Genomic DNA, 72,089 nt, shown 5'->3' on the forward strand with positions numbered 1-72,089 from the left:
TGGTGTAAATGAATACCACTACAATCAAATCAAAATAATATAACTATATCTACATTTATGGTCCTTTAACTTACCCTAAATTTACAATAAATACCCTATCTTTATTTCGTTGCGGTGTAAATGATTACCACTACGATCAAATCAAAATAATATAAATATATTTACATGTGACACCCGATTCCTGATACACAGTTAATTCAAGCATTTCTTGTGTTTTTCTCTGGGACTCGACGAGTTGGAGGCCCAACTCATCGAGTAGGGTCGAGATCCGCGGACAGTTTAAGTGACCTACTCGACGAGTCCGAAGACGGACTCGGCGAGTAGTTGTTGTTTTGGTAAAATCCTAAATTGAGGGTTTTCACCTTATTTAAACGCCTTATCTCAACCTCCATCGTCCCTTATACACCCAGAAAACATCATATCGAAACCCTAGCCATTTTTGTGAGTTCTGAGGCCATTTTGGTGCTTTTTGGTGGGTTGTGAAGCTTGAGAATAGGAAAGGAACTTGTGAGACCAAGGGGAAACAAGAAGATCCAGAGTTTGGAACTCATTTTCAGCTTATTGGAGGTATGAAGCTGAACCTTTGTCCATAGATCTTGAATTTTGGCCTTTTCCTTCGTTTTTCTAAGCCTCGGAGAGGTTGTATTCGGGATTTAGTGTTGGAACTCAGTGTATGCTTTAGATCCAGGTCTATTGGGGGGTTTTATGGCACAAAGGTGTCCATTTTGTTGCCATGAACACCCCATGCACCTTGGAGGCCATCTTTTATGGCTTTTTGGGCCAAAGACCCCTTGCATATGTACCAAGTTTGGAACTTTATGTTTAAAATGGACATTAGGAGGCCAGATCTATGGTTTTGGTGTGTTAAGACCCATTTAAATCGACTTTATAGTGTTGGTCAAGGATGGACTCGACGAGTTGTTCTTGGGACTCGGCGAGTCTCGGTGTAAGGACCACCAAATCCTTTTTGTGGATGGACCAGTTGTTAGGGAGGAAAGTCTCGTAGATGTTTAGACGCGAAAAGGGAACTGGGAATCATGGGACTCGACGAGTGTATGAACAGACTCGGCGAGTCCAAGGCAATCTCCCAATCTTTGAAGATGGACTCGACATGTTGTTCATACAATTGGGCGACTCGTAGACCAGACACATTCTTATGAGGGAGATGAACTCGCCGAGTTCAAGGAAGAACTCGGCGAGTCGAATGAAGATGGACACGATGGTTTGAATGAAGGAGAACCCGTCGAGTTCTTGCTAGACTCGACGAGTGGAGTCGGGGTTGGATCGGGTTAATGGAGTATGGACTCAACGAGTTGGTAGAATAACTCGGCAAGTCAGGTCAACTTGGTGTTGACTTTGACCAATGTTGACTTTTCTTGGTTTTGGTATTGACCCGGGTTAAGGTTGTATGTTCTGTTGATGACTTGAGGGTTGCCGTGTAGGAATTGAGTAGTCGAGGAGAGCCGACCTTCACGCCGAGGACAGTTCAGACACTACACGACATTGAGGTGAGTTACCTTCCAGTAGAAATGGGTCTAAGGGACCAAGGTCGGCCCATTAGTAGTTGTTAGTTGGGATGATTATCTTTGTTATAATTATCTGGTCTGTTATTGTTGGATATGTGAGTATGCTAGATTGCTAGATATGTGAGTATGCTAGTTTGCTAGTTGCTATGTTATGTGAGATAGTGTCAGTAGAAGGGGGACTAGTCCCCGATTCGGTTGCTAGGACCAATGGGTAGGTCGGATACCCCAGATATATCTGACAGCATGATTTTTTCCAATGTTTCAGAATTATACCTAAACTTGTAAGTATAACCATATTTACTGAACTTAAGTAACTCATGAAGAATAGTCTTATCGATCTTTTGTGGTGGGCTTAATCAGTGCACAAGAATGTGTACTCGATCCCTTAGTCCGTTACTTGACTCACACATCCATGTGAACAAGTAGTTAGTCTTAATTTTTACAATGCTTGAAAGTTCTCATTCATCATGCTATACAACTTGCATGATTCCAAACTCATCATACTACGTCGTTTTGTATCATATATCCATTATTGTCCTCTTTAGGGTATATAAGCTTAAGTACCCAAACTCATCATACTACGTCGTTTTGTATCATATATCCATTATTGTCCACTATTCTTATAATTCAACTTCAAATTTGATTATTTCCAAGATTTTTATAAATTTAACATTTATCTTCCTCTTTCATAATTTTTATTTTCAACTATAATATATATGTCTAGTAGGTATACGGCAAAAATATGTGAAGTAAAAGGAACATAATAATGAAATTTTGCAAATCTTGAAAATAAATAAAGTTAGGGGTTGAAGTTTAAGAACATTATAATGTATATATAAAACAAAACGATGCATTATTGTGGGTTTGGGTACCTTAGCTTATATACCCTTAAAGGTATATTCACTTTCCCTTATATATATATATATATATATATATATATATATATATATATATATATATATGGTCCTTTAACTTATCTTGCATTTACAATAAATACCCTATCTTTATTTCAGTGCGGTGTAAATGAATACCACTACGATCAAATCAAAATAATATAACTATATTTACATTTATGGTCCTTTAACTTACATTGCATTTACAATAAATAATTTATCTTTATTTTTATGCAGTGTAAAATGAATACCACTACAATCAAATCAAAATAATATAACTATAGTTATATTTATGGTCCTTTAAGTTACCCTACATTTACGATAAATACTCTATCTTGATTTGAGTGTGGTGTAAATGAATACCACTAGGATCAAATCAAAATAATATAACTATATTTACATTTAAGGTCCATTAATTTATCATGTATTTCAAAGAAATATCATATCTTTATTGTAGTGCGGTGTAAATGAATACCACTACAATCAAATCAAAAGAATATAACTATATTTACATTTATGGTCCTTTAACTTACCCTACATTTACAATAAATACCTTATCTTTATTTTAGTGTGTTGTAAATGAATACCACTACGATCAAATCAAAATAATATAACTATATTTATATTTATGGTTCTTTAAGTTATCATGCATTTACAATAAATACCATATCTTTATTTTAGTGTGGTGTAAATGAATACCACTACAATCAAATCAAAATAATATAACTATATGTACATTTATGGTCCTTTAACTTACCCTAAACTTACAATAAATACCCTATCTTTATTTCGTTGCGGTGTAAATGATTACCACTACGATCAAATCAAAATAATATAAATATATTTACATGTGACACCCGATTCCTGGTACACAGTTAATTCAAGCATTTCTTGTGTTTTTCTCTGGGACTCGACGAGTTGGAGGCCCAACTCGTCGAGTAGAGTCGATATCCGCTGACAGTTTAAGTGACCTACTCGACGAGTCTGAAGACGGACTCGGCGAGTAGTTATTGTTTTGGTAAAATCCTAAATTGAGGGTTTTCACCTTATTTAAACGCCTTATCCTAGCCTCCATCGTCCCTTATACACCTAGAAAACATCATATCGAAACCCTAGCCATTGTTGTGAGTTCTGAGGCCATTTTGGTGCTTTTTGGTGGGTTGTGAAGCTTGAGAAGAGGAAAGGAGCTTGTGAGACCAAGGGGAAACAAGAAGATCCAGAGTTTGGAACTCATTTTCAGCTTATTGGAGGTATGAAGCTGAACCTTTGTCCATAGATATTGAATTTGGGCCTTTTCCTTCGTTTTTCTAAGCCCCAGAGAGGTTGTATTCTGGATTTAGTGTTGGAACTCAGTGTATGCTTTAGATCCAGGTCTATTGGGGGGTTTTATGGCACAAAGGTGTCCATTTTGTTGCCAAGAACACCCCATGCACCTTGGAGGCCATCTTTTATGGCTTTTTGGGCCAAAGACCCCTTGCATGTGTACCAAGTTTGGAACTTTATGTGTAAAATGGACATTAGGAGGCCAGATCTATGGTTTTGGTGTGTTAAGACCCATTTAAATCGACTGTATAGTGGTTGTCAAGGATGGACTCGACGAGTTGTTCTTGGGACTCGCCGAGTCTCGGTGTAAGGACCACCAAATCCTTTTTGTGGATGGACCAGTTGTTAGGGAGGAAAGTCTCGTAGATGTTTAGACGTGAAAAGGGAACTGGGAATCATGGGACTCGACGAGTGTATGAACAGACTCGGCGAGTCCAAGGCAATCTCCCAAACTTTGAAGTTGGACTCGACATGTTGTTCATACAATTGGGCGAGTCGTAGACCGGACACATTCTTATGAGGGAGATGAACTCGCCGAGTTCAAGGAAGAACTCGGCGAGTCGAATGAAGATGGACACGATGGTTTGAATGAAGGAGAACCCGTCGAGTTCTTGCTAGACTCGACGAGTGGAGTCGGGGTTGGATCGGGTTAATGGAGTATGGATTCAACGAGTTGGTAGAATAACTCGGCAAGTCAGGTCAACTTGGTGTTGACTTTGACCAATGTTGACTTTGCCTGGTTTTGGTATTGACCCGGGTTAGGGTTGTATGTTCTGTTGATGACTTGAGGGTTGTCGTGTAGGAATTGAGTAGTCGAGGAGAGCCGACCTTCACGCCGAGGACAATTCAGACACTACACGACATTGAGGTGAGTTACCTTCCAGTAGAAATGGGTCTAAGGCATCAAGGTCGGCCCATTAGTAGTTGTTACTTGGGATGATTATCTTTGTTATAATTGTCTGGTCTGTTATTGTTGGATATGTGAGTATGCTAATTTGCTAGATATGTGAGTATGCTAGTTTGCTAGTTGCTATGTTATGTGAGATAGTGTCAGTAGAAGGGGGACTAGTCCCCGATTCGGTTGCTAGGACCAATGGGTAGGTCGGATACCCCAGATATATCTGACAGCATGATTTTTTCCAATGTTTCAGAATTATACTTTAACTTGTAAGTATAACCATATTTACCGAACTTAAGTAAATCATGAAGAATAGTCTTATCGATCTTTTTTGGTGGGCTTAATCAGTGCACAAGAATGTGTACTCGATCCCTTAGTCCGTTACTTGACTCACACATCCATGTGAACAAGTAGTTAGTCTTAATTTTTACAATGCTTGAAAGTTCTCATTCATCATGCTATACAACTTGTATGATTCCAAACTCATCATACTACGTCGTTTTGTATCATATATCCATTATTGTCCTCTTTAGGGCATATAAGCTTAAGTACCCAAACTCATCATACTACGTCGTTTTGTATCATATATCCATTATTGTCCACTATTCTTATAATTCAACTTCAAATTTGATTATTTCCAAGATTTTTATAAATTTAACATTTATCTTCCTCTTTCATAATTTTTATTTTCAACTATAATATATATGTCTAGTAGGTATACGGCAAAAATATGTGATGTAAAAGGAACATAATAGTGAAATTTTGCAAATCTTGAAAATAAATAAAGTTAGGGGTTGAAGTTTAAGAACATTATAATGAATATATCAAACAAAACGATGCATTATTGTGGGTTTGGGTACCTTAGCTTATATACCCTTAAAGATATATTCACTTTTCCTTATATATATATATATATATATATATATATATATATATATATATATATATATATATATATATATATATATATATATATATATATATATATGGTCCTTTAACTTATCTTGCATTTACAATAAATACCCTATCTTTATTTCAGTGCGGTGTAAATGAATACCACTACGATCAAATCAAAATAATATAACTATATTTACATTTATGGTCCTTTAACTTACCTTGCATTTACAGTAAATACTTTATCTTTATTTTAATGTAGTGTAAAATTAATACCACTACAATCAAATCAAAATAATATAACTATATTTATATTTATGGTCCTTTAAGTTACCCTACATTTACAATAAATACTCTATCTTGATTTGAGTATGATGTAAATGAATACCACTAGGATCAAATCAAAATAATATAACTATATTTACATTTGTGGTCCATTAATTTCTCATATATTTAAAAGAAATATCATATCTTTATTGTAGTGCGGTGTAAATGAATACCACTACTATCAAATCAAAAGAATATAACTATATTTACATTTATGGTCCCATAACTTACCCTACATTTACAATAAATACATTATCTTTATTTTAGTGTGATGTAAATGAATACCACTACGATCAAATCAAAATAATATAACTATATTTATATTTATGGTTCTTTAAGTTATCATGCATTTACAATAAATACCATATCTTTATTTTAGTGTGGTGTAAATGAATACCACTACAATCAAATCAAAATAATATAACTATATGTACATTTATGGTCCTTTAACTTACCCTAAACTTACAATAAATACCCTATCTTTATTTCGTTGTGGTGTAAATGATTACCACTACGATCAAATCAAAATAATATAAATATATTTACATGTAACACCCGATTCCTGGTACACAGTTAATTCAAGCATTTCTTGTGTTTTTCTCTGGGACTCGACGAGTTGGAGGCCCAACTCGTCGAGTAGAGTCGAGATCCGCGGACAGTTTAAGTGACCTACTCGACGAGTCCGAAGACGGACTCGGCGAGTATTTGTTGTTTTGGTAAAATCCTAAATTGAGGGTTTTCACCTTATTGAAACGCTTTATCTCAGCCTCCATCGTCCCTTATACACCCAGAAAACATCATATCGAAACCCTACCCATTTTTGTGAGTTCTGAGGCCATTTTGGTGCTTTTTGGTGGGTTGTGAAGCTTGAGAAGAGGAAAGGAGCTTGTGAGACCAAGGGGAAACAAGAAGATCCAGAGTTTGGAACTTATTTTCAGCTTATTGGAGGTATGAAGTTGAACCTTTGTCCATAGATCTTGAATTTGGGCCTTTTCCTTCGTTTTTCTAAGCCCCAGAGAGGTTGTATTCGGGATTTAGTGTTGGAACTCAGTGTATGCTTTAGATCCAGGTCTATTGGGGGGTTTTATGGCACAAAGGTGTCCATTTTGTTACCATGAACACCCCATCCACCTTGGAGGCCATCTTTTATGGCTTTTTGGGCCAAAGACCCCTTGCATGTGTACCAAGTTTGGAACTTTATGTGTAAAATGGACATTAGGAGGCCAGATCTATGGTTTTGGTGTGTTAAGACCCATTTAAATCGACTGTATAGTGTTGGTAAAGGATGGACTCGACGAGTTGTTCTTGGGACTCTACGAGTCTCAGTGTAAGGACCGGGTCAATACCAAAACCAGGCAAAGTCAACATTGGTCAAAGTCAACACCAAGTTCAGACACTACACGACATTGAGGTGAGTTACCTTCCAGTAGAAGTGGGTCTAAGGCACCAAGGTCGGCCCATTAGTAGTTGTTAGTTGGGATGATTATCTTTGTGATAATTGTCTGGTCTGTTATTGTTGGATATGTGAGTATGCTAGATTGCTAGATATGTGAGTATGATAGTTTGCTAGTTGCTATGTTATGTGAGATAGTGTCAGTAGAAGGGGGACTAGTTCCCGATTCTGTCGCTAGGACTAATGGGTAGGTCGGATACCCCAGATATATCTGACAGCATGATTATGATATGATATTATATGTTAGTAGTAGGGGTGAAATAGTCCCCGTGTTCAGTTGAGATAGACCAGAGGGTAGGTCGACACCTCAGAATGGCTTGACATGGGTAGGTCAGCACCCCAGAATGGCATGACATGGGTAGGTCAGCACCCCAGCATGCCTTGACATGGGTAGGTCTGCACCCCAGAATGGCTCGACATGGGTAGGACGGGCGCCCCAGAATTGCCCGACAGTATGTATACTATGTGATTGTATGGTATGTGGTATGATGGCGGAACTGTTGGAATAGTGTCTAAGGCTGCAACTATATTAGACAAGTATTTGACCCGGTTGTGCATGGTCCTTTTGGGTTGCCTTCAACATAGCAACTTGATAGGATGATTTATTAAGAGAGAGTAAATATTATTAATATATTATGAGAATAATATAATGAATAATATATTTGTTACTTGATTAATATAAGTCATAGAATTAATTAGATTTAATTTGGTAACTTAAAGAGATTAATTAAATAAAGGGGTATAAACTGTCAATTGTTTGATAGTTAAACTTTAGACTGTAAATCCTTATTGATATAGGATTGGACGATTTCTAGGCTAGGGTAAGCCAAAATCGTCCAAAGGGGTTATCAAGGAAAGGATATGGATTAACTTAAAGTCTAAGTTATCTAATTAGGGTTTAGGTTGTAACCCTTAAGGAGTCTACAAGTATAAATAGACCCCATGGCATAGGGAATTCGACACATCTCATAAAGTAAGAGAACCCTGGACGAATTCCTCCCCTCTCCTCTCTCCTAAATCATTCTTCTTGCTATTGGTGTTTGTAAGCCATTAGAGGAGTGACATTTGTGACTCTAGAAGCTCCAAGACCTCAAGATCAACAAGGAACTCAAAGGTATGATTCTAGATCTGTTTCAATGTTGTTATTTTAACCTAATTAGTCATTAGAAGACTTGGATTCAAAGCATGTTTATTAGAAAGCCTAGATCCAAGCATTAGGGTTTTGCATGCGCACATAGGAAAGTTCTTATGGCTAAAACCCATCAGGAACTCACTAAGCTTCGTGGTTACAGTTTTAGTTTTTGGTTTCAGGTACCTCTTCGTCTAAAGGGAAGGAGTCGGTGGTGTAGCAGCGCATCACACACACACATGATTTCCGCTTAGAGTTTTTTGGGATTGTACTCTGATATTTTGTTACTTCAAGATGATTTGGTTTTGATACATGATATTATGGTTTTATGTATTGACATGATCTTGGCAATGTTTTGGATAAACTAATTTATAAATCACTTAATTAAAAACAAAATTTTTGGCCTTAAATTTTGGGATGTTACAAGTTGGTATCAGAGCCCTGGTTTGAAGGATTCGGACACACCCTCGGGGGTGTCTGGACTCAAACCGAGGGACTAAGAGACTTTCCACAAAGAAAACAGTTTCTAAAATTTTAAGTTAAAGAATTTTGAGAAAGGACAAGGTGTGTGATGCGTGCGACCGGCCGAGCTCAAGTAAGTTTTCCCCAAGATACCCATACTTGTTATGTTATGTGTATGATATATGATTCTGAGAACTGCATGCTAGTCTGCTAGATTAGGGCTAAGGATCTAGGAGGATGCCTTGTATGCCTGATATATGATTCTGAGAACTGCATGCTAGATTAGGGCTGAGGATCTAGGAGGATGCCTTGAATGCCTGTTGTATGAGTTGTATGCTAGGGTTGTTTAGCCAGCGGTAGGATAGCCTGATTAGGTTATGCCTGATGTGGTTACTCAATGCACGAATGTTGCTTGCTTTGTGCTAAAGGGGTCCCGGCTAACTTTAACTAACTAGCGAGCGGATATGTAACACTATTCGCGAGGTAGTTAGGGAAGGAAAGTAGGGACTCCTAGTGCAGCTGATGGCGGAGAGTAGGTCGGAGGGTGCCCTAGGAAAGCCTAGGATGAGATCAGTTGGAAAGGGATATTGGTAGGGGGACTTAGTGAAGTTGAGGAAATCCTTGAGGAAAGTACGGATAGATGTGGAAGGTTGTATGGGCCTGTACTACTGAAAGCAGAGGATCCATACTCGAGTCAAGGAGGGTCGAGATGGAACCAGGAAACTGGGGAAGTGTGTGAGACCTCTCGGGAGTATGTATGATCCTAACGTTTACGTGTTTATTTTTAGTATGGTGGTCACACGACATGGAGCAGGAGGCTCAGGATCTGGGTCAGGATCAGGATCAGGCTCGGGGGCAAGATCTGAGCAGGTTGATGACGTGTTACACGAGTTCATTGCGTACGAGATCATGAGAGGTATCCTTGAGTCGACCCCGGTTATTTTCGGGTCGATCAGGGAGGGGATTATCGAGCTAATGGCGGATCGCCTCCGATCATTCAGGAGTGATTTGGCGTCTGGCCAGGCGGGTATGCACACACTATCCTTCAAGGACTTCAGAGGGAGTGGTGCGCCGGATTTTCACGGGGTGAAGGACCCCATTGCTTCCAGGAGATGGATCACAGACAATGAGTTTGCGCAGTTGACGAGCTTCTAGCCGGAAGAGTCGAAGGTCCGCTTTGCTGCAGGATGTTTGAGGGATAGAGCTAGAGACTGGTGGGAGTCGGTTGGTGACTCGTTGGGAGCTCCAACCGTCGAGGCTATGACGTGGTCAGATTTCGTGACCAGATTCAGGGCTGAGTTTGCGCCGGCTATGGAGCTTCAGCAGCTGGCCAGGGAGTTTTTGGATATAAGGCAGACGACTGAGACAGTGGCGGAGATCACCGCCAAGTTCAGGGAGAGGACCCTGTTGGTACCCCAGTATGCGTGGGATGAGGGGATGCGGAAGACCCGCTACCATGATATGTTGAGGGCTGATATTCGAGAGCATGTCAGCTATTCAACCTGCCCGACCCTGGAGTCCATGATTTCCAGGGCACGGGAGAGGGAGCTCAATTTGGAGCACGTCAGGAAGAGGAAAGCAGAGACTGAGCAGGTGACAAGGGTTTCGGGGAAGAAACCCAAGGGATCCGACATTAGGTCGAAGGGCCAGCCGGGCCAGAGCCGCTGCAGGAAATGCGGCAAGCCGCATGAGGGAGCTTGTAGAGCGGGATCATCAGGCTACTACAAGTACGGCAAGACAGGGCACTTTGGCAGGGATTGTACTGCCCCCTCCCCCAAAGTGCAAATGTCAGACCTGATTTGTTTCCATTGCAATCAGAGGGGCCATAAGAAGGTCAACTGCCCTAGATTGACAGCAGCGACAGCAGCAGCGACAGCAGCAGCGCCAGCGGCAGCGCCGACCCCAGCATTAGCACGGGTTACGAATGGCCGGAAGGCCAAGGTAGAGGCTCCAGTGGTGCGGATCCGAGCATTTTAGTTGAAAGCCAAGGAGGCACGCGCTGCACCCAATGTGGTGACGGGATCGTTCCATGTGAACGGTATCCCAGTTCAGGTATTGTCTGATTCGGGTGCTACCCGATCGTTTGTCTCTGTTGCGCTTAGCAAGAAGTTTATGGAGTCTTTGGGTATGTTGGATTTCCCTCTAGAGGTCGAGATTGCTGACGACCGGTCAATGCGAGCATCAGAGGTCTACCTAGATTGTGTTTTGAGGCTGTTCGAGGTGCGTTACCTGGTAGATCTGGTTCCCATACCATTGCAGGGGAACAAGGTTATTATTGGTATGGATTGTCTAAGCCCCAATAGGGCAGTGATTGACTACGCACAGCAGTTGGTGCGGATCAGGACCCCAAGTGGGGGAGAGCTGGTGATTCAGGGCAAGAGGCCACAACAAGGACCAGCTTTATGTTCAGCAGCGAGAGCTAGGCGCTACCTTCAGCAAGGTTGCGCAGGATTTGTAGCCTATGTTATGGATACCCGGGAGGCGGGTAAGGCGACGGTGGGCGATGTGCCCATGGTACAAGAGTTTGCAGATGTATTCCCAGAGGAGTTGCCCAGGATACCTCCGGAGAGGCAGGTAGATTTTAGGATCGACCTAGTCCCTGGTGCGGCTCCGATAGCCAAGGCACCATATCGGTTGGCTCCTCCTGAGATACAGGAGTTGTCTACACAGCTGCAACAACTGTTAGACAAGGGATTCATTAGACCGAGCAGTTCACCCTGGGGAGCCCCGATTCTGTTTGTGAAGAAGAAGGACAGGTCGCATCGGATGTGTATAGACTATCGGGAGTTGAATAAGGTAATAGTGAAGAATCGTTACCCACTCCCGAGGATTGATGACCTATTTGACCAGCTACAGGGAGCGTCTTGGTTCTCCATGATTGATATGCATTCAGGATATCATCAGATGAGGGTCAGAGAGGAGGATGTGCAAAAGACTGTGTTTCGAACCCGTTATGGCCACTATGAGTTCGTGGTGATGCCTTTCGGGCTCACCAATGCTCCTGCCGCGTTCATGGATCTCATGAACTGCGTGTACAGACCGATGTTGGATCGGTCTGTGATAGTTTTCATCGATGACATCTTGGTTTATTCCAAGACGCGAGAGCAGCATGAGGAGCACTTGCGGGAGGTTCTGGATACTTTGAGGAGGGAGAGCTTGTATGCAAAGTTCTCCATGTGTGAGTTCTGGTTGCGCGAGGTGCAGTTTCTTGGGCACCTTGTCAACCAGGACGGGATTTCGGTTGATCCGGCCAAGGTGGAGGCTGTGATGAGGTGGGAGGTTCTGAGGTCTCCATCTGAGATTCAGAGCTTCCTGGGACTGGCAGGCTACTATCGGAGATTCATTCAAGACTTCTCCAAGATAGTCGTGCCCCTGACCCGGTTGACGAGGAAAGTCATGGTCTTTCGCTGGGGGCCTGAGCAGCAGGCTGCGTTTAAGACATTGAGACAAAGATTGTGTGAGGCGCCAATCTTAGCCCTGCCGGAGGGCATGGAGGATTTTGTTGCATACTGCGATGTGTCCATCTTGGGTTTGGGTGCGGTATTGATGTAGAGGGGGCATGTTATAGCTTACGCTTTGAGGTAGCTGAAGCCTCACGAGGCGAATTATCCGATGCACGATTTGGAGCTGGGGGTTGTTGTTTTCGCCCTCAAGATTTGGCGTCATTACCTCTATGGGGTTCGTTGTACCATTTACACAGACCAAAAGAGCCTGAGGTATCTCATGGACCAACCAAATCTGAATATGAGGCAGCTTCGGTGGCTTGATGTGGTGAAGGATTATGCTTGCGAGATCCTCTACCACCCGGGGAAGGCTAATGTCGTGGCCGATGCGCTTAGCCGCAAGGCAGCGCCGATCAGGGACATCTGTCTGAGGATGACAGTTGTGAATTCATTGTTGGAGCAGATTCGGGAGGCCCGGCAGGAGGCCATGAAGGAGGAACATCGAAAAAGTGAGCGAATTGTGGGTCAGGTTTCCTCCTTCGACTATGATAGTCGGGGATTGTTGACTCTTCACCGTACGGTGTGGGTCCCTTATCATGGGGGTGTGCGCCAGGTATTGATGGCAGAGGCACACAAATCCAGGTTCTTTATCCATCCCGGGGCGATGAAGATGTACAGGGATCTCCGTCTCGATTATTGGTGGCCTTGTATGAAGAGGGACATAGCTTGGTTTGTTGAAAGGTGCCTGACCTGCAGGAAGATCAAGGTTGGGCACCAGAGACCTCATGGCAAGGTCCAGCCGTTGGATATCCCGCTGTGGAAGTGGGAGGATATTACTATGGACTTCATTACGAAGCTTCCCAGGACCACGCGAGGAGTGGATTCGATTTGGGTCATCGTGGATCGATTGACCAAGAGCGCTCATTTTATTCTGATTCAGGAGAGTATTTCGGCCAAAAATTTGGCCGATATCTATATCAGGGAGGTAGTGGCGCGACACGGGGTGCCAGTTTCAGTGATTTCAGACAGCGACGTGCGGTTCACTTCCAGGTTTTGGAAGAAGTTTCATGACGAGCTGGGTACTCGACTATATTTTAGCACCGCCTTTCACCCGCAAACGGATGGCCAGAGCGAGCGGGCCATCCAGACTCTGTAGGATATGTTGCGGGCGTGCGTTTTAAACTTCAGAGGTAGTTGGGATACTTACCTTCCGTTGGCTGAGTTCTCCTATAACAATATCTATCATGTGAGTATCGACCGTCCTCCTTTCGAGATGTTGTATGGGAGGAAGTGCAGGACCCCAATATTCTTAGGAAAGGTTTGGCAGAGGGTCATGGGGAGTACCGAAGTGGTGCTCAAGACTACGGAGAGGATCCAGCTTGTTCGGAGCAGGCTTCGGACTACTCAGAGTCTACAGAAAAGTTATGCCGACAAGCATCGGTCAGACCTGGAGTTTCAGGTCGGGGATATGGTGCTCCTGAAGGTGTCGCCATGGAAGGGCGTCATTCGATTCAGGAAGTGGGGCAAGCTGGGCCCTAGGTATATTGGACCCTTCAGGGTTGCCCGGGTGGGCAAGGTGGCATATAGGTTGGATCTGCCAGCCGAATCAGTCAGATTCATAGCACTTTTCATGTCTCCCAGTTGCGGAATTGCCTGGTAGACGATTCGGCGGTGGTGCCTTTGGAGGATATTCAGGTTGATGACAGCCTGAACTACACCGAGCGGCCAGTGGCAATCCTTGACGGGAAGTCAAAGGATCTGAGGAACAAGAGAGTGGAGCTGGTAAAGGTGTAGTGGCAGCACCGAAAGGGCTTGGAATGGACCTGGGAGCCAGAAGACGAGATGAGGGAGCATTACCTCGAGCTTTTTTGGGAACGAGCAGCAGACTTCGAGGACGAAGTCTAAGATAAGTGGGAGAAATTTGTAACACTCGTTTCCTAGTACGCAGTTAATTCAAGCATTTATTGTGTTTTTCTCTAGGACTCGACGAGTTGGAGACCCAACTCGTCGAGTAGAGTCGACATATGCTGACAGTTTAAGTGACCTACTCGACGAGTCCAAAGACGGACTCGGCGAGTAGGTGTTGTTTAGGTAAAACCCTAAATTGAGGGTTTTCAACTTATTTAAACGCCTTATCTCAGCCTCCATCGTCCCTTATACACCCAGAAAACATCATATCGAAACCCTAGCCATTTTTGTGAGTTCTGAGGCCATTTTGGTGCTTTTTGGTGGGTTGTGAAGCTTGAGAAGAGGAAAGGAGCTTGTGAGACCAAGGGGAAACAAGAAGATCCAGAGTTTGGAACTCATTTTCAGCTTATTGGAGGTATGAAGCTGAACCTTTGTCTATAGATCTTGAATTTGGGCCTTTTCCTTCGTCTTTCTAAGCCCCAGAGAGGTTGTATTCGGGATTTAGTGTTGGAACTCAGTGTATGCTTTAGATCCAGGTCTATTGGGGGGTTTTATGGCACAAAGGTGCCCATTTTGTTGCCATGAACACCCCATGCACCTTGGAGGCCATATTTTATGGCTTTTTGGGCCAAAGACCCCTTGCATGTGTACCAAGTTTGGAACTTTATGTGTAAAATGGACATTAGGAGGCCAGATTGTTAAGACCCATTTAAATTGATTGTATAGTGTTGGTCAAAGATGGACTCGACGAGTTGTTCTTGGGACTCGGCGAGTCTCGGTGTAAGGACCACCAAATCCTTTCTGTGGATGGACCAATTGTTAGGGAGGAAAGTCACGTAGATGTTTAGACGCGAAAAGGGACCTGGGAATCATGGGACTCGATGAGTATATGAACAGACTCGGCGAGTCCAAGGCAATCTCCCAATCTTTGAAGATGGACTCGACGGGTTGTTCATACAATTGGGCGAGTCGTAGACCGGACACATTCTTATGAGGGAGATGAACTCGCCGAGTTCAAGGAAGAACTCGGCGAGTCGAATGAAGATGGTCCTGATGGTTTGAATGAAAGAGAAACCGTCGAGTTCTTGCTAGACTCGACGAGTGGAGTTGGGGTTGGATCGGGTTAATGGAGTATGGACTCAACGAGTTGGTAGACTAACTCGGCGAGTCAGGTCAACTAGGTGTTGACTTTGACCAATGTTGACTTTTCCTGGTTTTGGTATTGACCCGGGTTAGGGTTGTATGTTCTGTTGATGACTTGAGGGTTGTCGTGTAGGAATTGAGGAGTCGAGGAGAGCCGACCTTCACGCCAAGGACAGTTTAGACACTACACGACATCGAGGTGAGTTACCTTCCAATAGAAGTGGGTCTAAGGCACCAAGGTCGGCCCATTAGTAGTTGTTAGTTGGGATGATTATCTTTGTGATAATTGTCTAGTCTGTTATTGTTGGATATGTGAGTATGCTAGATTCCTAGATATGTGAGTATGCTAGTTTGTTAGTTGCTATGTTACGTGAGATAGTGTCAGTAGAAGGGGGACTAGTCCCCGATTCGGTCGCTAGGACCAATGGGTAGGTCGGACACCCTAGATATATCTGACAGCATGATTATGATATGATATTATGTGTTAGTAGTAGGGGTGAAATAGTCCCCGTGTTCGGTTGAGATAGACCGGAGGGTAGGTCAGCACCCCAGAATGGCTTGACATGGGTAGGTCAGCACCCCATAATGGCATGACATGGATAGGTCAGCACCCCAGAATGGCTTGACATGGGTAGGTCAGCACCCCAGAATGGCTCGACATGGGTAGGACGGGTGCCCCAGAATTGCCCGACAGTATGTATGCTATGTGATTGTATGGTATGTGGTATGATGGGGGAACTCACTAAACTTCGTGCTTACAGTTTTAGTTTTTGGTTTCATGTACCTCTTCGTCTAAGGGGAAGGAATCGGCGTTGTAGCAGCGCATCACACACATACACACATGATTTCCGCTTAGAGTTTTTTGGGATTGTACTCTGATATTTTGTTACTTCAAGATGATTTGGTTTTGAGACATGATATTATGGTTCTATGTATTGACATGATCTTGGCAATGTTTTGGATAAACTAATTTATAAATCACTTAATTAAAAACAAAATTTTTGGCCTCAAATTTTGGGATGTTACATTACATTTATGGTCCTTTAACTTATCCTGCATTTACAATAAATACCATATCTTTATTTTAGTGTGGTATAATTGAATATCACTACAATCAAATCAAAATAATATAACTATATTTACATTTATGGTCCTTTAACTTACCTTGCATTTACAATAAGTACCATATCTTTATTTCAGTATGGTGTAAATGAATATCACTACGTTCAAATCAAAATAATATAACTAGATTTATATTTATGGTCCTTTAACTTATCTTGCATTTACAATAAATATTTTATCTTTATTTTAGTGCGGTGTAAATGAATACCGGTTACGATCAAATCAAAATAATAACTTACATTGCATTTACAATAAATATCATATCTTTATTTTAGTGATGTATAAATGAATACCACTACTATCAAATCAAAATAATACTCCCTCCGTCCAAAAATTATAGTTCATCTTTCCTTTTTGGTTTGTCCCAAAATAATAGTCAACTTCTAAATATAAATAGCATTTTTACCAAAATACCCTCTTATTATTACTTAATCAACTAAACATTTAATAGAACACTAAATGCAAAGTAAGGACAAAACAGTCATTTTATTGTATAAAATTAGTGGTAATTAATGTTTCGTTAATCTGTATGTTTTTTGTCTGTGGATAATAATTTTTGAACGGGGGAGTATAATTATATTTACATTTATGGTCCTTTAACTTACCATATACCTTATATAGTATTCATTTTCATGCCTAAAGTTTTATTATAAATGAATGTGTCCTAGACTTCATTTTCATTGTACAATAGTTTGAAAAACGATAGGCTAAGTAAAAGAAAAATAAGGTGGCCATAATATTTGTCATCGTTTGATGATTTAAATTACGAGGTATGTTCGTTTATTATTATTCATATATTTATGTTTTTATATATCGCATATTTATATTTGTACGCGTTCATTAGGCTAATGATATTTACACAAACAATGCATCTCAAGATAACGAGAATGAAAATACTTTTTCATCAGTCACACATTAGAATTTGAAACTAGCATGGTATAAAGGCTGACAGCTTGCAAGTTAGTATGACATCCAGTAGGAAGTCTATCTTTTCGGGATGTAGGGGCAATGAAACGAGATGGGATGTTATATAGAATATAGGTAGCTTACGTGCATGTTAGTGAAATACCTGGTTGTCGAGTCATTTAGCAAATGTATGATTCCTAGTTCGATCAAAAAAGCCTTAGAAAAAAGGACAGGGAGCTCTAGCCTATTTTTTATTAATATTGTTATTAATCAATAAGTTTATTTGTATCTAATCAAAAAAGTATTTTTTAGGTATTTAATTTTCGTCGGCAACTAATAGACTGGGTGCAAAATACGGGGCGTGGACTTGGTTACGTTATTGTAATAAAAAGATCTAATGTTAACTTAAATATTTTTCAATGTGATCGTAACCTTACATACAAAAGGCAAAAAAAAAAATTTTAAAATCCACAAAAAATACCGGTACCGGAAATTAACTGTCCATTTGCACTAACAATAAATTTATCAAACACTCCCAGATCTGCCATCACCCAACCATTGCTTTATTATTATTTATGTTGTATCAATGGACTTATCTCCAACACTCACAGATCTGCCATCACCCAACCATGAGGTATCCTTACAAATATGATTTCCTCTTCATAAAGGACTACCCATATATGGTCACCTCTTTCAACAGAGAATGCTAATTAAAAGCCTGATCCTAGCCCCATATCACACTACAATAAGCCCCATTAAGCTTATTCCCTAATTGTCTATTCTCAATGAGATAATGTTGTATTTCAAGAAACCACATCCATAGCTCATAGTGACTTCTTTAGTCTTAGTAAAGAGATGCATTCTTGTTGTTATTGATGAGTACACAATATTAACATGAGCATTCTTCCTATGTTTTGAGGTTAGAAACCAATATGTTAGTTTATACATAGGATAAGTAGTGATAAGGAAGAAGAGTTGAAAATCAATGTCATATTCCCGATTACATTTGGTAATAATTTTGTTTTATAATATTGCCAAAGTTATCCATCAATCAAACAAATTATCTAGAATAGACTTTACATCAAATGAAAACTCGTTCTCTAGAAGTCAAATTATAGTTCCTATCCTTGCGTTTTTGCCTTACGCATGATGTTCTACTTCAAACGATTTCTATGAATGTGTAATAATGATCACTTTTGTATGCTTGAGAAGACTGCATATGATCTTTCTGATTCTTTATGATCATGTCAACCTAATAATAAAAAGAAAAGCAGATGAAAATAGACACTAGACACAAAACGATGATAGATATAAAATTATATAACTATTCTTAAATTTTATCCAAGTAATATCTTAACATAAAATCGTCAATCTAATAAACAATGCATATTTCAATTCCAAATCCATGAATAAACAAACAAAAAAAAGAAAAAACCACTTCTAAAAAAATAACCAAAGATTTAAATTAACAGAATTCACTCTTTCAAAATAAAAATAAAAAAAGAGTTATCTTATCAAAGGGTTATACAACCTCACTCCAAATCTAAAAAAAAAAAAAAAAAAAAAAGAACCCAAACACCATTTTTTTTCCTTCACATACGTTATTATTATTACACCCAAATAATAATAACCAATTCTCACTCAACTCACTCACTCACCCACCGAGTCACCGAGTCACTGCCCATTGGGTCGGTACACATTATACCCGTTAACACCCATCGAATAATCCGGTGGACCCATCTGATACCCATACCCTTCCCCATCCATATTTCTCAACCCGTATAAAAGATCCGACCCACCAACCCGCCACTGATTCTGACCCTGACCCTGACCTTGACCCTGACCCGACCCGTTCACATACTGCAAACCCGGTTGGGCCGGAACCATATCCCTCGTGAACTCAAACGGGCCAACACCATTGTAGCCGTGTTGGAACTCTTCATGGTAACTCCGGGTCCGCTCGAACCGACATGAGCTCGTTGACGGGCCCGGGTCGAGCGTCGACCCGCCCATTTCCCCGGGAAAACTGTACTGATGACTCAGATGCCGGGGCCCGTTAAACGACGGGCTAGGGCCCACAGGGATAGTGTACTCATCATCAAGCAAGTCATTGATTATATCGAGGTGCGGGAATTCATCGGCTAACATTCCTTGTGTTGTGTGAATGTGAACGGGAATGGGAACCGATTTGTTGTTGTAAAGGTCCATGTTCGGGTCCCACTGGGGCCCGTTTGAAAGTTGGCTCATCATCCCGAAGGAGAAGCTCGGTCTAACGGTTTCTTGAGGTAAAAACATGGGTTGTGAAAATGACGAGTTTACCCCTACTCCTGGTTTTGGAAAAGCGGATGAGGTGGCGGAAACCGGGCTTCCCATCATCGCGTTTCGGTAAGATGAGGGGATGTAGCTTTGACCCATGGGTGACGGGTCGGAGGATCCGGGTCCGGGCCCGAGGTATCCGGCTGCACTTGCGGAGCGTGATAGTAACGGTGTGGTTTGGACCATGGGAATAACGGGTGTAGTAGCCACGGTGGTTGTGGTGGGTCTGGAGACTTCGACTAAAGGTGCACTCAATGGTCTTGACATGGGTGGGACCGGCTTTGATATGGTGGGACCGTTTATGGATTTGTGAGCCGGGGTGGGTCCTTGGTGCACTATCGAAGGCTTTTCGGTTGGTTTTTGGGTGGGGGTATTATGGACCATTGGTTTTTCGGTGTTTTGGAGATTTCTTTTGAGGTCGGATTTTTGAAGGGCACGTGGTGAGGGTTTTGAAGGGCTTTTTGGTGAAGATGGGGTAATTGTCGTCTTTTCCTTTGGATGTCTCTCGGGGTCAAAATCGTCCTTTATGTTTAGCCTTTTCTGTAGCGGAACAACTTCTTCCTATGGTTAAAAAAAAAACACAAGATTTGTCATGTCAACAGACTTGTACTGTGTTTAGTGTTCCATTCAGATGTCAATGGAACACAAATTGCAACTTTTGTCCCATCGAGATGGGACAAAAAGGTAGTTTTTTTTACAAAAAGACGTAAATACCCTCCAGGGGATGCTATATAAAAAGTACCATACCACTTTCTTGACGACATCCGGTTCAAGCCACTTCATCTTATCCTGCAACGAGAGTGCGCCCACATCGCAGTCTGGTTCACCACTCGGCTGAGTTGACTCAGAGCCAACATCCAAGGGCGGTTTCGTCATATTGTTGACTCGTGTTATCACTTCACTGGTAGCCTTTCCTCGCTTCATTTTCCCTCTAAAATAAGTATAAAAAACACCATGTTACACAAAAACCATTAAAAATAGGGTTAAGCTTGTAAAAGACCTTATATTTTGTGTTTTACCGGATTAACCCTCAAAAAAAATTGCCTGAAAAAGGCCTTGTATTTTTATTTTTTTCCGAATAAAACCCTCAACTTTGTACATTTTTCGAAAAAAACCCTCAACCTTGTAAATGCTTCCAAATAAACCCTCAACTTTTTTAGTAATCTCAAAAAAGATCTTATATTTAGTGTTTTTTCCGGATTAAACCTCAAATTTATTTTTTGTCTTAAAAAGACCTTGTATTTTTTCATTTTTCCGATCTGACCCTTTTAAAAATTGTAAAATGCAAGGGTTTTTTCGAGAAAAACTAAAAAAGTTGAGGGTTTATTTGGAAGCAATTACAAGGTTGAGGGTTTTTTCGGAGAAAAATACAAAGTTGAGGGATTTTTCAGAGAAAATGAAAAATATAAGGTCTTTTTTAGGCAAAAAAATAAATTTGATGTTTAATCCCGAAAAAACACAAACTATAAGGTCTTTTTTTAGATTAACCTTTTTTCTCGAAAAAAACCCTCACACTTCACAATTTTTTTGGAAAAAAATGACTAAAAGGGCCAGATCGGAAAAATGAAAAAACACAAGGTCTTTTTCAGTCAAAAAAAAACGAGGTTTAATCCGGAAAAAACACTTAAGGTCTTTTATGAGATTAACCCTTAAAAACATTTAAATGAACAGAAAATTATGAAAGTCCGAAAAATGATGACCTGGCGATGACCACTGAAGGGAGTGAATCCGTGGAACATGTTGATGAACTATCATCCATGACGGAATTACTCTTTCTGTCCCCGTTTTGTGCAATAATTATCCCGCTGCTACAAGCTTTTGTGGGCGGATGCGGTTCCGAGGTGTCCGTATCCCAGTTGACGGGGCTGGAATCGCGATCATCGGAATCGGGACGAAGAAGGGCTTCAGTCACACAATCAGCGGAATCGGAAACATCAACATCAACATCAACATCGGAAACGTCTTCCAATGTATCGGCTTTTTTTAGTAACTCCGCATCTTCAACCATGATTTGTTGTTGTTGAGGTTTCGCTTTTTCATCGCGCCCTTTTTCCTTCGATTTCCGGTTGTTTCTTTTCTGTTTCGCCTAAATTAAAAAAAAAATTAAGGAAGTTATAGTGTGTGTGTGTGTGTGTGGTTCGGAATTCACAATTCCATTCCATGGTGTGTTTGGTTGTGAAATGAATGGAATTCAAATCCGTCCGAATCCTTTAAATGGGCTTCACTATTTCTTACGGAGTAGGGACGATGGAAGGAATTCTGAATTCAATTTTGTTCTTCCTTTTTTTATTAAATGACCAAAATACCCTTGTTATAATATAAGAAATAACAAACCTGTTTTTTCTTTGATTTCTTTTCCTTTTCAGATGCACCACGTTTTGCTTTCTGTTCACTTTCAGCCATCCATGCTTCCTCTTCTTCACGTATGAGCTCCTCTTGCCTTTTCAAAGCAACAGCCTCTTGGTATGCAACTTCTATTTTACTGCTGTAACAAATACCAAAATTTTAAAAAAAAATTAAAAAAAGTAAATAAGAAAGGCTATTTTTTGTAGAGTATTATTTTTATATTACCTGAAAATGTGAGCTAACACAAATATTTCAATAGTCCTTCTTCCCAATTCAGTGAGACGCCTTTCATCACGCTCAATAGAATCCTTGCTGAAATCCTCCCCTGATCCACCGTCCTGCCACCACCAAAAAAGTAAACTACAAATTTGGTCCTTGTACTTACCCAAAATCACAACTCAAGTCCAAATTTTCAAAGTTTTCAAATATAGTCCATGAACCTTATAAAATGACTTGAAATTATGGACTGAAGTTGTGAGTTTGAGTAAAGACCAGGGACTATATAAACAACAAAATACAAAACTTAAGGACTATTCAGGGACTATATGAACTAGGAATATTAGCAAGTTTTCTACAAAATGAAAAAAGAAAAATGATAAAGTATATAAGATTTTAGTGGGAATATGCTCTGACCTTAGTACGATTTTGAGGGCCTTTTTCGTCTTTTGGAGGCAATGGTTCTAAGGCTGCTCTTTCAAGCAAAAGCAATACATCATCAACAAGGATAAAAGTGTCATTTTCCATCCGGACAACGGGTATGGGTGGTTCTTCTGCATCAGATTGTTGTCCTTTGGCCTTCTTGTTCTTGGTTTGACTTTGACTTTGAATTTGATTTTGACTTTGACTTTGACCTTCAAGAGCCTTTAATCCACTGTATAATGAGTCCATTACCAATGTTGATGTGACTTCTTTTTCTATAAAGAAGTGTTTTACAACAACTTTTAATATTGAATCTGACTTTTCCCTTGACATTCGGCGCCTTGAATTTTGATCAATTCCAGACCAGAATCCACAGAAACTGAAAAAAAAATAAAAAAATAATATCAAGAACTCTTTTTATAGATGAGGCAAATGTAGTCAAGTACCTTACACATAGGCTATGTTTCCTTATTTTCTCATTAAGTATTGTCTGGTTAAATGATGTTGAAAAAAAACTTAAGAAAATGATGGCACACTTGAGGGCAAATTTGTAATAAGTTAGGACTTGGTGAAAAAAATAAAAGAATTTTCTTTATTAATTCGTTCTTTGTGTCTTTTTTTCAATGGATGTGTGGATGAATGATGTTTGAAAGATATGTGAGAAAACAATTGCACACTTAGGGAAATGAAAGAAAAATAAAATTTGTAAAAAGTTATTGACTTAATGTGGAAAGTGGAAAAGCCTTGTTTCCTTGACTTTCTCCATCAATTTGTTCTTTTTGCATTAAGTCAAGAAGAAACATCTATATACAGTGTTTCTTATTTTTCTCATTGAATGTTGTCTATGAAGCTTTAAAATACTTTTGAAGAAAAAAACAAGGGCAAAAACGTAAGAAAAAAGTTAGGACTTAATGGGAAAAGCCTGATTTCCTTGACTTTCTCTATTAAATTGTTCTTTTTGCATTAAGTCAAAAAGTCGATTAAATAAAACAGAAAAATTGCATACCTTGCCCATCTATTTTTATCTTCTATCAGCTTTCCAAGTCTTCCTCTTCTCTCTTCAACAAATCGGCGACATATTTGCTCTACATTTGACAAATATACCCTCACAAGTTCTCTCCTATATTGACAATCAAGGCATCTGAATGGACGATCTGCTCTCTCCCTTCAAAACCAGTGGCACATGTTAGCATTTGCTATCATAAGCCAAAAGAAAAAAAAACCATAGTCCATAAATTATATATGATACCCCATAATTCTCAACACAAAAAATCTTTAAAAAAAAAGTAAAAACCTTATAACTTGGACTTGAGCTTTTATTATGAGAGTATCAGCATCAACAAATCCATCTAAAACTTTTGATAATTCCATAAATTTTTTCCATCCCCAATCATGCTCTTTCTTCCAGAAGCGATGTAACGTGTCTGAAAATGTATATTTAGACAATTATAACCTTGTTTTTTTAATACATATTCCCAAAAAAAAATAAAAACCAACCAGAATATTTTGATTTCTTGGGATCTTTATTCACCACAGCTATTGTGAATTGTGCAAAATGACTCCATCCTGTTAAAAAAAAAACTGTCATTGATTTGTTTATTGTAGAATCCTACTTTGATTTCTTTTCTCATTAATCTAAGCAAATTTAAATTGAAAGAAATGTAGTTCAACCATACCTGGAAGAAGCTTGTCATGATTTGCAACACAAAGAAATAAAGACAGATGATTGCAAACATCACACCCCTGAGGGTAGATCAAGATATACCTAAAGCCAATATCAAGAATCTTATAAAAAGATATGAAAAAGAATAAAAAAAAAACAAAAAGTATAAAGAAAGAACACATACCATTTATAGCCACCAACTTCAAATGCATTGCTTCGAAGCTCTCTCTTGTTAATCTGTGAGAACTTGTCTATTTTCCATGTATACTTTCCATATAGCTCAGAAGGTTTTGGTCCTGTTTGTCAATACAAAACTTATTAAAATAAACAAGTATTAACATCATTACAACAAAATTTCTAAACAATGGAAAATTTGTGAAACTTGGTTACTGATTATTTTATGTTACATGTTGATCTTGCAATAGTTATCATGTTTCAAGTAATACTAAACAGGAATAGAAGTAATTTAATAGGATACCTATAATCAACATGAACATGAACATAAGTGGATTTATCATAAGTTCACCATCCATATATCTTTCAGAATGTATTCTCATAACTTAAGTATGAGTTCTAACAATTGGGATGCCTCAAAGAAAGAGTTACCAAAAAGATATTACTTTCTGCTGATTAAACTTTCTATATATGCAGAATCTAGACTGGAAATTGGAGTTAAAAAAGAGAAAAAAGAGAAAAAAAAGAAGCATACCACAATCATCATCATCATCTGTATCCCAGTAGGGAGGTGAAGTTGAAGTGATTCCATTCTCAACTTGCTCAGAAGAGCGCCATTCAGCCAATGCTTCACCAGAACGCTGCTGCCCATTTGATAATCCCTCTAATGATCTGCTAACCCCAGACTCCTCACTTGAACTCCCCGCCATTTTACCACTCACAACTCCCTAAACCCTTCACCAATTTTCCCTAAAATCACAAACGCAACAACATAATCAAACTCAGAAATCAGAACACTAGTCCCTATAGTGGGTTACAGCACTGATGTAAAGATTGGAAACATCAAAACAATCGCTAATATCATAGATTTTGATTCGATGAAAGGAATTCTATCAGGAAGTTTCATAAAATCTTGAATAAACCCTAAAATCATTCTTCGAAAAATAGCATAACAATCAAACTGATGAGAAGAAGTAAATTAAAGACACGAGCAGATAACACTAACGGATGGAGATATGTATCTATAAATATTATATTTATACCGCAATTTGCAAAACCCCTTTTCTGTAAATCCCATGTAAGTCCGATTGACTTGTAATCCGAATTCATATATAAATAGAAAAGAAAAGAAAGGATCATTAACATGCAAACCCATCAAATAAAAACCAAACCCTAATAACAGCAAATCCAGATGATAATCTAAATTAACAAGAGAGACAGATTGAAAAGTTTGACGGATCGAATGATGGTACGAGAAATAGAAGAACCTGAGAGCAAAGAATAGAAGTTGTTGAATGACGATGTCGGAAGCTGATTTTAGGTCTAAGAAAGAGGCGAAGAGAGATAGATACAGAAAACAGAGAAGAGAAGAGAGAGAAAGTTAGAGATTTGAGGTACAAGGAGCAGCAGAGTAAAAGCGAAAATAAAAATATTTACTAATTATATATATATATATATATATATATATATATATATATATATATATATATATATATATATATATATATATATATACACACACACGAAAATAAAAATATTTACTAAAGTCATCATGCATTTCAAATCCCCATACCTTTTCACTTTCATTATATATGTAGTTATATTTGTACATTTTTCTTACAAAAAGTCATCATTTGGTTGAAGATATTATGATTCAAAAGTTTTCATATAGTTGAAACATTCACGATCCAAATATGATGATTTGAAGAAATGGATTATGTCGCATCGATGGTAATTATAATATGATTTTTTTTCTTTCAACCAAAACAAATAAAGCTTTTCTATTCTTTCTTTATATTCAATTTCTTATTTGACATTAATATGTGATTTGTATTTATTACTCAATCTTGAATATGACTCTCCAAAAATCAATGTTTTGCCTGGAATATCTTTCTAACTCTTCTTTTTTCAAGAAAAACATTTTGATTGCAGGTTAGTGAAAAATTGTCATCAAGTTTCTATGGTTGAATGGTGTTCAATAAAGAAAGAAGATTCAGAAAATGGAAATAGGTTTTTTTTCATTTGAGCAAAGTAGACGAATGTTAGTTTTTTCTTTTGATTTAATCGTATAATTATGTAACATTTTTATTTATATATTCAACCACCTAATGTTCTTATTTATTTGATTGTAGTTTTTCTATTTTGTTTATGTTTATTTTCTATTATTTTGTTCTTGGGTTATCGTACACAATATATTTACAAGAAAATATTTAAAAGATAACATAATTTTTAACATTTGATATGTAATTATGATGACTTATCATGATATGTTCTTCATATGAAACTAATTTATCCATATTACTACGACAATAATTACATATGACATTTACGAAAATATATATTATATGTGATTTGTTTAACATATATATGCACCTATTTATGTTATAAATTTATAATTAAATATCTTTATGTTTAATAATTGAAGGGATTAAAATAATGCATCAAAACCAATTATTTAGACGAACATAATAATAATAATAATAATAATAATAATAATAATAATAATAATAATAATAATAATAATAATAATAATAATAATAAATACATATTTCCAAGTATTGTACTCATTTGAAACTCACACTACAACTCAAAAGTTTTCCAATTTATGTTTATCTTTTAGTTACAACTAAAGAGCTTTTAACTTATGATTATTAATTAGTAATCACTAATAACTGTTTATTTTCTTTCTTTTATAAGTTGTAAAGTTTTGCTAATTAAAAACATTAATGTATTTGAAGAGATTGTGATTTAAATATGAAAAGTTAATATAAATGTTATAATAAATGTTTTAGTGTTTTTATGTTATTAAAAGTTGTAGTGTTTATTTTTCAAATTTCTTATTATTTGTTATATATATATATATATATATATATATATATATATATATATATATATATATATATATATATATGTTATAATAGATGTTTTTGTATTTTTATGTTAGTAAAAGTTTTAGTTCATATTTTTGTTCATACATTTTGTTACCCATTATATATAGATTATCATACATTTGATATATAATTTACACAATTTTAAACGGTTTATAAAATTATCAAATAATTGTATATATCACAATGACTTAAAAATTAAAACTATAATCATCATATCATACGATATTATAAAGGAAACATTTTTTTTCTTTCATCACATTCATTTGAAACTCCCAACTTTTCATATTTCCATATAATATACTTAGTTTAGTAACCTAAATATGCTTTTAATTGTAAACATTATCATAAATGGAAAATTTGTGACTTATCAATATGATATATTTAATTTGATAACTTCAATATATAGTTAAATACTTATAAAGCTAGCATTTTTTCTTGAATCTCATGCATTTGAAACCCCCATAAAAATTTGCCAACACCACATGCATTTGAAACCCCCACACCCTTTCACCTTCAAAGTAATTAATCACATATAATCACATTCCAAGAAAATCACACACTCTATAAGTTAAACACCTCATGCATTTCAAACCCCACACCCTTTCACCTTCATTATATATGTAGTTATATTTGTACGTTTTTTTTTACAAAAAGTTATCATTTGGTTGAAGATATTATGATTCAAAAGTTTTCATATAGTTGAAACATTCACAATCCAAATATGATGATTTGAAGAAATGGATTTTGTCGCATCGATGGTAATTGTAATATGATTTTTTCTTTCAACCAAAACAAATGAAGCTTTTATATTCTTTCTTTATATTCAATTTCTCATTTGACCTTTATATATGATTTGTATGTATTACTCAATCTTGAATATGATTCTCCAAACATCAATGTTTTGCTATGAATATCTTACTAACTCTTCTTTTTCAAGAAAAACATTTTGGTTGCAGGTTAGTGAAGAATTGTCATCAAGTTTCTATAGTTGAATGGTGTTCAATAAAAAAAGAAGATTCAGAAAACGGATATAGGTTTTTTTTTGTTTGAGCAAAGTAGACGAATATTAGTTTTTTCTTTTGATTTAATCATATATTTATTTAACAATTTTATTTATATATTCAACCACCTAATGTTCTTATTTATTTGATTGTGGTTTTTCTATTTTGATTATGTTTATTTTCTATTATTTTGTTGTTGGGTTATCGTACACAACATATTTACAAGAAAATATTTAAAAGATAACATAATTTTTAACATTTGATATGTAATTATGATGACTTATCATGATATTTTCTTTATATAAAAGTAATTTATTCATATTATTACGACAAGAATTACATATGACATTTATGAAAATATATATATTATATGTGATTTGTTTAACATATATATGCACCTATGTATGTTGTAAATTTATAATTAAATATCTTTATGTTTAATAATCGAAGGAACTAAGATGATGCATCAAAATCAATTATTTAGACGAATATAATAATAATAATAATAATAATAATAATAATAATAATAATAATAATATAAATAATAGAAATAATAAATACATATTTCCAAGTACTGTATTTATTTGAAACTCACATTACAACTCAAAAGTTTTCTAATTTATGTATATTTTTTAGTTACAACATAAGAGTTTTTAACTTATGATTTTTAATTAGTAATTACTAAAAACATTTTATTTTCCTTTCTTTTATAAGGTTGTAAAATTTTGCTCACTAAAAACATTAATGTATTTGAAGAGATTTGTGATTTAAATATGAAAAGTTAATATAAATGTTATAATAAATGTTTTAGTGTTTTTATGTTATTAAAAGTTGTAGTGTTTATTTTTTAAATTTTTTATTATTCGTTGTATATATATATATATATATATATATATATATATATATATATATATATATATATATTAATACAAATGTTATAATAGATGTTTTTGTACTTTTATGTTACTAAAAGTTGTAGTTCATATTTTTGTTCATACATTTTGTTACCCATTATATATAGATTATATACGTTTGATATATAATTTACACAATTTAAACGGTTTATAAAATTATCAAATAATTATATATATCATAATGACTTAAAAATTAAAACTATAATCATCATATCATACAATATTATAAAGGAAACATTTTTTCTTTCATCACATTCATTTGAAACTCACAACTTTTCATATTTCCATACAATATATAGTTAATTTATTAACCTAAATATGCTTTTAGTTGTAAACAATATCATAAATGGAAGAATTTGTGACTGATCAATATGATATACTTAATTTGTTAACATCAATATATAGTTAAATAAATAGCGTACATTAATATATCAAATAAGCTTAAAAAATTAGTGTAAAATTTAAAACCTAAAGTAAAATATCAAATAATGTTTAAAAAAAATTCAATATATTTTTTTTAACCTAGTTAAAGGAAAAGATTAAATATAATAATAATAAAAGAGCCTAAATTGATGAATCTAATTAACTAAAATGTGTCTGAAAACTATATTTTAACAATATATTTTTAACCTGCGCCACGCAACACGCAAGAATTCGTCTAGTAAATAAATAAACACATGATAAGAAATATATATTATAGCCTCATCTAAGTTTAGATACTAACCCTCTAAATTATGCAGTTTTATGTTAATAATATAACCGATTTAGTTTTCACTTGGTAAATATACAATTCTTCATTGTATTTTTTTTCACTATTATTGTTTAACCATCCATATTTTATTTCCTTCATTATAATTTAGTATTTCACGGTAGTAAACATTATTGTTTTTCGCCATCACGAATGTCAAAAACAATTAACATTTTTGTTTCCCTATCAAAATTATTGCGTTAATATTGAATCTGCAACGTCAAGTGTTAATCATGAATCCCCTAATTGCAATCTTTAGCTAAAAAAACGACGTAGTTTCATGAGGTTTAGTACCTAAACTTAGGGTGTGTTGTAATGTATATTCCTTTTTACCATATATATATATATATATATATATATATATATATATATATATATATATATATATATGGAAATGATCAAATGAGAACACCTAAAAGGTTGAGAACGTGAGAACAAGTATATTCATTTGTGATTCTATGTATTCATTTGTGGATAAATGATAATTTTTTACGCAGAATCAACATGAATATGTTTTTTCTCTTCAATTGAAATTAAAGGCATAAAAATTTATCATTCATCCACAAATAAATATATGGAATCACAAATGAATATACTTTGTTTTTGCGTTCTCAACATGTTTGGTGTTCTCATTTGATTCTACTCATATATATATATATATATATATATATATATATATATATATATATATATATATAGAGAGAGAGAGAGAGAGAGAATTTTAAAGCAAAAATAATTAAATATGAGTAAATTTTCAGGTATACTCTCCAAAAAATATATTCCTGGTAAAAGTATCAACAATGAACAAGATTATGATGATAATCAAATAAATTCTATTGAAGAAACCGTTAATAACATAGAACAAAGTTTGAATAATTGGACAATACCTAAAACTAATGTTAATACGATATATAGAATAAGAACTTTTGATTATTTTCAAGGTTATTCTATTAAAATGACAGAACAAACTTTGTCTATTGGTCAAAACCAACAAAATTTACATTTGTTATCATCACGATCTATTCTAGAGCATAGAACGAAATATAAATTTTTACATGTCGGTTAAGTCAAAATTGCTATCAAGCCTCTATTTAGAATTGGAATAGATGCCCATGTTTTCCTTATTTTAAGAGACAATAGACAGAAAGATTTTCAAAATTCTATTTTAGCTATGACTAAAACAAATATTGCTAACGGACCTATTTATTTCAATTCTTATCCAAATTTTTCTGTTGGATTATTTGATAAAAATATTTTAGATACTTTGGTGTTAACTATAGAAACAAAAAATTTAGAATTTAAAGATGATACAAAGCCTTTAGCAATAATTTATCGTGTTTGTTACAAGACTATGGCAACTACACTTGAACCAAAGACACCAAGTCCTAGAAATGAAACAATTATTTTTGAAGCAAATACTAACCATACCAAAGCTCACACACCAAAAAGATTAAAATGGTCTGATATAACTCAATCATGTAATTGGAACTTACAAAATGTTATCGATCCAAAACCACTAGACTCTTCAAAACAAATCTCAAATATTATAGAATATAATGATGGTTCAGTAGATATAAATTTTTCTTCCTTAAATATTTCATCATCCAGATTATCAACTTCTTTTATCCCAGAAACAGACTCTTCAAAATCTTCGTTATTAAAGTCGAGATCTTTAAAACTAAAGACTGTTGACTATACTAATTCTATTCCCAAACCATTATATCAAGATGATCAAATAGTGAAAATAGTCTTCCTAGTCCTACTAAATCAGATTTTATTGATGAACTTCAAAATTTTAAACAACAATTATGAGTTCTAAAGTACAAATTAATTGTTCAAAAAATAATAAGCTTTGGGCTAATCTGTTAAAAAGACATTGGAAGATAAGTTCTAATCTATGCAAAACCATTCAACATTTAGAAGAAACTAAAACTCATGAAAATTATAATTTATATAAAATACCTCCATATACTAATAAATATAATAAACAAATAGAAAAAAATTTCTAGGCTAAAGATAGGAATAAAAAAATACAAAAAATCAAGAAGTCATAATTTAGAATCAATAAAACGTATTTCTTCAATCCTAACAAAAACAACTTGTTAAAATGAATTTCTCGAATTTAGAATATCAAGTTGATTTTGATTACTTAAAAGATATTGAGTATTATAAAGATTATAATAATAAAAAAAGAGCTTGACACGAAGAAAATTTTTCATACTACTTAAGATTTCTCCATTTAGGCATTTGGGAAGATTATGTTTTATCAAATAAAATTCATTCTCCTTTTTTTCAATGGTTTGAATTAATTTATGCCCCTAAACATAAAATAAAATATCTATTTAAAAATGATTATATCACTCCCATTTTAGAGAAAAAATATAAAGATATTATTTCTAATAAAGAAATTATTGTTAATTTTCCACCAAAAGGAGAAATTATTATTAACGATATGTTTATTGCAACTCCTTTAGTTCAAGTCCCAAATCAATTAACTACTGAAAAGGGTCTTAAAAAAATTATTTACCAAAATACTTATGCAAATGAAACCTTATCTAGTATTACCGAACATTTGGTTAAAATTGAAGAAAAAATTTTCAAAGATAAAAATGTTAATAAGCAAGATATGGCAAGCACTAGTAATATAAGTTTTGTTCCTTGCCAAATCGATGGCAATTTTAATCTAGGAAATACCGATTTAATTAAAGAATTAGAAAAAAGACTTTCAAAACTTCATATCTCAAACACTAACAATATTAATACTCTTACGAATGAAGAATCTGAAAATAGAGATATTAATAGTGAAACAAATTTTGAAACTCTTGCTCAACAATTTGTTAATACAAATGATGATATTAATCAACTCACTAATGACTTTTCAAATCTTAATAAAATTCATCAATCAAATCAAAACACTTTCGGAAAGAATCCAAAACCAACCATAAGAAATCATTGGAATGGTCCCTTTCTTCCAGATGTTCAACTTGAAGAACGAACTTTTCAATTTGATCGTTCTCAATATGATGGTAACTCTGTTTATGAATGGAATATTGATGGCCATTATGAACATCAAATGATGAATATTGTACAGGAAATGACTATGACTGCTAATGCTTATAAAGCTCATAATAATACTTAACTTCAAATTGTTAATATTATTACTTCTGGTTTTACTAGCAGTCTTAAAGGCTGGTGGGATTTCTATATTTCACAAGAAGAAAAAGATTATATTTTATCTGCTAAGAAAACTATTATAAAACAAGGAAATAATCAGCAAATACAAACGTTTGAAGATGATATGGTTAACACTTTAATTTTTGCTATTATCAAAAACTTTGTAGGAGATCCTACTACTTTTCAAGAAAAAACTTCAGAAAATTTAATGAATTTACATTGCAGAAAACCTACTGATTTTAGATGGTATAAAGATAATTATGTTGTTAAACTTTTTTCGAGACCCGATTGTAAAGAGTCTTATTGGAAAGAACGTTTTATTACTGGCCTTCCAAAACTCTTTGCAGAAAGAGTTACACAAAAATTAAGAGAAATTTTTAATAATATGATCCCTTACAAAATTTAACTTATCGAGATTTAATAAACTACATTAATAAAGAGGGATTAGCAGTAGAGGTGGCAATCGTGTCGTGTCGTGTCGGGTTTGTGTCGTGTCGAAACACTAAACGGGTTGAAAGTGCACGACCCTAACCCGACCCATTTAATTAACGTGTCGTGTCGTGTCAACCCGTTTATTTTCGTGTCGGGTTCATGTCGGGTTTCGGGTTAGGGCTATACCTTGAAATATGTCATGTCATGTGAGGTTAAAAGATTGAGCATGTTGAAAGAGTAGGAGTTGGGTAGGCGGAAAGGAAAAACTAATAGTCTGGAGGCAGAATAGATGAAGTCATAGCAAGTTCAGATGACAAAACTAAAAGAGTGGGAGTTGGGGAGGCGGATGACAAGGTCATGAGGATGTGAGAGTGGTGAAAGAGACTGGGTAGTTTGGGAGAGAATGGAAAAACTGAAATGAAGTCTTGATCTAGACGGCTAAGTCATTTCAACATTACCAAACAATTTAATTTGAAGGTTTTCTTTTGCTTATGGTTTTGGTTTTGTATCTCTCTAAATTATTTAAATACTTCAAAAAACGTGCATATAAATAAACGGGTCATTTTCGAGTCATATTCGAGTTGAAATTCTCAACCCTAACCTTACCCATTTAATTTTCGTGTCGTGTCGTGTCAACCCGTTTATTTAAATGGGCTGAAATATCTTACCCAAACCCATTTATTTCATGTCGGTTTTCGTGTCATGTCAATTTTTGCCTCCTCTAATTAACAGTTTGTGCTGATCTTAGGTTTAAAGAAAAACTCAAAAAGATATAATTAATAGTAAAAATGAATTGAGAAATTTTTGTCAACAATATGGTTATCAGCCCTTAAATGCTCCGTCTACATCAAAATCTAAAGTATATAAGAAAAGATCTTCAAAATATTTCAGGAAAAAGAAATATAATCTTCCAGAAAATTATAAAAAGGGCAAAGATTACGCTTCAAAATCTAAAAAACCTTATAAACCAAATTATAAAAAATCTAAAAGAAAATCACAAGATATTATTATTTGTCATAAATGTGGGTGTAATGGTCATACACTCATACAACTAATAATTGTTATGCTAAGACGAAAATAAATGAGTTAAATGTCTTTGAAGATTTGAAAGAACAAATAAGAAAAATTATTTTAAATACTGATTCAGATTCCGATGATAGTATTTCTGATTTTCAAACAAATGATTTAAATATTCTAGAAAATAGTACTTCAAGTTCAAAAGACTCTGATATTTGCGAATGTATTGGTAAATGTCATTCTAATAATTTAATCAATGTAATTACTCGTAGTTCCATTAATGTTCTTTTACAAGATGTTAAAGATCTTTTAAACTCTCTTGATTCTATAAAAGATAAAAATATTCAAGAATTATTAATAAAACAGATGCTTAATAAAACTAATAACATAACTCCTGCTAATAATGAAAATTTTAATTTAAAAAATATATATGAAAGATTTACTGAAGCAAAACCAATTTCTATGCAATACCATCCCTTATCAGAAAGAGTCTTTATGTGATAAGAGTCTTCATAAACTATAGAGTGTTCATAAACAATAGAGTGTTCATACTTATATAATTAAAATATTTCAACGATTTTTTAAAATATTATTTTTAGAAAACAAATAGTTTTGTTTTTAGATAACGTATCTGTTTGTAACGATTTTTAATACTAGCTCTTATGAGCCATCTAGCATCATGAATATGATTATTGTTTAAAATCGTACCTAGATTAGTAGGTTTGTAAGAATCTTTAAGATTTTGCTAAGAGTTATTTATAGATTCTTGGATTTGCTTTATTCTTTAAAGAATATTTCTATTAGGAATACAATTCATCAAGATTTTGTTAGACATAATTAAATTATTCAAGCATGAATTTGATTAATTTGATTATCAAAAACGAGTACTATTTTAACAAAAATTTCAAATCTTGTAGAATTAATGGTTAGAATAACTCGAAATGAAATTATCATGGAGAAATAAATTTAATAACAACAATACAACAATAAAATATTTTAGATAGTACCTTCTTGAATTAAGCTTGAATTACAATCAATACATACATCTGGAGAAAGAATTATTTGAAAATCTAGAGACTTTGAACATCTACTAGTAGAAAGAGAGACTCTTGGAGATTTATTAGACATGGGATGAACATTTTTTTAGAGAATGAATATTTTTTCTTGCTTGCCTTACTCAAATATGATATCTATTTATATTGATCTTGAAGTCTTCAAAGCCTTGAAATCTTGTAGTGAAATTTTGTCGTATGATCAAATGGCCAATCAATTACTTGTAAGTGGTTGTCACTCATCTTTTGAGGAAATTGTCGTTTGTAATCAATGAATGTCATCTTTTGATAAAGCATGTCATTATAGAGCATCTTAAAGTTTTTCGTCTTCATATTATCATTGATGATAAGAATAAATAATTTTGATAATAAATTTGATAATATTTGTTTATACACTATAAATACATATATAGTGTATACTCACATAGTTTATACACACTCGTATTTGAAAATAATATTTTTGATAATAGAAGAAACGAAATACCTTACATTGAAGGTATTACACCAAATTTAATGATAAGAATTTCTTATTCTTCATAAGGATCATCAAAAGGGTCTTGAGAGTCTTGAAATAAATCATTTTTTTATAGATTTTGGAGAATCGTCGGAAACTGATGGAGTTTGGCGAATTTCTTGAAGTAGCTTTTGAAGTTCTTTAGGAGAAGAGGTAGCAGCATCTTTAATTCTTGCAATTAGATCCACATCACTTTGAGGAATACTCTTGATAAAAGTGGCTTCAACCTCTGGTTTTTGAATATATATTTCTTGATAATGTTTAATTACTGCTTGTTCACTGGCTTGAGAAATCTTCATTTTATCCCACCATTTTGAGCGAAATTGGCGATTAAGCCACGGAGGAGAGGAATCATTTGCTTCTTGATAATGAAAAGTCCAAGACATTATCCATATAACTTTAAATATCATGGTGAATTGTAACATATATTCAAATTCTGGAATTTGTTGAATAAACAAAATCCTTAAATTTGAGATATCTAGCGTAAATTTCTTTTGGTAAACAATTTGGAAGAATTCCCATATATTTGTACCAATTGATAAACCATCTTGGATATTCACAATTGAAGTTCAAATCAAAGAAGATAAACCATGAGTGTGAATAATTCCGAATAAAGAATGCCTTAGTCCAGGCATCTTGATAATCATAGTAAGAAAATCTGGGATAAGCAGGATAACTTATAAGTGGTTTTTCAAAGTGAAGGTTTGGAACCCAGCTTTCTAGAGAGATAATTTTAATAATATGAGCTTTGCTAAAATCAATGTTTCCCTCTTTTGAATTAGAACGATGAACAAAATTGACTGAACCAGATTCTTGTAGAATAGCTTGAGAATATTCTCGAGTTTTATATGAATCAACATAAAAGGTTTTCCCTTGACCAAAGAGATGATTTGTGAGAATATAAAAAACCTTGATGTAACTTATGGATTTGAAAATCTTCAAGAATTTGAACTCTTAAGAAATTTGGATTAAGAACATAAGGAGTTTTTGTAGAAGGGCTAGGAGTAACAGATTTTTGAGTTTGAGGAGTGATAGGTTTTGCAAAAGGGCTTATCATGTTGGTTGAAGTAACTTTTGGAGTAACAAGTTTTGACTGAAGGATATTAGAATAAAGTTGTGAATTCTTAGAAGTAGGAGTTAAAGGAGAAAAACGATTTTGATTTTGAAATGGAACAAGCTTTTGAGAGACTAGCTTCTTGTCATCATGTTTGGAAGAGGACGACGAACTCATTTTCCCTGCAAAAATTCCCGAGAAAGAAAGTCAGGAAGCAAATTATTTTCTCCTTTTATAAATTCTATTTCGAAATCAAAGTTACCTAAGAGGGCTTGACATCGAGCAAAAATTTGCTTGGAAATAATATTTTTCACATCTTTTTCTAAAATAGTTTTTGTAGATTGACAATCTATTCTTAATAAAAAAACTTTTCATAAATAAATCATCTTCAAATTTTTTAATACATAAAACAATGCTTAAATTTTTTTTTTGACAGTTGAATAATTTTTTTTGTGTATGCCATGCACCAAAGTAATATCGAACCAATGGTTCCTCAGTTGAGTTAACAATTTTTTGTTTTAGAATTCCTCCGAATCCAATATCACTAACATCGGTTTCAACTATGATATTGGCATTGGGATGAGGTAAATTTAAACATGGCAAAGTAGGGACCTTTTGTTTTATATATTTAATTATATTTGTATGTTTTTGAGTCCATGGTTCAGGATTGTCTTTTAATCTATTATAAAGCGGTTTACATATAATCCCTAAATCTTTGAAAAAACCATGGATATAATTTAAGCATCCTAAAAATCTTTGAAGTTGCTTTTTATCTTTAATTTCATCAGGAAATTTAGTAGAAAATTGCAAGCTTCTTGTAATAGGTCTAATAGTGTTTTTGACAATATCATGTCCTAAAAAACGAATTTCATTTTTAAATAAATGCATTTTTGCTGCAGTGACAGCTAAACCATTTTGATAAATTAAATCATGAAAATGATTTAAATGTTTGAAATGTTGATCAATTGATTTTGAAAAAATTAGGACATCGTCAATATAAGCAATAATAAAACTACTTATAGGAGTTATAATATCATTCATAATATTTTGGAATTCAAAAGGAGCATTTTTTAATCCAAAAGGCATTACATTCCATTCAAAATGCCCGAAGGGAACATTAAAACCAGTTTTGTATTTATCTTCCTCATGAAGTTGTATTTGCCAAAATCCTAATTTCATATCAAACTTTGAATATATTTTTGAATCATAAAGCTTTTTTTTAGCAAATTTCGTTTATTAGGAATAGGATAACGAATCCATTCTAAAACTTTGTTTAAAGGTTTATAATTGATAACTAATCTTGGTGATCCTCTTTCTAATTCTACGGCATTCATAACATAAAATGTTGAACAAGACCACGGTGATTTAGAAGGTCTTATGAGTTTTTTATTTATTAAATCTTGAATTTTATTTTTACAATGACCTTCTAGTTCATTATTCATGTGAATAGCTCTAGATTTTGAAGGAATATCCTTTTCATTACAATTTTTTATATATGGTAATTTTACAATATGTTGTTTTCTAGTCCAAGAGGCATTGGGAATATTAGAAGAAACATTTTTTTTTTCAAATTTTAATTTTAAACCTATTATTTTATTTTGAATATTATTATCATTTAATTGATTAGTATTCGAACATTATTTATTTCGTTAACTAGTTTATAACCCGTGGAAACCACGGTTACAAAATAAATTAAATATTCATAGTAAAAAATTCAAAATTATTAATCAATTATTTTATATAAAATTTTAAATACATTATTAATTAAGAGATTTTTTTATTAGTTATGTAAAATTATAATTATTGATTCAAATAAATATGTGTAATTAATTTATCATATATATTAGACTCTTTTTATTTGTGAACTAATGAAAACAATAATATAAAATTTAAAATTTAAATTTAAAATAAAGAATAAATAGATTGACAAATAACATCACATTAATTATGAGGTTTAATGAATTTAAAATGGAGAATTAATAGAATGACAAGTGGCATCATATTAATTAGGAGTTCTAATATTATGACACTTGGCAAAAGGACTACTCTTTTATTAGTATAGAGATAAGATATTTGGCTTGTTGTGTTTTATAATTAAGGACATTAATTGTTGAATATAGAGGAGGTTCGCAAAATTTAAATATAATTTTTTTTCCAAAAACATTGGTTCTTATACCATCATCATGAACCATAAAAGGATATAGTTTTGTAATGAAAGGTGTTCCTAAAATTAAAGGAGAAGAGAGATCTTTTACTAAAATTAGGTGAGTTTGATAACAGTAGATTTGGTCATTACAAATATGAACATCAGAAACTTTATAATTTACAATTAATTTTGTACCTCCGGCACCAGTAAGTCTAGATGCAGTTTTTTCATAGAATTCTGTAAGAAAAATTCCTTCTTGAATACAATTCATATCCGCACCACTATCAATTAAAACAGTTAGATTGATTTTAAAATTATCCTTGACTAAAGTAATTTGAGTGTTCCATTTTTGAGAAACTTGATTATTTATAATTTTACCAATAGTTACATTTTCAATTTTATTTTCTTCTTCGCTATTAATTTCTATATTTTTGTTTTTAAAAGTAGAAGGTTTTTCCTTTTCTAAAATTAAAATTTTATTTTTTATTTCTTTTATTTCTTGTTTTACTATTTTTAATTCTTCTTGAAGTTTTTGCATAGAAATTGGCTTTGCTTCAGTAAATCTTTCATATATATTTTTTAAATTAAAATTTTCATTATTAACAAGAGTTATGTTATTAGTTTTATTAAGCATCTGTTTTATTAATGATTCTTGAATATTTTTATCTTTTATAGAATCAAGAGAGTTTAAAAGATCTTTATCATCTTGTGAAAGAACATTAATGGAACTACTAGTAATTACATTGATTAAATTATTACAGTGACATTTACCAATATATTCGCAAATATCAGAATCTTTTGAACTTGAAGTAGTATTTTCGAGAATATTTAAATCATTTGTTTGAAAATCAGAAATACTTTCATCGGAATCTGAATCAGTATTTAAAATAATATTCTTATTTGTTCTTTCAAATCTTCAAAGACATTTAACTCATTTATTTTTGTTTTAACATAACAATTATTAGCTGTATGAGTGTATGACCATTACACCCACATTTATGACAAATAATAATATCTTTTGATTTTCTTTTAGATTTTTTATAATTTGGTTTATAAGGTTTTTTAGATTTTGAAGCATAATCTTTTCCCTTTTTATAATTTTCTGGAAGATTATATTTCTTTTTCCTAAAATATTTTGAAGATCTTTTCTTATATATTTTAGATTTTGACGTAGACGGACCATTCAAGGGCTGATAACCATATTGTTGGCAAAAATTTCCCAATTCATTTTTACTGTTAATTCTATCTTTTTTGAGTTTTTCTTTAAACCTAAGATCAGCACAAACTGCTAATCCCTCTTTATTAATGTAGTTTATTAAATCTCCATAAGTTAAATTTTGATAAGGGATGGTATTATTAAAATTTTCTCTTAGTTTTTGTTTAACTCTTTATGCAAAGAGTTTTGGAAGGCCAACAATAAAACGTTCTTTCCAATAAGACTCTTTATAATCAGGTCTCGAAAAAACTTTAACAAGATAATTATCTTTATACCATCTAAAATCAGTAAGTTTTCTACAATGTATAATATCCTTTGATTTGCTAATTACATCTAAAATCTTACCAGAAAACCACATCAGCCTCCTATTTCTACATAAACCAACGAGATACACAAGGATTACAATCCATATTCAAAGATTTGTCATGAAAAATTGTCAATTTGCACTGAATGTGAAACAAATAGGAAAAAAACAATGCAACAATTAAGATTTTTTTTAAAAGTTTACTTGAAATTAATAAGTTTCATCAGGTGAGTACTTTCCTATACGATTTCTTTCCTCTGTGTGTTGTTTCAATCCATTGTATACCTTCTTTTAAATGGAAGATAATAAAAAACATCTACGTCTACACGGGTATATCCGACCTTCTATTTTGTTTCGTTTTTTACTGAACTATCACACATACCTTAATGTTTATTGCATCTTTCTGGTAAATCCTTACTGAAGTCATCATTTGATTTGGTTTTTCTATTGTTTTGCCTTCTCACCCAGAGCATAATCTTGTTTGATATGGGAAGAATTGCATTAGTATACACAAGGTAACCTTTTTTTGTGATTCCTTAACATGATGGGTTTGTTATGATTTAAAATATTTTAAATTTTCAAGTAATTATTATGCTTTCTACAACTTTACTTATTATTATTATTTTCTTTTCTTAATAAAATATTTTCGTGTGGGTTTGTGTACGTTGCGATTTTTAACGTCGGTATATGGTAATTTAGCATGCATATGAACTGTCTGACAAAATGTCTGTACTAAAAGATAAACTAATAACATGGCTAAAAATGGGAAAAAACAATATAATGGTTGGTTCTAGAGCTTCAGATTTTACCAAGTAAGTATCTAGAAGACAATCAAGACTTTAAAGAATCTGATTTGTGTTCGCCAAATTAAAAAGTTTCCATTCGTTTTCCAAAATTTGGATGAACATAAGTGAAACAAGAACCCCAATAAATGAATTTAATAATACATAAATTCAAGAAATGCCTTATTATGGTTGTTGTATTTATCGTTGATAGTTTTTTTGGTTCACAATGTCTGTTTACTTTGTTTTCTTGAAAATAAAAACATATGCATCAATTAGATGTATATGTTTTCTTGAAATAAAAAAAGTTCAAATGTACAATGCAATGGTTTGCTATAATTAGTAAATAGGATTTGGTAATTGACTTAAGCATATGGCATATTATATAATTACCTAATTAGTATTTGATATAACTAATTAATAAGTTTCTTAATGTCAAATGCATAATGCCCATTACTGATATAACACCCGTTTTCCAAGATGAATCGTATTAGGGTTTCGAGGAGTCAAAAGGTTGGATTTTTGAGGAAAAGAAGCCTCACGACGTGAGATGGGTTACATGAAAACTTTTTTTTTCTGGACTGGTCTCACGACGTGAGAGCCGATGCAGCCCAAGCCCATGATCATTTTAGCGTTTCCTTCATATTTAAGCATCTCCAAACTTATTTTAGGGTTTTTTATCAGGCCCAACCCCTCTTTCACCTCAGAAAAAACCCTAGTCTTCATCCTTGCTTGATCTTTGGTCCTTTTGGAGCTTTTATTGGTTTGGAAGAAGGAGAAAAGAAGAAGAAAAAGGTGATCTTGAGTTGAGGCTTGCAAGGAATTTTCATCATCATCATCTTACATGGTTTATGGATCATTGTAAGTATCCAAGACTCCTCCTTTATTGTTCTATGAGGCTAGATCTAGGTTTTGTCCCGCTTTTCCTCTTAATCGTGCAAGTTTGATGAATGGAAACCATAAAGTTGGCAATTTTATGTGTTATTATGGTCTTAAGAGTAATATGGAGTTCGGATCTAGAGAATGGTTGAGTTTTGGAACCTTTCATGAAACTTGGATGTATTTTCTTTAACTCTTGACCCAAATGAGATCTAGACATGTAGTGGACATATATGTCTTAAAAGCATCGACTTTCCAGTAGAAGACCTTCTAGAAAGTTAAAGTTCAAGGCTTAAAATGTGACAACCTGAAATTTTTTGCCTTGTAAATTCATTCAACTCAACTGAGTGTCAGACTCATTAGTAATGAGTTCTAGCCTTGTTAAAGGTCATTCTAAGGAGTTTTAGCCTAGTACACTTAAGGAATAAGTGTTGGGAAGTACCTGCTAGAGATACTATGCAACATTTGAGCCTTAATCCTCATCAAAAGGAGTTCACGGCCACAACACTTGAGTTTACGGCCGTAAACTCAAGGTGGGCCGTAAACTCCCTCCTTATAGGCTCATATACTTCAACTTTCATTCATTAGTTCACTTTCACCTCAAGAACTTCCATTTCTATCTCAAGTATCATCGAGTTCATCATCTTAGATCATCAAAATGTGAGTGTTCTTTCTTTGGTTTGTTGTTAATCCTTCTTTATCTAGCTTCATCTCATGATTTCATCCATGTAAATCATCTTATTGACCAGATCTTCAAATCTTCAAATCTTCAACTTTTAAAGTTTACTTGAAATTAATAAGTTTCATCCATGTAAATCATCCTATGGCGGTAAATCCCTATATGTATGCCATTTTGGTCATAAACCCTTCCTAAGTCCAAGCCTTTGACCTTGAACCCTTAATGGATGTTGTAGGACCTTGAAATACACACACATGCATGTTTAACCATGAGTTTACGGCCGTAAACTCCCTTGGCTGTAAACCCATGGCCGTAAACTCATGGTAGTGCCATTCCACACTCCTTAGTTCAATCACATGTGATTCCAACACTTAGTCAAAGTGTTTCCTAGTCCCGTGAGGTGTTTCCTTGCATTTGGTTGCCTCTAAATGCTATATTTATGTCAATATATGCCATTACATGTCAATTAGGACTCGTTAAGTCTCGGGACTTCATTTGTGGAGCTTCTCATCCTTACACACATATTCGATTGAATCACCTACATCAGGTGAGTTCATACCCCGTAATCGATCTTTTAAACTGTTTTAAATGCTTTTAAGGGGGGGGGGGGGGGAATACAAGTTGAAAACAATGATAATTGTGTAAATGTTTTTTATAGACATCTTTCAAAAGATTGCCTATGTCTTTTATAGGTGATCAAAACATTTCAAAAACTGTTTTAAAGTTATGTTACTTCATAGTTTAACAAAACTCTGTTTTTAAAGTACAAGCATAACTTAGTAGATAAATGAGCCTTTTCAAATAACAGTTCAAGTAAAACATTAGTAAACTATAGTAGGTATAGTTTAGTGGTTCAGTTCATACTAGATACAATACACGATAACATAAGAGAACACACAATAAAGAGAATCAGGGAGGAAGATACAATACACGATAACAGAACGAACATACTAAGTGGCTATAGCACGAAACGACTACATGATCTAGTTATACCAATGAATCACTAACTCATTGTTCTAAACAAAAGGTGATAGTTAAATTGTGTATACATGATCATATAACTTTAATGTGAATTACACGGCCTAGCAACTGGTTTGCTAAAGTCGCGTTTGGTTCCCATAATCTCTTGATAGGGAGAGCGTATAGTAGGGGTACTAGCCTTCACATTACGACCTTTATAAAACAAACATGTTTTAAGGTAATCAGTACGTCCGTGTGTCAATTTAAAAGACAATTGTGTACTTACATTTCCCATTACTTTCATAAAAGTAGCAGTACCACTTGAAAGTGAATGCAAACTATTTTCGAGTCAAGATAGTTATAAATTAGGGAAAACTTACATTTTACAAACGACAAACAGAACAGTCGAGTCTAGTACATTCAGTAGAAAGGGACCATAATGCTAACCTTATGATTCCTTAATGTATACATCAAAGGATATATATATATATATATATATATATATATATATATATATATATATATCAATAGGATCCAACAGGTAATAGGATGTGTGTTTTCCGCTTCATTTCCTGTTCCTTGTTTGGTTGTGGGCTTAGAGTGGATTCACGCAGTCTATTATCCATTCGATCTTAGGGATATATATGTTCCGTATACATTAAGTCATCATAAGGGGTACCAGGTATGGGTTAAGTCATAGGACAATAATGAAATGCACAATTTTCTAGTACAAAGCATACTTTTCAAATTAAAACTTTTGGTATTCAAAACAAGAAACTTACCAGTAAAGGGTTTAATCCATTTTTATTAAACCAGTATAAACTTAAAGGACCTTAGGTGGTTAACTCTATAATACCTTAGTTTATACATCACGGTTATATATAACTAATACCCGATCGGTAGTTGGATGTATGTTTCTGCCTCATTTCCTGTTCCTTATTTGGTTGTGAACTTAGGGCGGATTCATACAATTAACTATCCATTCGATATTAGATTATATATAGCTAGTATAAACTAAGTGATTATAGAAGGAACCATTGTGGTTACCATTTTTATTATAAGAAATAAGGGTTTTCTTAAAGAATCTTTTTATCAAATATAAAGGAACTATTACAATTAACTCCGTGAGTACCAAGTGAATACGCCAGGGTTCTATACAATGATGATCTAACAACCAACGGGATGTGTGCCATCCGCCTCATTTCATGTTCCTTGTTTGGTTGTGGGCTTAGGGCAGATACACACAATCGATTGTTTGTTTACTCTAAGTTTTATATAACTTGTATCCATTTAGTACTCATAGAAAGGATTGTAGAGTCATTTTTACTTATCTTTCATCAAATTAGGAAATATAGGATTTTCTGGAGGAACATACGAACTTTTCTAAACAAAACTTACAACATACTTACAGACTTACTACAAATTTCTACAACATACTTACATCATTAAAATCTTATGAACTCAACAGCTTAATTGCTGATCAACTCTTTCAAAATAACTTGTATTCTCAGGAGACTAGTAGACAGGTACACGAGCTGGGAATTCAGAAGATGGAGCATAATAGCTTCAAGTCTTGTTTTGTTATTTGCTTATGTATTCTATGTTTTGTGAACACACACACATTGTAAACACTTTCTTTCTAATGAAATGGTTGCTCATTACTTTGATTACTATGATGCATGTCTTGTGATACTAAATATGACGTCCTCCACCCCCGAACGTTTCTGCCGTTCCGGTTTTGTGGTGTGACATAAAAGTTGGACTTTTGGCTTCAGACTGACCTCACGACGTGAGACATGGAGCTCATGGCATGAGAGTTAAATGACCCCATTTCTAGTTAGCTTCTTGGAGCTTACGACGTGGGAGGATGGTCTCACAACATAAGGTCAGATCTGGTGACTTTTCATGTCAGATTGACTGAGTTTAGTCTGGATGAGTTGGAATTGGACCGAGTGAGAGCGCATGATGTAACCAAAGATTGGTCACAACGTGAGGATGGATAGTTGACAATTTTGTCTTTTGGTTGGGCCTTTATGGAATCAGGAGTGTATTTAGGCCTTGGGTGTCTTTTGGAATTGGGCTGCTTATTGGGATTTTAGTGCCATTGAGTTTAGGCCTTGGTCTTTGGGCTAGTTGAGGAGAAGGGTAAAATAGTCTTGTACCCTAAGAGTCAGGATGAGTGAATTAAGTCCCGATTATGGTTATGGGATGATTATTGATCATGATTGTATTTGATTGATTAAGGCAGGGATTCTCCGGTCCAGTAGCTCGAGCATCTATAGGTTTGTCAGCAAACTAAGGTGAGTTTCCTTCACTGTACTCGTGGGTCAAAGGCACCAATGTCGGCCTACCGAATTATGTGTAGAGGATTGTCTTTGTGACAATTTCATGTTATGCTTGTATGTGCTTGGTGTCTCTGTGACTCTTGTTGTTATGATTGTATGCTAGCTGTAGGGTGAAATAGACCCGATACCGGTTGAAAGATATCGGAGGGGGTGAAATAGACCCAGTTGCGATTGAAAGAGACCGAAGGGGTTGAAATATACCCATGTAACATCCGAAATCTAGATGGTCAATTATGGAAATAAATTCCCTTTTTAGGGGCCAACTCGTTGAGTTTGTGGCATAAACTCAACGTGTTGAAAGCTTTTGGGACGCGTGTTTTTGAGGAACAACTCGTCGAGTTGGTGAAGGAAACTCGACGAGTTGGGCGATATTTAGGAAACCCTAATTTTGGGGTTTTGCACCCTATTTAAACACCTTAAGTTCCAGGTGTTGGCCTCATTTCCAACCTCCATAGACCCTAACCCTAATCTTGAGACCCTAGACCCTCCAAGAGTGTTGTGAGTTCATTATGTGTGTTTTGGTGTGTGTTTGAAGCTCATTCAAGGAGTAGAAGCTTGGTGCAAGGTGGTGGTTTAAGAAGGAGCTCATAGATCTTGATTCTCTGCCTCATTACCAACTCATTTTGGGTATAAAGTTCTAACCTTGCTTAGTATTGGCTTAGATATCTTCTAGGATTTATTTGTATGTTTTTAGCCATGGTTGGTTGATTGTTGTAGAAGTAGAAGTAGAAGTCCCAAGTGTTTATCCTTTCTAGATCTATGATCTTCATGAGCTCTTTTGGCATAAAGGTGCCAACTTTATGGTCCTAAGGGCTTCATGCATTCATTAAGTCCTTCTTTTGGTCTCTTTTAAGCTTTTAAGCTTCTTCTAAGCATGAATAAGTGTAAAGTTGGAAACTTTACATGGCCATCTAGCCTCATATGGTTAGATCTATATCTTGAAGTTGTGTCCTTGTGGAATAAGTGCTTAATGATTAAGTCCTTACCCTTTTAAGTTTTAGGTTTGGGTTTTGAACCCATTTTGGTGGTTCTTAGGGGTAAAATTGGAAACTTTACCCTTTTTAAGGCCATTTCAGTTAAGATTTGAGTGGGAAAAGCTGTTAGTTTTGAATATGTCGGCTTAATGGGTTGAGTTGTTTGGTCGCAGACTCGACGACTTGAATGGCCAACTCGGCGAGTTGTTTTGCTTTTCCCCGATTCTAAGTTGGTGAGGGTCAACTTGATGAGTTGATTAGCCAACTTGGCGAGTTGGACCGACTTCTTCCCGACTTTGCGATTGTCAAAGGAACTTGGCGAGTTGAAGGATAAAACTCGGCGAGTTGGGTCAACTCAGGCCATTGACTTTGACTTTTTACTTATGCCTTTGATCAAGTTTGGCGCAAGGGGTGTTTGAAGCAATCCGAATTGGAAAATGTGGGCTTAGGATAAGGCCCGTATGGGATTGATCCTAATTTGGAAAATTAGGCCATTTGTGGGCTTTCATGGATTTTGTGGTTTTGAATCTTGTTGGGCCAGGGGTAAAATGGTCATTTTACCCCAAATATGGATTATGGATCATGGTTTGGAACCCAATTGCTAATTGGGTGATATTTTGGTATTGTTAGCTTGAGGAGTTTTCTGGGCAACAGCTAAGGATTTCGTGCAGTGGGCTTCAACATTCGAGGTGAGTCTCCTCAATATGTTTAGCGGGTTGAAGGCACCAATGTCGGCCCATGGTTATTATGTTAGGATGCCAGTTGTCTGCGTGACTCTTGCATGTGTATGCATTTATATGTATGATGGGCAGGGCCTGATGATTATTCCATATTCTAGTATCAGGTTCTGCATATATGATTTGTATGTGGTTGGGGACCGTATCTCAGTGGTCGGGGCCCGTTATGCGAGTGTGGGTGAGGCATGTATCTCATTCAAGTGTGGGCAGGGCCCATATCTCATTTCTACCCAAGTGTGGGCGGGGCCCGTATCTCGGTCGAGTGTGGGCGGGGCCCGTATCTTAGTGGGCATGGCTCGTATGTGTTTAGTTATGTATGGTATGAGGTATTTTGGGGAACTCACTAAGCTTGTGCTTACGGTTTTCAGTTTATGTTAAGGTACTCCAATTTTCAAATGAAAGAGCTAGGGAAGATCGCATCGCATACACCCGTGTTTTCCGCATTTATGTGATATTTGAGATTGGACTCTGATAACTGTGTTAATTGAAATGCTTTTCAATGTTTAGAACAAAGTTACAATGGTGTTTTGATTATAATAAAAATAAAATTTTTACCTTGGATTTTTGGGTTGTTACAAGTTGGTATCAGAGTCTTGGTTTGAGGGATTCGTACATACTCTCGGGTGTGCCTGAACTCAAATAGAGGGTTTGGTGAATTTTTTTATATAATAAACATTTAACTAAAAAGGAACTTCTTATCAAAGAAAGGGGTGTGATGCGTGCAATCGGCCGAGCTCAAGTAAGTTTTCCCAAAATACCCATACATGTTATCTATTATGCTTTTATCCGTGAATCTGTGGAATCGCATGCTAGTTAGGGCTAATGATGTGCACGAAAGTACCCACTAATTTTAATATTTATAACCTAACAAACTTAGACTAACTATGCACTTATAGGCAGTGTACCTAGTCAGATTACAGTATAGTTTAGGTAAGTAGGGTGTCGATCACAGGGAACGGTGTTATTAATATATTCACTACTAAATTAATCTAATTATTAACAAGCTAAAAAGGGTTTGTATCTAATTTTGCAAGTTTAGATGAACTTAATTCTTTAACAAAAACTCAATCAATAAACAAAATACTTCTGTTAGTTCGATTCCACTTTCACTCAATGGTTATACATTAGTCAAAACTATTACCGTTGGTTACCAATTTAAGAAGTATTAGCAGTTTAGTTCTAAACCTACTAATTATTAATCAATTCATGTAATTCTATGTATGGTCACACAATAGTTAACATAGAATCAATTATTAAATAAGATCGGAGCTATGAAGATTGATTAATCAAAACACAATTACAGTCATAATATGAGTTCTCTAACACAACTTAATCCAATGATTCAATTACTTATCTAATATTGGTTTGATCTTAGCTCTAATAAACTAGTGTTCACTTTGTTATTAGGTATTCATATTTGCAGATTTGTGTTCACTAACTACACAGAATGAGAATTTAAAGCAATTAAATCATTAACTAAACATGCTAGGTAAAACCAATCAACACAAGCATATAACCAACAGATAAAGTCAAATCTAATGCATTCAAACCATGAGTTCCAACTTCATCTAGCTAACAGAAGCAACTAGATTTAGTTGGACATATTAACAGCTAAACAAACGAATTTTATAATCCAAAACATGTTAAAGTGTACCAAGCTATGAACCAATTTATGAACTCTTTCTTCCTTGGTGTTAGAACCAACTTCCAGATCTTCTTCTCTTTTGAATTTCTTATTTTGGAATCTCTCTAAGCCAGCCAAAAGTCCTCCCAATCGTAGGGTTCAAGAGTATATATATATATTCTGAAAAACCCCGTACCACGTCGTGGTTTTTTAACAGATTCCGTAGCGGGCAAGGACTCCTTCTTTACGTAATCTTGTCTTCTAGAATACTCATACCACGTCGTGGTTATCTCTACCACGTCGTGGTTTTAGCGAATTCCGTGGCTTTCTTTATCTTTTACACTCCAAGCCTCCAATGTTCCATGAATTGTCAAATCTGGTCCCTTTCTTCGAAAATACTTCTAATTGGCTGCAAGTAACAATTTAAACTCATAAGTACCATTATTCTAAACATATTACCAACTTATTAATAAAAATGTCAATAAATATTGCCTAAAAATAGGTATAAATATGGCAATATCAAAATACCCCACACTTGAGCTTTGCTTGCCCTAAGGAAAATTTAAACTTAAATCTTTATCCCTAACATCACATAGAACAATCCAATTCTAGCTCAACCATTATGCCAAGACCTCAACGCATGCATTTGTGTCTAATTTTTTCCTAAAGTACCCCCATACTTTAAATACTCACAATCTTCATAAACACTCGCCCACTTCTTCCGAACAATGCTCATTTTATGCATCCCTCCGAATCCATCCCCATAAAACTTCCTAACCTCAAGGTATTTTTGGTTGAGCAACCCAAGCATACATAATCTAGACAATTAAAATTTCTGATACCACTATGGAACTCTTTTGGAATTCTTCACTTCTTCGATATTTGATCTTTGATTTCTGGGTATCTTCAACTTTTGAATTTCTTTGGAATTTTGGGTTTTTCGTTCTTCAAACTTTGACTTTGATGCTCCAAAAATTCTTCAAACATTTCTTGTAATTCTCTCTCTCTCTCTCTTTTTTAACATGTAACTCACTTTTTTCACTCAAAACCCTACATACTTATGCAGGGGCGCTCAACTCCAACCTTTATTGGTTAAAGATAACAATTTTCCTGGATACATTTCTGGTACACGATGCTAAACATATTGCATCCCTCAAACTAAGCGGGATTATGTTTTTGTTCCATGATTTCACTAAAATAAGAAGGCCACAAATGCACTATAACGTGTATTGACTCAACTAAACATTTGAGCTCTTATCGGATCATCCCATATAACACTAACAACTACAGTTCAAATTATTATTACTAGATTTAATTATTAAAAATTTCAAATTTCCAATTTTCTAGTAATTTACTTTTTCTACCCCTACCTCACACTTGTTTCATACAATGCCCTCATTGTATGCAAAAAAAAAATCAAAATTAAGAAAAAGGGAGAAAAAGGAACAGACTCTCCTGGGATAGTGGTGTGAGCATCTCCAAAAGCGTGGAAAATGTGCATCTCGAACATGGACCTCATCAAAATATGAACTTGGTGACTCTTCAAAGTGGGCGCAAATATGTAGAAAAATGTGGGAAAACATACGCCACATTATATGTAGGAAGAAACGAGGCAAAATAGTCTTCATAATGATCCCAAGAAACATGACAAGCCTCAAGGTAAAAACGCTAAGGATCTTCAGAACGAATAAAAGAACATAAACCACGTCGTGGTGCATAATACCACGTCGTGACTTTTGATAAAAACCACGAACAGAATGCATCACATTTGGCATGCCACGACGTGGTGAAAGAAGACCACGTCGTGGAAACTGGATGTCAGAAAAAATTCCTCATCACTTTATTCATCCTAGCAGCTTGACCAGTGTCGTAATGGGTTAAGACTCTTCTATGTAAATATACTTTCCTACTTTAACCTCTCTCCCTCCAACGTACCCCACACTTATCTTTAATTGTGGGTTTCGACTCATGACTTTAACCGAACCTTGATTTGACTAGACAAACACGACTCTTGACTCAACCTTACTTCCTTCTAAAAATTCCAATGCTATTCTGAAAAAGGAACAACCCAAAAGAAATAAAAGAGTAACATAATAGTCTAACAAAGTCTTACATCACAAACCAAATTTAAACATAAAAGACACTACTTAAAATAAAAAAAAAACTAAATAGAAAAGAAATCAATCATCATCCCCTCATCCCTACACTCCACTCGGTCCTTCCCCATCATTCCGTGGATTCCAAAGCTCCTCCCATGTTGGAAAATAAGGATAATGAGGTGGCATAGATGGTGGCCGGGTCACACCCAAATGTGAATAAATACCCTCAGTAAGCTGGGTATGATAAATGGCATTTCCCCGGAGGTTATCCAAATAAACCGCCACCCGACACTGAAAAGGGTCGGTGGGTATACCTTGTACATGCTGTGGAGTAGCACGCTCTCTCTCCATCTATCCTCGAGCTCGAACATTTCGACGCCGAGGTCTGGCTGGTGGTTGTTGCTCTAGTTGCACCTCCTCCTGCTCCGCATCTATTGGTGGTATAACAAACCCGCCCCCAACATTAACCACGACCCGCATAAGCCCCATAACTTGACGTGACAATTCAATGTCGGGAAAATGTGTCAAATTCTGCACAAATTCCAGAGATAAAATACCATAGGAACGAGCAAGATGGGTGACCAAATGTCCTCCCGTAATTGGACTCCCTTGCCGAGAACTAACAGTTTTCCTACTCATGAACCTTGCAAGCATGTATGGCAAGTCACAACAAACACCCGGAGTAATAATACTCCATAAAAAGAACATATTCTGAATGGAAACCTTGTCACCATGATGCTTGTGAGTAATGGAAAAAGTGATAAGGCGATGCAGGAAACGGTATACGGGGCTCCGAATTTGCGACTCACTATAATCACTAGCATTGTACTCGTGATTGGAAATAGTTCTCCAAAACTGAACATCCAATAGGCCGGGAGTAAAATTCCGAACACAACCAAGTAAGAAGGGTACAAAGAACGGAGATTGGGTTTCTATTTCAGTATAAAGTCCCATTCAACAAGCAAACTCTCGAAGGCTGCACTCTCGATAAACTCCTCCTAAATGGAAAACTAGTGCCCTGTTGTAATCAAAATCTACAGTCCTCTCTTCAAAACCAACCGTTGCAAAGAACTCTAAGGACAGTTCCCGGTAAATGGGTTCTTGGATGGCAAAAAGATTCCTCCATCCGTGACAAGTAAAAGTAAAATCTATCCCCTCATACACTTTTGTCCAAAAGCGTTCCAACTCAGAAACCAGACCCACTTCACGCAACCATCTCCAATCTACTATGGGCGCGATTACAAATTCTCTATGATATAACCACCCCAATTGGTTCTCATACGTAGTCAATAAATCCCGAGAAATGTTTTGTGGAAATCGATATAGAGGATGAAGGCTTGCCAAATCAATTTGGACATCTCCCTGTGGAATATTGCGTCTTGGAGGCATTCCTGAAAAGAAAAGAAAACCAAAAGAAACAAAACACCCAAAGTATTAAAAAAAATAAAACAGTTTCTGCTGAACCAGGAACCACGTCGTGGCTGATAACACCACATCGTGGGTCGTAATCGGGACGTGTACACTGGTCGAGTTCACAGACTCGATTTCAACCAAAATTAACAGTTGGGGTTTGTTCCTAATGATAATCTAAGGTATGTAAACAAAAAAACATCAACCAATTTCATCCAAATTCGAAATTTTGGTTTACACAATACCCTAACTAAAAATGTATAAATTACAAGTATTACCTACAATGAATGGTTGAAACACATACCGTATGGAGTTAAAAGACAAGAAATGCGATGGATTTGGAAAGAAATTTGAAGAAATCGGCTGTGGGGGCACTTGGTCTCCTTTCGTGAGGCAACAAACAAGCGGGGAATAACTTAATGGTCAAAGGGTTAAAGAACTGGTCCCCCCCCCCCCCCCCCCGAGACTTTTTAAAGGACACGTCGTGGTCGGTCATACCACGACGTGGTGTTTATAAGATCCTAATCTGTTCAACAATTAAACTATCCCCGTAATTACTCTGTAATCACGACGTGGCTTAAGTTTGGACACAAAAAATGAGTAAAATAACAAATTTTAACTAACTACTTTGTATTCCATTTATTAATTAAATCACCCCACACTTAATTCTTACCAAGTATCAGTTATTAGACGATGAGTTGATCTCTTTCCTATTTTAAAACTCAAAAATTAAAAGAAAGAAAGAAAAAAATGCAAACCAAGCTCGGGTTGCCTCCCGAGAAGCGCTTCTTTTTGATGGAGTCGTGAGCCGGACTCCGTGCTTCCTACGTTGAATCTTCTGAAGAGTCTATCACCAACTGGACCTTTTGTTCCTTGAAACGCCTCTTGTAAGCTTGCACACGTCTTTTATATGCCTTTTTCAAATTCTCCTTCTTTGTCTTTACTTCATCTACATCGAGCTTGCGTTTAATCCCTTGAGTCTTTAATTTTTCTTCACTCTTAAGCTCCATACTACTTGTCTCTTCTTTCACCATTTGCCGTGTCACCTTTGAAGTAACCTCTTCTTCATCACTTGTCATCTCATCATCTTCCTTGCTCACCCAAGAAGGTGGACTCTTGTAAGCAATGACTTCAACTAAATATGGAACATATGCTCTTGGTTTTGTTCTTTTGACTTGATGAATTGTCTTGATCTCTTCTTCCATGAGCTTTTCTAATTCTTCAAGTTCATTGTCTTCATTAATGGTGAACACCTCTTCTTGAACATGATTCCTTTGAAAGCCATCTTCTATCCCAAAGACTTCCTTTTCATCACCAACCCTCAAGGTGAGCTTGGACTCACGAATATCAACAAGAGCTCCAGCAATGTTAAGTAATGGACGACCAAGGATAATTGGAACATCGGGATCTTCTTTCATATCCAACACTACAACATCTATTGGAAAAATAAATTTTCCAATTTTTACTAAAATATCCTCTACAATGCCCCGGGGTTGTGTCACTGAATGGTTCGCCATGTGAATAGTCATTCTTGTAGCCTTCAACTTATGAATATCCAACTTCTGATAAAATGAATAAGGCATCAAATTAATGCTAGCCCCAGAATCGGCTAAAGCATCAACCTTCATGTTGTTACCAAACTCACACGGAAGAGTGAGGCGTCCAGGATCTCCCATCTTATCAGGTATCTCTCCCAACACAGCTTTTGAGCTTTGCTCACTTAGAATCACTTTAGAACATTTCTTTAGTTGTTGCCGAGTGGCTAACAGGTCTTGTAAGAACTTCGAGTATTCTGGGATTTTTGCAAGCGTCTCAATAAAAGGGGTATTAACCGGAATACCCTTTATTTGTTGAATAAATTCCAGATGTTCCCTTTTTAGTGGACTGAGATGCGCTCGAGATAGAAATGGTAAACGAGGTGGATAGACCGGAACAGGCTCAGGAACTTTTTGTTCAGACAAGGGACACGTCGTGGCTAGACAAGTGCCATGTCGTGGTGCAGGTGTTGCAGCAACCTCTTCACTTTCGAACTTTGGCTTCTTTGGTTTTGGATCGGGCTGCTGTGGTTCTTCTTCCAAGGCTTCCAGGAACTCAGAGATGGCCTCTTCTTCAATATCTATGGCCATTACATGAGATTGGGTCTTCATTTCAGGATTTTTCGGGGACAGCTTCTCATGAACCAGAGTGGCTAGTTGACCAAGTTGCACTTCAAGATTATTAATGGAGGCTTGTTGATTTTTTTTTATTAAAACTTGCTGTTCTACCATCAATGCATGATGATTCTTTACCAAAGTTCTTTGTTCATTAAGAGCAGAATCAGTAGCCTCGTGTCTCTTTTCCGAGGCTTCCATAAACTTCACCAACATGGTCTCTAGATCGGGTTTCTTCTCAGCTGGCGGCTGCTCCTTTTGGTAAACGCCTCGGCTTGTTTGCCTATACTTATCTTCTTTTTTGCTTCTTATATTCTTCATAGGGCAGCCACTCTTTCTTTGGTTTCCTCCAGTCTTCATCATACTTGTCCCCACTCGAGTAGCACACTTGAGCTTTTCTGTTCACAAACTCATCTAAATTGCAGTCCTTGGTCAAGTGTGGACCATTACACCTCTCGCAACTAACTCTTATGGCATGAATTGAGTGGTCCATTTGTGTCAACCTCTGGTCCATATTATTTAGCATAGCCATCATGGCTGCTATTTCTTCAGTTTGGGCCCCTCCACTGCCTTTGATTCCTTCTTGCCTAGGGTTGTGGTATTCACGAGAGTGCTTCGCGAATTCTTCAATCAACTCCTTGACCTCCCTTGGATTTTTCTTTGTCAAAGGTCCTTGAGAGTCAAGGAGTTGTCTTGTCATAACGTTGACCCCATCATAGAAAATCGACATCTCTTGTTGCACATTAAGATCATGCTGAGGGCAATTTCTGAGCAAGCCCTTGTATCGCTCCCATGCTTCGTATAATGATTCCCCCGGTTGTTGTTCAAAGTTGGCTATTGCCTTCTTGAGTTTAGCTATCTTGGATGGTGGGCAAAACTGGTCAAGAAATTGCTCACGCATTTAAGCCCAAGTGGTGATTGTACCCGGTGGAAGTGATTTTAACTACTCTTTAGCAGCTCCCTTGAAAGTAATGGGAAGCATCCTAAGCAAGACGGCGTTTCTGTTGACATTTGGGACATTAAAGTAATCCTCAATGTCATTGACTTCATCTAGATGCTTAAAAGCATCCTCATGATCTTTCCCATAAAATGGGATATCCTTCAGTGCAGTCAAGATGTGCCCCTTCAGCTCGAATGTGGCAGTGGCAGGTATTGCGGGTTGGACTAAACCGGGACCCACATCTTCTCGGATCCGCTTCTTATAAGCTCCCATGGACATCTCCTCAATGTCTGCCATCTTGTTCCTTGGCTCGTTCTCAGGTTCGCTCGTATGTTCTTCAAATTCAGGCTCGGTATCGTATTCGGATTCGGTTTGGACGGGTATTTGATCCAAGTGTTCAAGCTTGATCTTGTTCTTTGAGGATGAACTTGACTCTCATGTCTTCTTTCCCGACTTCCTTGAAAATGCTGACTTTAGTTCTTGCAATGGCGTCTTCTTATCAGTCTTTTTGTGAAGTGCAGCTTCTGGATCTTCAATCGGTGGCACCAAAGGTATGTTAGAGCCTCTGGTCATGAACTCCTGTAAACTAAACAAAATAAAAACGTAAAACTGGACTAAAATAGAAAAATAAACTAAGAACTAAAAGAAACTAGAATTCTCAGAAACCACGTCATGGCACTTATCTGGCCACGTCGTGTTCTCTGAAAAAAAATTAAATCTTGCTGGAAAGTTAACTTTTTGCTGGTTTTACCCCACAAAAAGGATCGATTAACCTAATGCAAATAAATTAATAAACTATGTTGTTCCCCGGCAACGGCGCCAAAAACTTGATGTGCACGAAAGTGCCCACTAATTTTAATATTTATAACCTAACAAACTTAGACTAACTATACACTTATAGGCAGTGTACCTAGTCAGATTACAATATAGTTTAGGTAAGTCGGGTGTTGATCACAGGGAACAGTGTTATTAATATATTCACTACTAAATTAATCTAATTATTAAGCTAAAAAGGGTTTGTATCTAATTTTGCAAGTTTAGATGAACTTAATTCTTTAACAAAAACTCAATCAATAAACAAAATACTTCTATTAGTTTGAATCTACTTTCACTCAATGGTTATACATTAGTCAAAACTATTACCGTTGGTTACCAATTTAAGAAGTATTAGCAGTTTAGTTCTAAACCTACTAATTATTAATCAATTCATGTAATTCTATGTATGGTCACACAATAGTCAACACAAAATCAATTATTAAATAAGATCGGAGCTATGAAGATTGATTAATCAAAACACAATTATAGTCATAATATGAGTTCTCTAACACAGCTTAATCCAATGATTCAATTACTTATCTAAGATTGGTTTGATTTTAGCTCTAATAAACTAGTGTTCACTTTGTTATTAGGTATTCATATTCATGCAGAATTTAAAGCAATTAAATCATTAACTAAACATGCTAGGCAAAATCAATCAACACAAGCATATAACCAACAGATAAAGTCAAATCTAATGCATTCAAACCATGAGTTCCAGCTTCATCTAGCTAACAAAAGCAGCTAGATTTAGTTGGACATATTAACAGCTAAACAAACGAATTCTATAATCCAAAACATGTTAAAGTGTACCAAGCTATGAACCAATTTATGAACTCTTTCTTCCTTGGTGTTAGAACCAGCTTCCAGATCTTCTTCTCTTCTGAATTTCGTATTTTGGAATCTCTCTAAGCTAGCCAAAAGTCCTCCCAATCGTAGGGTTCAAGAGTATATACATATTCTGAAAAACCCCATACCACGTCGTGGTTATCTATACCACATGGTGGTTTTCTAACAGATTCCGTAGCGGGCAAGGACTCCTTCTTTACGTAATCTTGTCTTCTAGAATACTCATACCACGTCGTGATTATCTCTACCACGTCGTGGTTTTCTTTATCTTTTACACTCCAAGCCTCCAATGTTCCATGAATTGTCAAATCTGGTCCCTTTCTTTGAAAATACTTCTAATTGGCTGCAAGTAACAATTTAAACTCATAAGTACCATTATTCTAAACATATTACCAACTTATTAATAAAAATGTCAATAAATATTGCCTAAAAATAGGTATAAATATGGTAATATCAGCTAAGATGAAGGATCCTAAGATATGGAGGAGCATTCTTAGAGGTCTATTCAAGATTACAACTGTGGATGAAAAGGCTAAAACTATGATAGAAAAGAAGATAGAGGACTACACAGATGAGGACTTTGAAAAACTTGAAGAACATGACAGAGCTCTTTCTACTATTACTATGGTTTTGTCTCCTGAGATTGCTCAAGGCTTTAGGGAATACACGTCTGCAAAGGATTTATGGGAAGCTTTGATTGAGGTTTTTGAGGGAAGTGAGGATATGAGACAGAGCAGACAGGACTTACTTCGAAAAAAGTTTAACCTATTTAATCATGTTCTAGGAGAGTCTCTGGAAGTTCAACTACAACGATTTATCACCCTAACTACTGAGATGAGCACCACTGGAATTAATCTATCTCGCTCAGAAATTAATAAGAAGTTACTGAACTCTCTTCCACGAAATTGGGACATGAATGTGGCAGTGATCAAGCAGACTAGAGATCCGAGCAGTCTAACCCTTGCTGAAGTTATGGCCACAATCAAGGCATGTGACATGGATGATAAACAACGTGAAATCAACCATGTGAATTCTACTCTACTGCGAATCTAGGAATCTCATCAAATAAGTCCTTCTCAGCTCAACAAACGTATATTTCTCATCTTGTTGTGCCTGCTCAATCTTTGATATCCTCAAGTCCTTTTGGCTAAATTTCTAAAGTCACAACTACAACTCAAACCTCATCAATTCATAAAGAAGTTGAAGAGAACTTAACCCTAATGGCTGGGTTTATGAACTGTTATAATGCTCTTCTAGCAGGGGATTTGGCCTCTCCAATCATGGTTGGAGAACTCGATCAGATTCACCCTGAGGACGTGGAGGAAATGGACATCACGTGGCAAATAGCTATGATTGTATTCAGGGTAAAGAAATTTACTCAGCGTACAGGAAAGAACAATTGGGGAATGATTGTGGAAAAGAAGGTTGAGACGATGATTGAGAAACAACTTAGATGGCAAGGTAAAAAGAATGTAGGTATTGGTTATGATAGTGTTCCTTCTCCATTTAATGATAATTACACCTTCCTCCCCACGACTGAGGAAGAAATAGCAAGGGAAGATAACATGCAATATGGCAAATCAACTGTTGTTGAGATAGTGGATATTTATAGAATGAATGATACTAACGTTTCTACCTCACATACATATGAGTCCCTAGTGCAAGACAGGAAGGAAGATGGAAAGAGTACTTGTTTTTTAAAAAATGACACTGCTTTCAAAACTGATGTTTTAACATCTGATATTGCTATTCCCGTTGACTCTGTTGATTTTTTAGACAATGTTTTCTCGAAATATGATGTTTCTTTTATTTCTAATGTGTGTGATGATGTGGTTGTTAATCCAAATTTGAATGGGCCTGCCGTTAGTAAATGTAGTCCACCAAGACAAGTCAAACAGACTGCCAATTATAGGTGTACTTGTAGACATAATCAGGAATCACAACCAAGTAATAATCATTTCTATGTGAAGAAGCAAACATGTTTCCACTGTGGAACCCCTGGACACATTGCCAGAAATTGTCCAAATCATGCTTATACTCCGCATTATACACAAGGTAGGCAGGACGTATCGCGGGGAAGACTTTTTAAACGAAATTCCTCGAGGCCACGTTCTAGTGATGATGATTGGAATGAAAACAAGGACGGAAAACAGGTTGTACAGGAAAATAAAAACAAAACAATTTTGAAAAAAGAAGTCAAGAGATAACTTGATGAAACCGACATTGATCAAATCAAGATCGGTGTCACCAAAGTCATCTCATGGGTCTCCATCTAGATATAGATGGATACCCAAAAGGTCCAACATAAAAGACAAAAAGATTTCAAAATCAAATGTTAAAGCTTCCATCTATGTTAGCAATAAATTTCTTAAATCTAATTATAGATGGGTGCCCAAAGGTAATGCAGACCAATCATCTCACCGTCCTTTAAATTCTTCAAGTGCAATATTTAATTCAAAGGATATGGTATGACAGGAAGTTAAATACTTAAACGGACATAGTCAACCCAGTGTCTCTATGGACTGGGTTCCCAAATCTAATTAATCTCGCACATCGTGCAGGAACAACTATGGAGGAATATCATAAGACCTTGGTATGTTGATAGTGGCTGTTCTAGGCACATGACAGGAGACATCTCTCAATTGCATGGCATTAAAAATTGTAAGGGAGGGTATGTTTCCTTTGCAGGAGGAGAAGGAGGAAAAATCACTCAAAAGGGTACGGTAACTAATGGAGTCTTAAGTTTTGAAAATGTTAATTATGCTCCAGAGTTGAAACATAGTTTGCTGAACGTCTCTCAGATATTTGACAAACGTTTTTCAACCCATTTCACGAAAAAGGAATGCTTAATCTTAAAACCTGGTATCATCATACCAGAGGATTAGATTCTGGTGAGATCTAATCATGAAGGAAATGCATATGTTATCGACATGAACCATAATGTTCCTGAGCAGGTAACCTGTCTATTCTCAAAAGTATTAGAACACAATGCTATGTTGTGGCATCGTCGTCTCGGTCATGCAAATGCTAAGAACCTAAATCGTCTTGCTAAGAATGATATTGTTCGTGGACTACCAATAAAGGATTTCATCACCTTTGAGAAACATGTGGCCTGTGCTCAAGGAAAACATCATCGCAAGACCCACAAACCCAAACTAATTAACACAATCAATAAAACTCTCCAACTAATACACATGGATTTATTTGGACATGTGAATGTTCTGAGTGTTAGTAGAAATTCTTACTGTTTGGTGATAACAAATGACTACTCTCGCTTCACATGGGCCTTCTTTTTTGTCAAATAAAACTGAAACTGTTGAACTTATCAAGAGGTTTGTAGTGCTCAATAAAATCAGACTAACGAGAGGGTGAAGGGAATTTGAAGTGACAATGGCACGGGATTCAAGAATGTTGTTCTGGATCATTTTTGTGCCGAAAAGGGTATATTGCGTCAGTACAGTGCTGCTAGGACACCTCAACAAAATGGTGTAGCCGAGCGGCGAAATTGCACTCTGATTGATGCAGCAAGGACTATGCTTTGTGACTCAAAATTACCAGTCTTTTTCTGGGCTGAAGCCACAAACACAACTTGTTATGTTCAGAATTATGTTCTGATTAACAAACAGCTGATGAAGACTCCATATGAAATTCTACGTGGTCACAAGCCAACTGTAGCTCATTTTAGGATATTCGGATGTCTATGCACACTAATTCATCTGGAATCAACTCCCAAGTTTAACTCAAAAGCTTATGATTGTTATGTTGCAGGATATGCTGGACGCACTGCTTATAGGGTATACAATAAGTCCATTAAACAGATTGTGGAGTCATTCGATGTGCGTTGGCTGGAAGAAAACACGACGGACGCTCGAGTTGGACCAGATTGGTTATTTGATTACACTTCATTATTTAAATCATTTAATGTGTTTTCAGATGATATTTCAGGAACATGCTCAGGTTCACGTGCAGTTGTTGGAGATGATGAAGAAGAAGTTGTCATTTGTTCATTCAAACCATCTGTAGTGGCTCCTAAATCCTCCACTATGGATGCAACTATACCTAAAACATCTTCATCGCCACCAATCCAAGAGTCTATATCTGTCTCTGAAAATACGATCATTCCTCCTGAAGAAGTTGTGGTTCACGCAAAGGACTTAGTACCATCAAGTGAATTTGCATCATCAAGCGATTTCATGCCTGCCAAACAAACTTACATGGAAATTCTCTTTCCAGAGCCATTTGCAAGTGAATTTGTGGCAAGTACCTCTCATGATCACAGACAGTCTGAGGGAGGCAATACGGTAGCATGCAGATTCGACAACATCACAAATCTTCCAATCACTATAAATGCTATCAGTAATCCAATTCCAACCAGTGTTCAACGCGATCATCCTATCCAGAGCATTATCAGTCCACTAGAAAGTGGATTTCAGACTAGAAGTCGAAGTGGAGATGTAAATGAGTGTATTTATTCTTGATTTATATCACAAATTGAACGTAAAAATGTGGACATGGCTCTGAATGAACCAAGTTGGGTAGATGCAATGAATGAGGAATTAAACCAGTTCGAGAAACTGAAAGTATGGCAGTTGGTGGAGCTACCGAAGGGCAAGAAATCCTTGGATACATATTGGGTGTTTAGAAATAAGCAAGATGATAACGGGGTGATTATGTGAAACAAAGCTCATTTAGTTGTTGTGACATCCCCTAATTTCTCGGCCAGAAAAGACCGATTTAATTTATGCTTTTTAAAATAAAATTAGAAAAATCTTTTTAAAAGATGTTGCGGAATTGGTCCCCAAACAACATATGATAAAAGTTTATCAAAATCCTTCATTAAGAAGGTATATATTTTCCATATATATCAAAACCTCGGGATGTCATGTTCCGATACAGATCAAAAGCATAAACAAGACATTATAAGCCTTTCAACAGTTATTTACAACTACTGGCCTATAATCCAAAAATCTCTCGTCGTCCTTCGACTATGCTCGGGGTCCACTACCTGTAATCATAAAACTGAGTGGGTCAAGCTTGGGAGCCTGGTGAGCATATAGGGTTTTCAGCCCACAATAATGATATGATTATTAAGTTCACCAATCAACAATAACCTTGATTACCCATTCCCGTTGTCCTCACTTTATGTCCCTAAACACCTATCACAAGGGACCTAGCCTAAGGATTATCATCGGGATGGACACTACTGCTAAGGGGTTTCCTCAGCCATACATGTCCTTAAGGCAACCATGAGGGGGATAGAGTACGCCAATGAACATTTAATTCATCAACACCTACAAGTTGCGAACCTGCTAGTGTTCCACTGGACTATCTAGAAAGTCCGTGGTCGTCATCTATACTTCGCTAGATGACTACAACAACAACATCAACAACAACAACATCGAGGCCTCTCACCATTTTAACACACATCAACTATTTCATCTACCCATGTTCTACCCAACATATTTTGTAGATAAAAAGCATATACAGTCTAAAACTTGTATAAAACATCAATTCAACAGTCACCTCGAATAAACAATTAGCATATTTACACATAACACGTATTTCAAGGTAAATACTTCAGATCTATGTGTAAATTGAAAGTAACTACACACTCACGTATTGTGGTGAAAATCGGGCAGCAATTCGTTTCCTAAAACGATCGTTTCTAATAAAACCGGGAGTTTTATTGAGAAACCGGGCTTTGCAAAAGGTCGGGCTTCGAAACCGAAAAGATAAATTTTCCGGGCTTCTCGGGCACTTCGTGGGGTATTCCAGGCTTTACAATCGATACCGGGGCTTTGCGGGATGTTAAGATGAAGAAAATATGAAGAAAGGGGCTAAATGTGGCAATTTCTTAAAAATATCCGAGAAGGCTCGCAGCCTTATATTTATAGGGTGAAGCTTCTGATCCAAGGGCTGAGAAGCTTCTGATCCAACGGCTGAGAGGGTTCGCAGGCGAAGGCTCGCACGAGGCTGCGCATGGCTCACACCTGCGAGGGCTCGCTGGCAGCTTCTAAGTGGACCGGAGTCTACTGGTGCACCTGCGAGGTTTGGAGCTAGGCTAAGCGAGGCTTGGAACACGCGACAGCAGGGCGAAGCTTCGGCTGGGGAGCTGGTGATATGGGCTTATTTAGTCATAGAAATCATTCATTATCTTATTAATTATTGTTGATATTATATCATTTAATGGACAAAAGGTACTTAATTAGCTTAATTTTCAGCAATAAAAGACATGCTCGGGTGAAAAAGGAAGAGGATTTGAGTGATTGGAAGCTTGGAGATTGAAGACTGAAGAAAGAAGGATGTTGCTGGATAGTTTGACCCATCGTCAGTGTTTTGTCCATATCTTATGAACCGTAAATCCGGTTGACGAGATTCAAAATGTTCTGAAAACTAGATACAATTTCGGATGACTTTCGTGTTTTGCAAAAGTGTTGATTCCAAAAGAAACTCGACGAGTTTTTAGCACAAACTCAACGAGTTTATTAGAATATTCTAGATTCGAAGATGCCTTGCCGTACACGCTGTATACGCGGATTATCGAAAAAACTCGACGAGTTTTTGGTGAAAACTCGTGGAGTTGACGTTGTTTTCAGAATTTATATATAGAAACTCTTCTCATTCGAACCCTAACTAATGCTGGAGGCTAGGTGCGATTATTGAAGACCAAAAGGGTTCTTGAAGCTTCAGTTTTCGAGATTGCAACCTAAGAAACAATTTAGAAGAGAATCAAAGGCAAATAATCATTCTTCTTTTCTTAATCTTTGTTTTGAACCATGTTTGAATCATTAGATTTTGATTTTAGGTTATTACTTGCTTTAGATATGAGCTAAAAGCTTTTTACTTCTGTTTGGATGAGATAATCTTATGAACATGGTTTGATTGAGTGGTTGAGTTGATATTAATTTGGTTATTCATCTTGTTAAGCTTATTAAAGATCCTTATGTATTGATGATAAATTTTTTTAGTTAACAAATAAGTGATTGAGTTGCATGAATATCTTCTTGATTACTTGATTCATATAGTTTTATGAATATAAGATTGTATGCCTAGGAATAGTGAATATGAAACTAGGGTTAACTATAAAATATGTAAATCAATGTGTGAGCATGTGTGATGAACATCTATACATGAGTTGATTGAATTGAACAAATTTGATTAACTATTATTATAAGTCTTGCTTGATACGAACTGAACACTAGGAAACTTGTTAATTTAATCACTTGATCACTGTTTGAATTAACTTGTCTACTAAAGGATTGGTAATAATGAACATGAACCCAATCATATTAGGAATCGGTAACCATTGATGTATTAATTCATTACACCTGCCACGAAATCAACCATAGGAATAAGTGAATCGAATCTAAGCAGAAGTCTCTTTTATCATTGAATCTAGTTGTCCTTTCTTGTTCTTATTAGTTGTTAATTGTCTTTGTTTGAAAGTTAATTAATTGATTAAGTTTCTAGTATTGCAAAACTAGAGAAACCCCCTCTTTTATTAATTGTTTTTAACTAGGTAATACTAGTACTTAATTTGATTGTTACCGTTCCCTGTGTTCGATACCCTACTTGCTTAAACTATACTATTAATCGATAGGTTCACTGCCTTTCGTGTGTTTAATTTGTGTTTGAAGTAATAGGATTAAAACTAGTGCGTTTTACACACATCAAGTTTTTGGCGCCGTTGCCGGGGAACGGTTATAATAGTTAATTTTATTTGCTAGTGTTATCGATCCTTTGTGTGAGATTTATCTCATATAAAGTTACACGTTTTCTGTTTTAATTTTTGATTATCTTATTATGTATTTTCCAAATCTCGATGCTTTTGATGCTTTTCTTGAGGAAGTAGTATAGGAAATTGAGCAAGAAGATGAGGAATATGACTCAGATGATGATTTGAAGGAATTTGGAAGATGGTTAGATAACATCTTGCCTAATGAAAAAGAGCAATCTGAGTTACAAGAGCTAGAGTTAAAAGATGAAGAATTTAATCCAGAAAGAGATTTGGAGGAGCTGGAAAGATTGCTAGCAGAAGAGTCAGATGAAGAACACGAACAAGCTGACTTGCAGGAACCAAGCCGTGGTTTGACCATTATCACGACATGGCCCCCTATTTTCCCAGATTGTGTTTCGAAGCATGGGGTGACGACTCCAACTTTGGAGAAAGTTCTGAAACGCGATCCATTTCTGATTAGTATCCAACCGGTCCCAACCCTTATCAAGATTCTTGGGTTTTATATATTCAAGCTCGTTTGGCCAATTATAGAAGCAAAGAGCCAAATTTTACAAATTGGTCCACCAAAGAAGATATTCAATGCAACAGATGGATTGGCATTGAGTTTATTGGAAGTTTATTAAGTTGAGAGTCCAGCTAAAGACTCACACAAAAAGAAGCGCTTGTGGGAGGCAACCCGTCATTAGAGTTTGCTTTTCTTTTTCTTTTTGAACTTCTAGTTTGTTAGGGTAGTGTAGGATTTTAATTTAATGATTGTTTTCCTTTTTATTATTTGGTTTTTGATTTTGATCTTTGCAGAAGTTAGGGCGAGAATCGATCAAATTGTTAAAGCGTGAGGAATAAATGTGAAATCGAGTCTAAAACGAGAAGAGTGGGAGAATTGAGTCTAATTACGAGTCCGGTGAATAAATGGTTGAAAGGATGAGATTTTACTGAAAAAAAATGAGGGGGAATATTGCTATAATCATTCCCTTAAAATCCAGAAACGAAACTAAAGTTGGATTATATTTTGTTCACTCAGTGCATAAAACTCGTCGAGTTCCCTATATAAACTCGACGAGTTCTTTTGGAAAAACCCGACTGTGCCGGTTTCAGCGACCCAACTCGACGAGTTCCTTAGAAGAATCTGGAATCTGAAGTTTTCAAGTTCACTTTATTCTCGTCGAGTGGCTCTTTTTCTTACCTTTGAGTTGGTGATTTGATTACATTCTACGAAGGCAATTGACTGTGCTATCAATGATTATTTTCTAAGCAATTTCCAACATTTTTTTCCTCTATATTTTGGAGCATAACCACACGAGATTTGACACCCAAGGCGTGGATGAGCTATTCCCATGTCCAAAGTCAGCTGAAGAAGGAGCTCAAAAGAAGAATATCAATCTCGCAACTTCTATCCCAGGGGAGTCTGTTCCAATTCTCTCTTTACTTTTGTGTTCTTTAATTGTTTTAACATGCAACGGGGACATTGTATAATTTAAGTGTGGGGTACGGGGTTGATTACATTTAGTGAGAAAAAGAAAAAAAATTAGAATCCTTTGAATCCTTGGTTTGAAAAAAAAATTTGCATAAAAAAATTGCTAGGCTTAATTTAGAAAATTTTGGTAAAGCAATTAGGGTTACATGCTATTATTGTGTTTGATGATTCTATGAAGACCCAAATGTTTAGTTGAGCCAATATACGTTATAGTGCATTTGTGGCCCCCTTTATTCTAGTGAAATCATGGGACAAAAACACTACCTCGCTTAGTTTGAGGATCGCAACATGTTTAGCATCGTGTACCAGAAATGTATCCAGGAGAGCTTAAGTAGTCATTGCACACGAGACTAATGCCTTTAACCAATAAAGGATGAAGTTAAATTCCCTTGCTTAAGCATATGTTTTTTCTAGGTTTTTAGTTTTGAGTGGAAAAAGTGCGTTGAAAAAAGAAAAAAAAGAAAAAAAAGAAAAAAAAAAAGAGAAGAAAAGAAAAAAAAAGTTGCAAAAAAAAAGAGAGTGATGAAATGTTTGAATAAAGAATCTACAAAGCTATGAAGACAAAGAAGAGTATCATGAAGAAAAGCTACAAAGTATAAAAGATTCAATCAAAAGTTGTATTTGTCTTTTATTTGTAATTTTCTTTTCTAGGTTATTTTATCGTATGTATGCTTGGGGATTTAACCAAAAATGACTTGAGGTTAAGAAAGTTTTCTGAGGATGGATTCGGAGGGATGCATAAAATGAGCGTTGTTCAAAAGAAGTTGGCGAGTGTTTATGAGGATTGTAAGTATTTAGAATTGAGGGGGGTCCTTAGGAAAAAGTTTAGACACAAATGCATGCGTTGCGGTCTTGGCATAATGGCTGGGTTCAATTGGGATTGTCTTATGTGATATTAGCGTGCTAAAATTCAGTTTTGCTTGGGGGCAAGCAAAAGTCAAGTGTGGGGTATTTTGACATGGGCTTATTTAGTCATAGAAATCATTCATTATCTTATTAATTATTGTTGATATTATATCATTTAATGGACAAAAGGTACTTAATTAGCTTAATATTTCAATTTCAGCAATAAAAGACATGCGCGGGTGAAAAAGGAAGAGGATTTGAGTGATTGGAAGCTTAGAGATTGAAGACTGAAGAAAGAAGGATGTTGCTGGACACTTTTGACCCATCGTCATTGTTTTGTCCATATCTCATGAACCGTAACTCCGATTGACGAGATTCAAAATGTTATGAAAACTAGATACAATTTCGGACGACTTTCGTGTTTTGCGAAAATGTTGATTCCAAAAGAAACTCGACGATTTTTTAGCACAAACTCGACGAGTTTATTAGAATATTCTAGATTCGAAGATGCCTTGCCGTACACGTTGTATACACGGATTATCGAAAAAACTCGACGAGTTTTTGATGAAAACTCGTCGAGTTGACGCTGTTTTCAGAATTTATATATAGAAACTCTTCTCATTCGAACCCTAACTAATGCTGGAGGCTAGGTGCGATTATTGAAGACCAAAAGGGTTCTTGAAGCTTCAGTTTTCGAGATTGCAACCTAAGAAACAATTTAAAAGAGAATCAAAGGCAAATAATCATTCTTCTTTTCTTAATCTTTGTTTTGAACCATGTTTGAATCATTAGATTTTGATTTTAGGTTATTACTTGCTTTAGATATGAGCTAAAAGCTTTTTACTTCTATTTGGATGAGATAATCTTATGAACATGGTTTGATTGAGTGGTTGAGTTGATATTAATTTGGTTATTCATCTTGTTAAGCTTATTAAAGATCCTTATGTATTGATGATAAATGTTTTTAGTTAACAAATAAGTGATTGAGTTGCATGAATATCTTCTTGATTACTTGATTCATATAGTTTTATGAATATAAGATTGTATGCCTAGGAATAGTGAATATGAAACTAGGGTTAACTATAAAATATGTAAATCAATGTGTGAGCATGTGTGATGAACATCTATACATGAGTTGATTGAATTGAACAAATTTGATTAACTATTATTATAAGTCTTGCTTGATACGAACTGAACACTAGGAAACTTGTTAATTTAATCACTTGATCACTGTTTGAATTAACTTGTCTACTAAAGGATTGGTAATAATGAACATGAACCCAATCATATTAGGAATCGGTAACCATTGATGTATTAATTCATTACACCTGCCACGAAATCAACCATAGGAATAAGTGAATCGAATCTAAGCAGAAGTATCTTTTATCATTGAATCTAGTTGTCATTTCTTGTTCTTCTTAGTTGTTAATTGTCTTTGTTTGAAAGTTAATTGATTGATTAAGTTTCTAGTCTTGCAAAACTAGAGAAACCCCCTCTTTTATTAATTGTTTTTAATTAGGTAATACTAGTACTTAATTTGATTGTTACCGTTCCCTGTGTTCGATACCCTACTTGCTTAAACTATACTATTAATCGATAGGTTCACTGCCTTTCGTGTGTTTAATTTGTGTTTGAAGTAATAGGATTAAAACTAGTGCGTTTTACACACATCAGCTGGCTGCTTCGGATTGGGCCTCCTCCTCGGTCGAATCAGAAGAGGACACATGGCTTCGCATGACTCAGCAGTTTCTGTGACTCAGCAGCCTGGTGACTCAGCAGGACACGTGTCACATTCTAAGCGAGGGTGACGTGGCAAAGTGTGACTATGCGAATTTTCTCGATTTTCGCGCCAAAACTTCTAAAATCCATAACTTTCGCATTCGAGCTCCGTTTTTGACGTTCTTTATATGCACACGTAGCTAAAATTACGATCTACAACTTCCGTTTAGACTTCGTCGGCTAATTTTGACTTTAAATTTTATATTATTATTTTTAACAGACCGGGACAGGAAATCCGTTAAAAATTCATAACTTCTTCATCTGACGTCCGTTTTCGTCAGAATTTTTACCGTTGTGCTCCTAATGACGAGACCTTCAATTCTCGTTTAGGTTGTGTCGGCTAAAAATCGCTCGATCTAAAATTCGAATTTTTTTAGCTGTCTACTGCTACGGTGAAACTTCGAAAAATCATAAATTCCTCATACGAAGTCAGATTTGGGCGTTCTTTTTATCGAACTTCTCGGTTTAACGAATACTACGACTTTCATTTAGATTATGAAGGCTAAAAAGTAGTTTATCAAAAACTCACTTTTTACGACATTCAGCACCGTGTTGGTTTTGTCGCGAAACTTCGACAGGTCATAAGTTTATTCGTTATAACTCGAATTTTGGGATTCTTTATATCCCCGAAATCCTTGTTTCGACCACTACAACTTTATGTAAAGATATCAGGCTTATCTCACACTTTAATTTTGACGCTCATTTTTATTCTTAATTAATTAAGCCCTAATAATTAAGCATAAAACACATAATTCACATAATTCCTTTTCATTTCTTCAAAATGAGTTACAAAGGTTAACCTAGACTATCAACTCAATATAAATGCCTAGGCTAGAAACACGAGTGTTATAATTCTCTCCCCCTTAGGATGATTCCGTCCCCGGAATCACATATCACCAAACAACTGCGGGTAGCGACTCATCATGTCACTCTCCGTTTCCCAAGTGAGATTTAGTCCGTTCGTATGTTTCCAGCGCACAAGCACTAAATCGACCATCTTGCGTCGTAATTTCATAGTCTTACGGTCAACGATTACCTCAGGTTCCTCGATCAACCTCTTGTTTTCATCCAACCTTAACTCAGAAATCGGAATTATGTCGGGCACATCTCCTGTGAACTTTCTCAAATAACACACATGAAAGGTGTTATGAATACCCTCTAGTTCTTCCGGTAACTCTAGCTTGTAAGCTTGATTCCCGATCCTCTGAAGAACTTTAAATGGTCCAATAAACCTTGGACTCAACTTCCCTCTCTTACCAAATCTTATAAGTCCCTTCCATGGCGAGACTTTAAGTAAAACCGAATCTCCAACATCGAAGGATATTAGTTGTCTTTTCTTGTCAGCATAACTCTTTTGTCGATCTTGAGCAGCTAACATCCTTTCCCTTATCACTTTCAACTTTTCAGCAGTCTCATGGACTATTTCAGGTCCCATAAACTGCTTTTCCCCAGCTTCCAACCAACATGATGGCGTTCGACACTTTTCCCCATACAAAGCGTGATAAGGTGCCATCTTAATGCTTGAGTGGAAACTATTATTATAGGAGAATTCTACTAATGGTAAGTGTTCATCCCAGTTACCTTGGAATTATAGGGTACATGCTCTAAACATATCCTCCAATGTTTGAATCGTTCGCTCGCTCTGACCATCGGTTTGCGGATGGTAAGCTGTACTCAAACACAACTTGGTACCCAATTCCTCTTGTAGACTCCTCCAAAATCTCGAGGTAAAACGGCTATCACGATCAGACACAATCGTTAACGGAACACCGTGAAGCCTCACAATTTCCTTCACGTAAGAATTCGTAAGTTTATCCATAGACCACTTCTCTTTGGCTGCTATGAAATGCGCACTCTTAGTGAAGCGATCAACGACCACCCAAATCATGTCGTGATCGTTCCTTGTTCTGGGCATTTTAGTCACAAAATCCATGGTGATGTCTTCCCATTTACCCATGGGTACGGGTAAAGGTTCTAAAC

The 72,089-nt window shown here is 35.6% G+C and overlaps 2 protein-coding genes and 1 non-coding gene across 4 annotated transcripts; 2 read left to right on the forward strand and 1 right to left on the reverse strand.

The window, feature by feature from the left end:
- Window positions 1–18,850: 18,850 nt before the first annotated feature.
- On the reverse strand, window positions 18,851–25,988 carry LOC145093926 (TNF receptor-associated factor homolog 1a-like). 2 transcript variants are annotated; one of them, XM_079032175.1, is made up of 13 exons: window positions 25,834–25,988; window positions 25,101–25,315; window positions 24,576–24,687; window positions 24,405–24,493; window positions 24,226–24,294; window positions 24,023–24,152; window positions 23,735–23,893; window positions 22,723–23,107; window positions 22,315–22,427; window positions 22,078–22,225; window positions 21,444–21,829; window positions 20,491–20,674; window positions 18,851–20,304 (listed from the first exon to the last, which is right to left on the reverse strand). In XM_079032175.1, the coding sequence occupies exons 2-13, from the start codon at window positions 25,273–25,275 to the stop codon at window positions 19,102–19,104; spliced, it is 3,153 nt and encodes a 1,050-aa protein (XP_078888301.1). In that variant the 5' UTR covers window positions 25,276–25,315; window positions 25,834–25,988; the 3' UTR covers window positions 18,851–19,101. The 2 variants fall into 2 exon arrangements, with proteins under 2 accessions (XP_078888301.1, XP_078888300.1); XM_079032174.1 differs by having other exon boundaries at window positions 22,078–22,228.
- Window positions 25,989–56,413: 30,425 nt separating this feature from the next.
- On the forward strand, window positions 56,414–56,520 carry LOC145096580 (small nucleolar RNA R71). The gene has a single exon (XR_013703955.1). It is a non-coding gene; the product is annotated as a small nucleolar RNA R71 (small nucleolar RNA).
- Window positions 56,521–58,716: 2,196 nt separating this feature from the next.
- LOC145096208 (uncharacterized) lies at window positions 58,717–59,325 on the forward strand. Its single transcript, XM_079033968.1, has one exon. It carries the CDS (start codon window positions 58,717–58,719, stop codon window positions 59,323–59,325), a length of 609 nt encoding a protein of 202 aa, XP_078890094.1.
- The last annotated feature ends 12,764 nt before the right edge of the window (window positions 59,326–72,089 follow it).

The sequence above is a fragment of the Lactuca serriola genome, chromosome 3 (assembly GCF_051521515.1).
Source record: "Lactuca serriola cultivar US96UC23 chromosome 3, Lser_US96UC23_V15, whole genome shotgun sequence".
Lineage (NCBI taxonomy): Eukaryota > Viridiplantae > Streptophyta > Magnoliopsida > Asterales > Asteraceae > Lactuca > Lactuca serriola.

Coding starts and splice junctions, on each gene's coding strand:
- LOC145093926 (XM_079032174.1), bottom strand. CDS start 25,275: ATGGCGGGGAGTTCAAGTGAGGAGTCTGGGGTTAGCAGATCATTAGAG. Junction 24,688..25,100: donor AGATGATGATGATGATTGTG/GTATGCTTCTTT, acceptor ATTGACAAACAG/GACCAAAACCTTCTGAGCTA. Junction 22,428..22,722: donor GCCCTCAAAATCGTACTAAG/GTCAGAGCATAT, acceptor TGGTGGTGGCAG/GACGGTGGATCAGGGGAGGA.
- LOC145096208 (XM_079033968.1), top strand. CDS start 58,717: ATGGTAATATCAGCTAAGATGAAGGATCCTAAGATATGGAGGAGCATT.